Genomic DNA, 72,089 nt, shown 5'->3' with positions numbered 1-72,089 from the left:
GTGGAGCAGTAAGCTGGTGCAGCTGCAAGCAGAGCGTCGTGGCGGGATCTACGTGTGAAGCGGAGTACATGGCAGCCTCGGAGGCAGCGCATGAAGCGATTTGGGTGAAGGAGTTCATCACCGACCTAGGAGTCATACCCAATGCGTCGGGGCCGATCAAACTCTTCTGTGACAACACTGGAGCTATTGCCCTCACCAAGGAGCCCAAGTTTCACAAGAAGACCAGGCACATCAAGCGTCATTTCAACTCCATCCGTGAAAATGTTCAAGATGGAGACATAGATATTTGCAAAGTGCACACGGATCTGAATGTCGCAGATCCGCTGACTAAACCTCTCTCGCGTGCAAAACATGATCAACACCAGAACTCTATGGGTGTTCGATTCATCACAATATAACTAGATTGGTGACTCTAGTGCAAGTGGGAGACTGTTGGAAATATGCCCTAGAGGCAATAATAAAAGTATTATTATATTTCATTGTTCATGATAATTGTCTTTTATTCATGCTATAACTGTATTGTCCGGAAATCGTAATACACGTGTGAATACTTAGACCACAATATGTCCCTGGTGAGCCTCTAGTTGACCAGCTCGTTGTGATCAACAGATAGTCATGGTTTCCTGACTATGGACATTGGATGTCGTTGATAACGGGATCACATCATTAGGAGAATGATGTGATGGACAAGACCCAATCCTAAGCATAGCATAAAAGATCGTGTAGTTCGTTTTGCTAGAGCTTTGCCAATGTCAAGTATCTCTTCCTTAGACCATGAGATCATGTAACTCCCGGATACCGTAGGAGTGCCTTGGGTGTATCAAACGTCACAACGTAACTGGGTGACTATAAAGGTGCATTACAGGTATCTCCGAAAGTAGCTGTTGGGTTGACACGGATCGAGACTGGGATTTGTCACTCCGTATGACGGAGAGGTATCTCTGGGCCCACTCGGTAATGCATCATCATATTGAGCTCAATGTGACCAAGGTGTTGGACACGGGATCATGCATTACGGTACGAGTAAAGTGACTTGCCGGTAACGAGACTGAACAAGGTATTGGGATACCGACGATCGAGTCTCGGGCAAGTAACGTACCGATTGACAAAGGGAATTGCATACAGGGTTTGATCGAATCCTCGACATCATGGTTCATCCGATGACAACATCGAGGAGCATGTGGGAGCCATCATGGGTATCCAGATCCCGCTGATGGTTATTGACTGAGAGCGTCTCGGTCATGTCTGCATGTCTCCCGAACCCGTAGGGTCTACACACTTAAGGTTCGGTGACGCTAGGGTTATTAGGAAGACTAGTATGTGACTACCGAATGTTGTTCGGAGTCCCGGATGGGATCCTGGACGTCACAAGGTGATCCGGAAGGGTCCGGATGTAAAGATTTATATATGGGAAGTTGTCAAATGGACACCGGGAAGTTTCGGGGTCATACCGGTATTGTACCGGGGCCACCGGAAGGGTTTCGGGGGTCCACCGGGAGGGGCCACCCCTCCCGGGGGGCCACATGGGCTGCGTGGGGCAGGGAGCCAGCCCCTGGTGGGCTGGCCACACCCCCTCCCTTGGGCCCATGCGCCTAGGGTTGAGGGGGAACCCTAGAGGGGGCGCCCCCCTTGGCTTGGGGGGCAAGCCACCCTCTCCCCTCTCCCCTAGGCCGCCGCACCCCCCCCCCTAGATGGGTTCTAGGGGGCCGGCCCCCTTCTCCCTTCCCCCTATAAATAGAGGGGTGAGGGGAGAGCAGCCGAACCACCCTCCAAGGCGCAGCCCTCCCCTCCCCAACACCTCTCCTCCTCAGTTGTGTGCTTGGCGAAGCCCTGTCGGAGTACTGCCTCTCCACCATCACCACGCCGTCGTGCTGCCGGTGGAGCTGTCTTCCTCAACCTCTCCTCCCCCCTTGCTGGATCAAGAAGGAGGAGACGTCTCCCATCCCGTACGTGTGTTGAACGCGAAGGTGCTGTCCGTTCAGCACTTGGTCATCGGTGATTCGAATCACGTCGAGTACGACTACATCATCACCTTGCAAGCTTCCGCACGCGATCTACAAGTGGTATGTAGATGCAAACTCTCTCCCTTGACTCGTTGCTTAGATGAACTCATAGATGGATCTTGGTGAAACCGTAGGAAAAATTTTAATTTTCTGCAACGTTCCCCAACAGCTGCGCCCTCGCTGCTCCTCCGGAGCCGGCGACTGGGAGCCGTCCTGTGATGGCCGCGCCTGGGAACCACCCGAGGTGGTGCGCTGCTGAACTCCTTTACCACCGGCCATGGCTACCACAACCAGAGGCTCTGATGCCAATTGTTAGCCCAGAACTACTCGCTAGCACTCGAGTATACTGATAGATGACCGGCGAAAGAGCAAAGTGATGGTACGCTCAGGCTCTCTAGGCTAATACGCACACACACACTAGTGAAGCATGCACCGATGGAGCTACACTTGAGAAAAGATACTACTTGAATTGATCGGAGTGGAATGATATTACATCGATGGAGTAGTGCTCCTTTTATAGAGGATTACAAACCGACTATAGAACGCATGTGCTGACGTCAAGTGCCTAAATGACATCATGACTTACGTTGTAAAGCTTAGCTACTAAGCCACGCCTCCTCTACTGCTCAGGAAATTACTACTGCCGACATGCAGCTACTACTACCTTCTATCACTTCATAGCTAAGTAATAACTACTACTGCCGTTGCATGCAAGTTGTGCTGCTACATGCATGTGGAAGACCATCCGAAGACCAGGTTGACCCAACATTCATGGCCTTGTGCTCACCATCGCAGAGTCGCGCGTGCCCTGCACTGGCCGTCACCATGGCCGTTGAGCACGACCTGCGCCGCGTGCCGTCGGGACCGTCGGCACCACCACTTCTGGCCACACTTTCTGGAGGCCTCCCACAGCCTCCACCATCCCACCTTGCAACCGCTGTGCCTCCTGCCTCAGATCAACGCCCAGGCGGAGGAGAAGACACACACAAGAGAAAGAAGGGGAGAGGGCCTTGCCGGAGAATTCAACCTCACCTGGACTTCTGCCCGTCGGAATGCCTCGTCGGTGAGCCGTAGAAGGTCTTCTAGACCCACATCGCCTGCTAGCAACCGGCCCGGATACCACGCACCTTGTTGTCCAACAGTGCGTGCTCCGTCGCCACGGCCACAGACAATGGCCCTGAACGGCGCGTCGAACTCGTCGCAACTTAAAGAATCCCGCATTTATAGTGCCATGGAAATTTCAAAAAGTATGATACATCGGGCTATCTAGAAGGCACCAGCAAAGCCCAACCCATCACGTGTCAAAACTTGCAATAGACATCCCATGACAAAAATTAAACTCACAACCGCCCAACCCAACGATGCATGCATGAAGCCAAGTTGAAACCAGCTCCTAGCGCTGCATGCATGCAGATCCAAACAGCCACCGCCCGACAATATCTCAAAGACAGAACCCAAGGTTGACCAGGAACTGCTGTGGTAGAAAAAATCGCTAGATCCGAATCAAAATTGCTAAAGATACCTCAAGTGCACTCGGGAAAATGAAAATCAGTTAACAAAATTTTCACGAAAGGCCTAAAGTCACCACGTAAATGTACATTGCAGCATCCCAATTTAATTCACGTGTCAACACTAGGTAGGCTCTCACGTTGCTTTCACCCAAGTGGTGAAACCTGGAGGCAAAATCTTTGCCTGCAATAGAGGCTTGGTTATGATGAGCAAATGGTAAAACCAAAGTTGGGCCTTGCTGGAAGAGTTTTATTCAAAGCGAACTGTCAAGAGGGTCTCATACCCCTCACCGTGTTAGGGACGCAAAATCAAGGAACATAACACCAGTATGACGGAAACTAGGGCGGCAAGAGTGGAACAAAACACCAGGCATAAGACCGAGCCTTCCACCATTTACCAAGTATATAGATGCATTAATTAAATAAGAGATATTGTGATATCCCAACATAATCATGTCCAACATGGAGCAATCCTCAACATCACCTACAACTAACAACGCTATAACAGGGACTGAGCAAAAGCGGTAACACAGCCAAACAACTGTTTGCTAGGAAGGATGCAAATGTTAGAGGCTGACATGGCAACTTGGGGGGCTTGATAAACAAGTGATAGGTAGCGCAGCATGGCGATAGAACGAAGCAACTAGCATAGCAATGATAGTAGTGAGATCCAAGGTGACGGTCATCTTGCCTGAAATCCCGCTAGGAAGAAGAACAAGTCCATGAAGAAGACGAACGGATGAAGATGAACCAAGCATAGACGAACGAATCTTCACGATCGCAACGAAACAGGAACTATCAAGAAGAAGCATAACCGGAAAGAAGCAAACAACATGATAAACACACAACACATAAACATGTCATGATGCACAACCAAACATGATGCATGGAAAAAGCTATATGATGCTACTCATGGCAGGAGATGAAGCATACAAGAATATCACATCAAAGCAAGTTTAAATGAGGCCGGAAACAACATATAACAAATCCGGTAAATCCTCATATGCAAATTTCGAGATTAGTCCAGATCTGAATAAACTTTATGTTCAAGTAGTTAAACAGCAAGTTAAAATGCACCATGATGATCTACACGAAATTCTAGTCAAGTTACATACAAAGTTCATTTAGTTCGGAGCTACGGCCTAGAAGATATGAGCAAAACAAGTTAAATATGGCATTGGTGCAAAAATACATTCAAACATCAAGCAGACACTCACCAAACATGGATGCAACATGATAAAATGAAAGTACATGCAAAATCAAGCAAGTTTCATATAGAGCATGCTCAAAACGGAGCAACGATGCAACACATACACTCAAACAAGATATAACAACAATCTGCCCAAAACAGCAAGTAGGCACTTTGCAAACATCAAAACAACATGCTACAGGAATCATATGAGCATAAACTTGACATGCTCTTCATGTACAGATAACATACTTCAAAAATCATTAAGGTTCAGGTTCATAGGCATCAAGATTAAACCAATATGATCAATGCAAAATGCAACTTTATTACACAGGAGCATATGCATGAGCAGAGTTAATATGATGGCAACTTAAGAGCAAGAAAGAGACAAGCTACAGCAAGTTTATATAGCAACCAGAGGCATGGAATCAAAGTAAATATAACAAAGAGCAAATAACATCATGGCATCATATACATATGACTCATGGATTAGTAGAATCAACAAGATAAGATTGAATGTTAAAACAGTTTCAGCAAGTGTAAAACAGTAACATTATGAAAGCATGTTTGCAAGCATGGAAACAGAGGCATATGATCTCCAAAATTAACAAACATGGCATGTGAACAGGGCACTCATAGCATAATTCAAAACATGTAGTTGGAGCATCTCCAGAAGAGGCATGTATCACTCAATAACGAGCTCACAACAAGGCATCATGAAGTTAATAGAAATCTGGAACATTATATAAGCATCTTCATGGTAATGTAAACATATGCTACAGGACACATATAGGGCATAAAAAGGCATTGCATTCTAGAGCATAACATAGACATCAAAACATGTCAACTAAGCATCTCCAGAATATGCATGTATTAATTGGTAGCATCAAGCAAACATGGCATCATGATATTACAGATTCAGCATTGACAGAACATTAACAACGAGTAGCCCACTTCACAAGCTTGATGCACTCACTACAGAGCACACAAAAATACATGGATTGCACCCTGTAAAGATGGCATAATTACTCTCCTAAAATATGTAGACATCATGCCCATATGATGCACACATAAAATCCAACAAAAATGACAAATCAGCAAGTTATAGCAGCTTTCAACAGTTAATAGCAACATGCACTTTTGCAACAGGGATTAATATGTCAAAATGCACCCTAACATGAATGCAACAACAACCAACAAGCGTGAAGAGCAGAACATGTGCATATCAAGATCATCATCATAGCATCAATAGAGACAAAGTTATATCACTCACAAGATGCATATATAATGTTAACAGACAGCAGATTACAGCAGTTTATATCACTTAGCAGTTTTGTAACGAAGATTAAGGTATCAATATGAATAGTAATATGAATGCAAGCTACACCATCATGAAAAGCACTTTGAGATGAACATTTTGACATATTATATGCACAAATCAAAGCATGGAGCACAAAGTCATGGGCATGCAAACATGGCATCACGAGATGAAAATTACTGGGACTTGGTGAAATTTTACCCTACGAAAAACTGGACGAGGAAGTCCCGGGACAGAGGGATCCCGGCGCGGACGAGGGTGTTTGGATGGACGGGTCGGTGGATCTGGTCCCGATCCGCCAGATCCGGCCGACGCGAACTCCGGCGACCTCCGGCGAGGTGGCGGCCGGCTGGGGAGGCATGGGACGGCAGGGAGGCGCGGCGCGGGGTTCCTCCGACGGCCGGAGGCGAGGCGCAGCCGGGCGGTGGCTGCCGGCGTTGGCGGCCGAGGCGGCGAACTACGGCGAGGGAGGCGGCGCACGGCGGGGCAGCGTGGAGACCGACGGCGGCGGCGGCGGATCCGCGCGGGGCGACGCGGGGAGGCGAGTGACGCGGCGGCGGAGCGGGCGGTGCTCGCACGGGCGCGCGCGGGCGGCGGCTTCTGGCGGTGGACGGGCCGGGAGGGCCGCGGTCAGGCCCCGTCGGGCCCGCGCAGGCGGCGGAGGCGGCAGTGGTTGTGGTCCGGGTGACGTCGCGGCAGGGGTTTGGCCTAGGGAGACTGCATGATGATGTGGCGAGGCCGGATTGGCCGGGGAAGAGGTGGCCGGCAGACATGTCCGGCGCGGCGGATGTGTCCGGCGGCGCGAAGAGGAAGAAGACTAGGGTTTCATTCATGAAAATGGAAGGTGAGGGCCTATTTATAGGTAGTGGAAGCTAGGGGTGTCCAAATGAGGTGCGGTTTTCGCCCACACGATTGTGATCGAACGGCGGAGAGCATGGAGGGGGTTTAGATGGGCTAGTTGGCTGTTGTGGTGGGGTGCTGAGCTGCAAAGAGAGGGGGGTTTCGGTTAACTCGGTTAACCGTTAGGGCATCAAATGACCTCCAAATGGAACGAAATTTAACAGGCGGTCTACCGGTGATATACCAAGGTCACTCGGCAAATCTCGGCCCATTTCGAGAACGTTTTTCTGCGGCTCAGAAAACAAGGACTGAGAGGTGCAACGGGTGCATGCGAGTGTGGTCGGGCTCAGAACGGACAACGGGGAGAACCGGAGGAACCCGAACGGATGCAAGTTTTGAAAAACATGCAGATGAAATGCAGATGATGACATGGCAAAGTGCAACACGTAAGCAAATGGCATGACAACGACAGCGAATAACTGGAAGACACCTGATGCATCGGATTCGGGGCATTACAATATGGATCCGATCTCTAGCTAGTGTTGCCCCTGCATGGCGCGTCAACTATCGCTTCATGATCATTACAGTAATCATGATGGGGTTGTGCACGTATGTTGCCCAGATGGGAGTCACACTGGCAATTTACCAAGGTACAGGCCCTTACAATCAAGGCAACACTTTACTCCTGCTTTGTTGTATAATGGGGTACTAACCTCGTACAAGTGTTGTACGGTAGAGAGATGGCAAGGATCATGTAGGTATGCATTCAGTGTTTCGAGAGGGAACACTAGCTTTCACTTATGGGGGGACAAGTCTAGTGTTTACAACTTTACATGATTCCAAAATTTGTTATGATCCAGTCTATCTTTACCAGATTCTGCATGATCGCTGGATAGTGTCGTCTTTCTACGTAAGTTGGTGATACATCCTGTTGTGTGCTGTAGACTGTGTCGTGGGCTCCGGCTGCCCCGTAACTAACGGGCAAACTCGCACCCTACCGGTACACTTTGGGGGCATGGCATGGTCACTTATAGGGCGTTGCTATATATCGCCTCTAGGTACACAAGCTCACAGGCATCGCTCACGTCCGCACCGACCGCTCAGCTCGCTGGCATAAGGTGGGCGGCCTAGTAACTCCGGTCACTACGTCCTGTTAGCGTACTGTAGGTAGGATCTTTGGGGGTTTTTCCTTTTTATCCACTCCTTAAAAAGACACAAACATGTTCATGAATTCAGAAAAATTGTGAATTCAAAAAAAGTCACAAATTTTAGTAAAAATACATAAATTTAAAAATCTTCACAAATTTTAAAAATGATTGTGGATTTAAAAATGTACGTTAATTTGAAAACAGTTCACAAATTCAAAAATGTTCACGAGTTTGGAAAAATTGTTCACGAAGTTTAAACATATTCACAAGTTTGAAACAATTGTTCACGAGTTTGAAAATTTGTTCATAGGTTTTAATAAAATCTTAAATTAGAAACAAATTCAAAAAATGTTCATGAATTCAGAAAAAATATCATGAATTAGAAAAACGTTTGTCAATTGAAATAAATGTTCATGATTTTTTTTAAATAATTTGTGCATTTAAAAAATGTTCATGAATTAAAAAATCCGGTTTGAAAACAATTTGAGAATTTAATAAAATGTTCACGAATAAACAAAAAAGTTTTCAAAAATCACAAATTCAAAAAATATTTGAGAATATAAAGAATGTTCACAATTTGAACAAATATTTTTCAACTAAAAAAATTGCATTCCAAAAATTTTCATTAATTTTAGAAATATTTAAAATCTTAAAAAGTTTCAGTAATGAAGCATACAAAAAGAAGACGAAAAACCAGAAGGAAAAAAATACAAAAGCGATGCAAAGAACTAAGAAAATAAATAAAAACAACCCAGATGCAACCTTCCTAAAAACGGATGGAAGGTTCCAAAACCGGATAAAAAACGCTTTTGACCGCTCACTTCGCGTGGGGTAATGGGCTCGTAGTGAGCGACTGTTGTCTTATGCGTTGCAATAAGCGATATATATCTGTTGGGTCACTTATATATGCAAGCACCATCTATTCCCTCCTCTCTCCGTCCCTGGCCGCTACCGGATGAGGCCGACGACAAAAGCCTACTCCGGCGGACCGTATCAGCAGGGCGACTTCCTTGTTGTGTGGTGCGTCACCCTAGCCGGCGTGACATACTCATGGGATGGCAGCGGAAGCCGGGGCAGGGGCAGATCTGGTGCCAACCTTTCTATGCGGCGCAACATGGAGGGCCAGTGGGATGGTTCATAGGGGTGGACCAGCGCACAAGGGATTCGGGCTCGGTGCCCGGATCTGGCGGTCATGTCGGTGGTTCGTCATGCTCATGGGGACGATGGCTATCCTGCGTGACGGTGGGAGCTCGGCTGCTTGGCTACAGCACTCGGAATCGAGGCGACGACCCTGTTTGGTGGTCAGCATGTCGAGCCATGAGGTGGCTCTGATGGTCTGTCGAGTGTCGGTCATTCTGCTGGGAGGTGGACCGCGGTGACGAGGTACTGGACTTCCCTCGAGCGCGGTAACCGGTCGGCGACGCTACAGTCCATGGCTTGCTGGTGGTGGTCCAGATCCGGTCGAACGAGTGGGTGTGAGTGCACACCGTGATGCAACGACCTCCTATGGCGCCACGACGGTGGTGGTCACCGCAAGATCTAGTCGTTGAGTTCTGAGTGATGCAAATTATAGGCACCGACTTGACACAGATGAATGGTTGTGCAGTGGCGGCGGTCACAACACATGTAGCTGCTGGGATCGCAAAAAAGTGGTGGCGACAACACTTGAGTAACTTCATGGTGTTGCTACTCGAGCACCGGGTCGCAAGCTTCGGGGTAAAATCCTAGGTCTAGCCCGAGTTCGGTATGCCTGACAATGGCGATGTTTTTCTACGGCATTACCTTGTTCAATGCATTGTTCAGATATGCTCGGGTTGATTCTTCAGGAGGCTTTGATGGTTGGATTCGGTGACAGCGACGCTTGAATGTCGCTCCCTTAATAAAAAGCGTTGTTTTGAAGAATCTCATGGTATGTGCAGTTTCATGAGATTGTTGACGTGGATACGGTTATTGTTGTAGTTTTGCCGATTGCGGATCTGATCGCTTTGATTTATTTTTCCTCGTCTACGTATGATTTTCGTCTCATATGACTTTCATATTTGCTGGTGTGTATTATGTGTGCTTGCTTTAGTGTTGACTGTGCGTATTTTTGTAGCCAATAATATTCACCCTTTATTAAAAAAAATATACGTAAGCACCGCCGCTGAAGGTTTGGACGAATGGAAACTGTCGGGTAATGCCCTATGGACCAACCTGAATGTTCAGTGACCAATTCACCATTTCCCAGCTGCCGCAAGCTTCAGATAGTATCAAGGATAACATGAGACGTATCCGATAGCACAAACACTGTGCAAATAAATGGAAGATAATTGGTGGAGTAGGAAGAAAAGGCAACCAATCGACTTGTCAAACCACAAAAGACGACAAGAAAGCAAAGCAAAGCAAAGCAAAGGGAGTTCCAAAGACGCCTAACACTTGCCTGCCTGCCAGCAACCTTTTATCCGGCTTTCTTACTCGCTGTTAGTACCAAGCATACACCGAATTCCCCGGCATCCTCTTGTCAGACATCCTTATGCCGTGCATTGAATCCCAGTCGGGCCTTGTCGCCTGTCAGACGGCACTTTAAAACAGAACAGAAGAGCTGCTACCGCTGAAAGTTCTTGTCTGAAATGTTCATGCTTGAGAGTCATCCTCCCTTGCGTCCGGGCCGTCCATGTCGCGCTGCGATTGGATGAGAGCGCGGAGAGGGAGAGACGTGCCCAATTCGGGCACACAAGGCTGAATTCTTCAGAAAGCATCGTGCATGGAAGGAGGCAGGCCTTATCAGTCTCCCCCGAAATCATTCTCCCACTTGTCACTTTCCTCCTCCGCTCCTTGTGTTTTGGCATCTGAAGCAGCAGCAGCAGGGGGAGCTTCCGTTCCTTTCGGGGCCTCTCTCTCGCATTGGCTAAACCATGTCCAAGGAATCATCAACATGTATGTCAACACACGCACGCACGCACTTGACGAGAGATATTTTTCTCGGATGATTTGCCGTCCCTCACCTCAGTCTCAGTGGGCATAATAATTCCTCGCAAATTGCGCTAGTGACCACCTTTCAGTTCTCGTGAAAGGGAAAGAGAAGCCATGGCCTCTCGACCGGGCCATGGATCATTGATCCTGCAGGAGCAGCAAGCAGAGTGGCAGACAGGCGTAGCCATCACCGGGAACTCCCAACAGGAAAAAGCAGCTGCCTTTTGGACTTTGAGTTGGAGATGGAACTAATCCCATTCGCTTGTGATTCCAATTAGGAAGACCACTGCTCGTTTATCACATGCCCAGCTTCTGGTAGTTGTCCTGTCCCATCTCCATCTGGCTGGGAAGTTTCACTTTTACCATTAAGGAAGAATTAACCTGATGGTGAAAAGCTGGTCTGATCTCTCATCTCTGTCTGTCACATTCAGCCCGAAGTTACGGGGATAAGGTCAAAACAATAACTAAACTACAGCTCACGCTGGTTGCTGCAAGTACAAGATTCAGGGAGGGCTGCTGTCACACTGAAGTGACACCACCACAGAAGAGAACCTCTCCCTAACAGGGTAAACTACATGTTCCTGATTGCACATTTGTCACAATGGCCACCTTCTGGCTGTCAAATCATGTTGACAATTCTGTGCCATATTGCCGTCTCCATGAAGGAAAGCACAGCTGCTGCACAAGTAGGATTTCCCAAAGATCTTGTTCAGATTATTAATGGACCTCGTCAGGGTTCTCAGAACACACAGGTCAACACAATAACTGAGTTGGGGGCACAGATCCGGAGTTTATGATGTGAGAACTACTCCATACCTAAGAAACATGATTACACCACTTGTGGTAGGACCATAAACATGCGTGCTCCAATGGAAGCCAGAGTTGTTTATCTGTACTTTTTGCAGGACAAGGCAAGTAGAAGCAAAGGATGATTTTGCAATAGCAGGAGGAGATGCCAATGCCAATGGGGGCCCTGATCGATTGTGCTTGAGAAAATGCATGTAGATCTGGAAATCCCACCGAAAGGGACTCATGTTGGAACTGCCCCCTGCAGATATGGCTAGCTGTGTGGGAGGAGGCCAGGTGCCTCTCCTTTTCTATCATCAAGTTGACTCAGGATCAAGTGTAAAGAGGCTCCCTATCTATCTTGCACCAATGCTAACATCATCTCGCACTTTCGCAAAAGGATGGCAAGCAAAAGAGTGCAAGAACTCAGCAACGGAATACCACCTAAAAGAAAAGGTGCAGCTGAGCTGGTCCTCTATCAGTGCACTGTGACAACAATAGTTTCCCACTATTGACAAAACTATTCGGAAGAGCCAAGATGCGACGATGCGGTGCCTACGGGACCATTTGCTGAAAATCCAGAGTCCTGACTACACCATTGTTCACAATTATAGAATTCCAGTATTGACACTTTGGGATCGACAGTACAGAATGGATGCATAAAAACAAGGTTGTTGGCTTGGTTTAGTCGTAAAGATTTAGTCTCGCAATAACTGGATGGATTTAGTTTCGGAATAAAAAAATTACAATTCAAAAGTTTAAGATAAAATAACACGGTACTAAATATTAAAAACTCCGATATTACAAAATCAAATTGCTAAACTAACGTAATCAAAGTCTCCCGTAACTTCCTCCAACTTCTTGTTACTCGCCTGTAAATGACCCCGACAGTCCGGATGTTGTAGTAAAGACCAGAGTCATAGCATGCTGATAGATAAGAATCTACTATATACTAAGGGCATCTCTAGCCGAACTCCTAAAAGGGCTTAATTCCTCAAAACATTCCCTTTCGAGGAGTTAAGCCGCACCAAGCCAAACTCCTTTTCGGTTTAGCTGCTCAATTTTTTTTAGAAGAGGCCTCCACCGGCTCTCATTATTGAGCGGCCAAAGAGAGTTTTTCTTACCAAAAGATTCTCTTAGGCTTGATGCTGCCTCTCACTCAATGGCCTCCACCTCGGCGCCGCCTTCGCCACTTTCCTTCCCTCCCCCACCCCTCGACCATCGTGCACAGACACCGACACCCCGCAACCCTGGCGACCTCTTGGACCGCAGTAGATCCACTCGCCAGCCGACGGTACTGCCAGAATTGCTGCATATCTTCCCTGTGTCGGAAGTTTGTGGACCAGTAGGGCCACCGTCGAGCTTTGTTTCATCGAAAACAAAACTGATAGATGACCATGATGACGTAGAGCACCCGCAGAGGAGCAAAAGGCACCGAAAAACCGCGGCCATTGGCGACATTCCGAAAGCCGGAGTTCGGCTGCGGCGGCCTTCGTTGGCAGTGGGTGAGAACGGCTCGAGGAGAATCGAGCTCTTGAAAGCCTGCAGGCCACCCCCACAGCCCCGTTGTCCACATGTAGCCTCGTCGTCGTCGCAACACCGCCCACAATGGTGCTCACCTCCTCCGCCCACAACGTGTTTGACAAATTAATTAGGTGACTATCTTTTTCATTTACATTGTTGTTTTGCTGTTTTTGCAATCTAACTCAACATGAAATATTGAAATTAGCAGATGAAGAGGTTAAGGGAGATTATCTTTGATGACTCTTTGTCATAGGAGGAAGAACATAATGGTGATTTTGAGATCGACATTGTCGTGACCACTCATGACGACTTTCGGCGACCGAGACAAGGGATCATAGTTCGGCTACTTGTATATCAACCGGGATAGAGCAGGAGGACATGCCAATCTTGTCAAGGATTACTTTGCACCCAATGCAACCTATCCGGAGAAGTATTTTTGGCAGCGATTTCGGATGCACCAAAGCTTGTTCAATATCATTGCAAAAGTTGTTGAGGATCATGATCCTTTGGTTTAAATTGGGAGGAGTGCATCGGGAGATATAAGTGTGAGCCCATTGATAAAGTGTGTCACAGCTCTTTGAGTGCTTATCTTTGGGTGTTCGGCCACCTGTAACGACCAACCTGTTAAGGTTTTGGTCTCCATGTTTACCATGTTAGCTGCTGCTTGTAATAGTGTTGGGATTCCCCCAAAAGGAAGGGTGATGTACTATAGTACCAGATAGTATTTCCCTTAGTTAAGAAGCAACATTTATCGAACCACACCATGCAGCAGGCTTGTCGGCCAGATGGCTAGCCACGACTGCGAGACCAAACCTGCATCGACGACCATCTGCCGCCACTGTGGCCAACTCAAGCCTAGGTCAGCACCAACAGTCGGCCACACTATGCCGCCACTCATTGAATCCGACGGGCGGCACCCGACTGAGCTATGTGCGACCACCACGCTCACCCGCCACATGGCTCGCACACCCGCAAGCCATAGCGAGCCCACCGTACTACCTCTCGCACCACCATGGCACCCAGCCCAAGTGCCATGACTGACTCTTGGAGCAGTAACCGTGTGGCCATGTGAGGAAAAAGTCCATTTTAAACCTTGAATTCGTAGGTGTTCGGCGAATCAAACCCTGAAGTCGAAATCCCTGTCATTCTCACCCTAAACAAATGAATCCCTGTCCAAATCAAACCTTAGTGTTGTTTTAGCCCGAAAAACGCTGACGTGGCCAGTGTCAACCGGGATTGCTCTGAGTGGTGGGCCAGGTTATAACCGCAATGCGCGAGGGCGAACAACAAACAGATTGGGGATTTGGGGGAAGAAAATAGGGTTAGGTGATGGTGAGGCGATTCCTGAGCGGGTCGGCGGCAGAGGCGATCTCGCAGGGGGCGGCGGCGGCGGCTGCTGCGTCCACGGCAATGTCGTGGTCTTCGGGTCGTTCTGAAGCTCTCAGCTTCCGTCGAGCCTCCGGAAGGAGAGGGGACGAATCGAGGTTGCTGGTGCCCTACCAGGAGAGCCCAATGTCGTACGAGCCGGAGAAGCTCTGCTGGTGCAGGGTGCGTTGGAAGGTGCCGAGATGGATCTCATGGAGCCATCAGAACTCAGGCAGGAGGTACTACACCTGCGTGGATGCCATGGTGAGATTCATTTTGGTTCTATTTTTCTGTTCATTAGTTCTGTTCTTCTCCCCTCTCAAACCCTGATTTGTGTTGGTACAGCATGATGATAACCCACAAGTATAGGGCATCAATTGTAGCCTTTCTCTATAAGTAAGAGTGTCGAACCCAACGATGAGCTAAAGGTAGAACAAATATTCTCTCAAGTTCTATCGACCACCGATACAACTCTATGCACGCTTAACGTTCACTTTACCTAGAACAAGTATGAAACTAGAAGTACTTTGTAGGTGTTGTAGGATAGGTTGCAAGATAATAAAGAGCACATAAATAAAATATAGGGGCTGTTTAGATAAAAAATAAGTTAGTTTTAGTAGAGAGCTTTTTGTTAGAAGAAAGTTATTTGTCCTTAGGCAATCGATAACTAGACTGGTAATCATTATTGCAATTTTATATGAGGGAGAGGCATAAGCTAACATATTTTCTCTTCTTGGATCATACGCACTTATGATTGAACTCTAGCAAGCATCCACAACTACTAAAGATCATTAAGGTAAAACCCAACCACAGCATTATAAGGTATCAAGTCCTCTTTATTCCCATACGCCATAACCTACTTATCCGTGGTTGTGTTTTTATCACTCACACAACACAGAAAATAAGAAAACCATGAACATCTTGCAAACCCTACAGCACAGATCCCTCACGCTTGCGCAGCACGGAGAGCACCATAGGACAGCACAAATAATAAAACATGCAACTCAAACCAATCACGATCATCAACCAACCCATAGGACAAAACGGATCTACTCAAATATCATAGGATAGCCATACATCATTGAGAAATAATATATAGCATTGAGCACCATGTTTAAATAGAGATTACAGGGGGTAAAAGAGAGGTTACACCGCTGCATAGAGGGGGAGAGTTGGTGATGACGGCGGCGAACTTGTTGGTGTAGATCATCGTCGCGATGATGGCCCCGGCGGCGTTCCGGCGCCACCGGGAGAGAGGGGGAGAGAGCCCCCCTCCTTCTTCTTTCTTGACCATCCCCTAGATGGGAGAAGGGTTTCCCCTCTGGTCCATGGCCTCCATGGCGGCGGAGGGGCGGGAGCCCCCTCCGAGATTGGATCTCTCTCTGTGTTTCCTTATGTTTCTGCGCTACCAGATTCTGGCCTTTCACCGTTTCTTAAATTCCCAGAGATCCGTAACTCCGATTGGGCTGAAATTTTAACACGATTTTTATCCGGATATTAGATTTCTTGCGGCGAAAGAAGGGCGCCAACATCCTTACGAGGTGACCACAATGGCCCAGGGCGCGCCCTACCCCTTGGGGCGCGCCCCCTGCCTTGTGGCCCCCTCAAGCATCGTCTCGCGTTGATTCTTTTTTCCAAAAATCACATATATTCCAAAAAAATCTCCATAAGTTTTTATCGCATTTGGACTTTGTTTGATATGGATTTTCTGCGAAACAAAAAAACATGCAACAAACAGGAACTAGCACTGGGCACTGAATCAATATGTCAGTCCCAAAAATAGTATAAAAAGTTGCCAAAAGTATATAAAAGTTGTAGAATATTGGCATGAAAAAACAAAAATTATAGATACGACGGAGACGTATCACATGATGGTTGTTGCTTTGTTGAATGGCATGATGATCCTCTGCTGAAGTTTTTGAATGATTTGATTGGAGATTTGCAAGATGAAGTGCGTAGGCTGAGAGGTGAAGCAAGTGTTGTTGTGTTTGAAGATCCCACTGCAGTTGTGGCTCTGCCTGAAGCTCAAAGAGGAAGAGAGGTGGTGGCTATGTCTCTGGAAGATCGGCTCAAGGAGAAAAATGCAGAGATAGATGCACTGAAGGGGAAATATCAGAATGGTGTCTTTCTTTTTCTTGTCTTTGTGGTAGGTTTAGTGGCAGGGAAGATGCTGCTGCAGTAAGCTTGTTTAGTGGTACTTGTATGCAATGTAGTACTGGTCAATGGTTTAGACTCAAGTGATTTTTTGGCACTGAAGATGCAAGTTGTAATCCATGTTTAAATTTGTGACCTAGAAGTTGTATGCATGCAATGTTTAGACTGAATTGAGTGGGAGTTATGTTCTAGCCATCATTTGCAGTAATGAAAAGTTGCATAATGCATATAAACACTAAAATGTGTGCTGTCAAATTTGTACTAAAATAGGAACATAGGAAGATAATGCAGACAACACTGAAAATAGGAAGATAATGCATATAAGTTAACAATCTTTGCTCGCAATTTTGTACCACTGAAATTCCTAAAACCACTTCAGGATAGCATTGTGAAGCTGAACTGAAAGAAGTATTGCCATTTAGTTACCATTGCTAGCAATTAAATAAGAAAAAAATGCAACTGATAATAGCAAGGTCATCCAGACCAAATTAAATCTACATAAACTGGGTTTGAAACAAGTCATAGACCCACATATACATTACCCTTGTTTGAGCCATGAACAAAATATATGTTTGCGACGTTACATCACAAATGTTTTGGAACATTGCAACATCAACAAAAGTACTAGGCAGTCCTTCTTCTTCCCCTATTTTCAGCTATGACTAGTAGTTTCCACTGGAAGTGAAATACTTGAAGCTTGGCACTGATGATGCAGCCCTTCTTCTTCCCCTCTTAGCTCCAGATCCAGTCCTTCTAGAAGTAGATGCTCCTGGTTGTGCAGGGCCAGCAGATGATCCAGCTTCAGCAGTTGCAGTTCTCTTTCTTGGAGGATTAAACCTGTTGGAACTTGTACCAGCAGAAGGGCCTGGTGGTACTGAACTACTTGCTGTTGGTGGAGCTTGGGGTTGAGATGCAGAGGCAGAAGCACTTCCTTTGGATTGCTACAATTTTAGGATAAGTATGAACAAAAGAGTAATAACTAGGATAAATATGGAATAAGTAGATGAGCCAGAAAATACGTTAGTTGGGTTCTTCTTCTTGGTAGTTTTGGCAAGATGTGCATTATTTTTCTTTCCTCCCTCTGGACTTTGTTTACAGCCAGACTTGGTGTGTCCAGGGTTATCACATAATGAGCATTTGATGATAATGTCGTGCTTGCTCATTTTCTTTCCCTTAGGTTGCTCAGCTTCTTCTCTTCTCCTGTCATTAATTTTAGGCCTTCCTTTCTTTTCTTTTCCTGGCAACCTAACATACGCATGATGCACTGGCCTAGGATTGGGTGACACTGGCCACATCTCTTCACCCTCCACTAGCTGCAAGCAATGCTCATAGATTTTGTTGAACACTTCAACAGAGTAGCAAGGAGCAATAAAATCTTCAATGTTTTTGTTGCACTTGTAGATGGCACTAATTGCATGGTGGCAAGGAAGCCCTGCCAGCTGGAAGTAGCCACAAAGAGCCTTCCATTAATCTAGGTTCACTATGTGCTGACTCCCTCTCCCATTAACTTGCTTCACTTAAAATCCATCTTCTCCATTCTAGAGCACCTGTAGATATTGTGTTCTTGCAATAATTTTCTTGAGCTTCTTAAACACCGCAGGCATATTTTCCATGTAAATTTGGCACCCTTCTCTCTCTGTTCTTGAATTGTCACTAGCACTTTCTTCCTAATTTTCTCATTCATAGAAATAATAGGATAAAACCTAGCATCAGCTATTGCATGGTTGAATGACTCACAAAGGTTGTTGTCAACTGACACACAGTTTGAACCAACTGGGAAAAAGGCCCTAGCCCAGTGCATTGGCTCAGTTCTCATGATGTCCTTAGCCCCTTCAGGTGTCACCTATGCAAGCTTGGCCTTGTAGTAGTTAAAATCTTGCCTATTTGCAGCCTTAGCAATTGCTCAAAATTTCTTTTGCCACTCATGATCTCTATGTTTTTTCCTCCAATTAGCATAAATGTGCCTAGCACACATCCTATGCTCTGCATCAGGAAGGTAATCCTTGGCTGCATTTATCAAACCCTTCTGTTGATCAGAAATAATAACCCAACAAGCTCCATTGTTGTCTATTTCCAAGTCCTTCAAGAGCAGCCCAACAAAGCACTTCCAGGCTATATTTGTTTCATTCTCAACTATAGCCCAGGCTAGAGGATACATCTGATTATTGGCATCTCTGCCAATGGCACACAATAGCTCACCCTTCACTACACCTTTAAAGAAACATCCATCAACGCCTATTACTTTTCTGCAACCAGCCTTGAATCCTTGCTTCATTGCATTAAAGCACACATAGAAGATTTGGAACACACTTCTTCCTTGTTTGCTGGATCCATGCAAACAGCAACTGTTCTTCTAGGGTTGCTCCTTAGCAGTTCAAGTTGGTAATCAAACACTCTGGTGTACTCATTGTTCATTCCACACAACAATTTTTCCATGAAATTTTTTGTTTGCATGCTTGCACTTTGAAGTTGAGACATTAGCAAACATATCTTGCAAAACAGTTGCTTTCATGCTGTTAATTTTCCACATAGGATTTGCCAATATGAAGTGTGCATACCTCTGTGCAATCACCTTTGCAGTAACCAATTTGTTGCATTTGTTATGTGCACATTGGTGATCATCATTGTATGTTATCACTTGGAATCTTGAAGTTCTTGATCTCTTGGCTGCATATATAAGCCATGAGTAGCCAGGCCATCCACACTTTGCTCTCACTCCATCACACTCAGATTTCATGAACAAGATGCTCCTTTTTGTTACTAGTCCATATCTTCTCAAAGCTTTGCACACTGATTCTTGCTTCTAAAAACCATGGTTAAAGCAAAATGTGGTACTTCACTTTTAGTGTTGTATCTTGGGAGTGTGCTCCTACTCTTCATTATATGACCATCTGAATCTTCATCATAGATGTAGTCTTCATCAGATGAATCATAATTCCAATCCATTTCTCCTCTTTCAAATTGTTCCTCCATGTTGGCAATTAGATCAATTGGCATTGGACCTGTAGCATCCCTTCCAATCCAGCTCTTGGATTCCCTCATCCTTTTCAAAAACTTCCTAGCATGTCTTCTAAGCTCCACAACTTCTGAATCCTCCCCACTGTCATCAGTATGTCTAATGTATTTAGTGCCACTTTCTGAATCTGAATTTTCTTTGCCATTCTCAACATGTGCAGCTATGACCATTTGGTCATTCACATGGCCTGAAGCTTGAGGTTTAGAAGCAGAGGCAGATGTGCCTTGAGTTGGATTCAAAACATGAGAAAAAACTCCTTCAATCCTTACCATTTCATGATCAACATTTGCTTGTCTTGCACTCCCTCTTGTCTCCTTGATGGGGCTGCAAATTCTTTGTGTGATCACACCACTTTCATCAGTAATGAGAACATCAGTGTCAGATTCTGCAGGTTCAACAACAGTTATCACTGCATCTGGTTCATCATCACTCTGTTCCATTATTTCATCCTCAAAGTCACTCCCACTGCTGTTGTCATTGCTATCATCCTCTCCATGATACTCCACATACACATCAGCAACTCCTCCAACACAAATATAGTCAGCCATCTTCACACACCCAATGTCATCATGAAGGAAAACCAAGCCATTGATAAGCTCTTTCCCAGGAAGCAGAAAGTAGAACTTCATAGATTCCTTCACTTCAATATGATCTCTTAGAGCATCTCCAACAGTCGTGCTACATAAGTGTCAGGCCGAAAATTTTTGTTTTTTAGCGTGCGCGCAATCGCTAAGCGAGCTCCAGCGGAGGCGCAATAACCATGTGCGCGGCATAAAGAGTTCAGCGCGCGGTCTGAAACACCATCACATCGTTTATTTGCTGCGCCCGCTACCACGCGCTGCACAATCGAGCGCCCGCTTAGGAATTCCACCAACCCCGACCCAGGGGCTGGCGCTGCCGCCCGCACCACCCCATTTGTTCCGGCGACCATTCTAACGCTTCCCCGGCCTATCCCCACGATGTCGCCGCTTCCTCCTTCTCCCTCCAGTCGCCGCCCCTCGCGTGTGCCATTCCTCTGACAAACAGCATCCGACTGTCCACTACCACTTGGCGCCCACAAGGTGTTCGATAAAACGCTTGCAAGGTATGTATTTCTTCAACTTCACATTTTTTACATGAATTTGGTGCGTGTTGTTTGTAGTTTTTATAGCCTAGTTTAAACTGAACATTGTAGATGAGTTCATCATATGATTCTTCCGAAGAAGAATTTGATATTGAAGAGGAGGAGGATCTTGCAATGATCCTAGCTATGCACATCAATAAAAAACCGAAGCACGATGGTTCAGTTATGGGTCGGCAGAAAATTTTGAGGGATAGGATCGATGCCCACAACAGATTGATGAGGCACTATTTTGCGGATAATCCTGTGTACCCCGAGTCGTACTTCCGGTGCTGGTTTAGGATGAGCACCGAGTTGTTCGGGAGCATTGCAGAGAAACTAGCGAGCCATGACCGGTTTTTTCAGCAAAGGAGGAATGCCGCCAGAGAGCTCAGGCATAGCACCTTTCAGAAGGTGACAGCCGCTTTGTGTATGTTGGCATATGGTATTCCTGATGATCTAGTTGATGACCACTTGGCCATGGGTGAGAGTCAAGCCATCATGTGTGTCAAGCGCTTCGTAGTCGGAATTGTGCAAGTGTTTGGCCAGGAGTATTTGAGATCTCCCAATGCTGAAGATGTCACAAGGCTATTGGAGATGAACAAAGCTCGCGGCTTCCCAGGTATGTTGGCTCGATAGATTGCATGCATTGGAGTTGGAAGAATTGTCCTAAGGCATGGCACGGGCAATTCCATGGCCAAAAAAGGGTTCCACTATAATCCTTGAAGTGGTGGCCGATCAAGAGACTTGTATTTGGCATGCTTTTTTTGGAATGTCTGGATCTTTGAATGACATCAACGTTGTTAATCGGTCATCACTGATGAATAAGATTGCAAATGGTGAACTGCCACCGGTGCAGTTTGTAGCAAATGGCCATACATACAACTATGGCTACTATCTTGCGGATGGCATCTACCCAAAGTGGCAAACATTTGTGAAGCCGTTGAAAAAAATGGAAGGTAAGAAAAATCTTGATTTCCACAATGCTCAGGCGGCGGCTATGAAAGATGTGGAGAGAGCTTTTGGGATTTTTCAAGCCCAGTTTGCTATTGTGAGAGGACCAGCTAGATTTTGGGATCAAAAGATGCTTTGGTACGTCATGCACGCTTGTGTGATCATGCACAACATGATCATCAAGAATGAGCATGGCCAAGATTTAGACTACTCTCAGTATGAGCTCTTGGGACATCCCATGCGAGTGCGGCGGAGGGCTGCTAGGGTGGCCCATTTTGTTGCCTCCTATCATGTCATTCGACGTGCCGAAACACATGATGATCTTCGAAAGGATCTCATCGAGGAGTGGTGGGCATAGAATGACCAACAAAGAGCATCATGATTTGTGCGTTTGATGTTGTATTGTTGAATTATTTGTTCTATTGCAGGGTAAACTATTTGTTTGAGTTGTAATAATAAAATTGAACTATTTATTGTTGATTTATTTTGTTTGTGTTTGATCTTATTGGTTGTGTTTGGAGTGCATATGTTGTTTGTGCGAGAGCACGCGCGCAGTTTTTTTGCAGCGGCTGCTGGAGCGGCTCGCGCGCGCTAAACTTTGCAACGGTTGCTGGAGCAAGCTCTCTCCACCGCGCAAAAACTCGCGAATAGCGCGCTGCGAACGCTTTTTTAGCGCGCCGCGCATTGCGCGGCTGTTGGAGATGCTCTTAGATAACCTTTCACTTCCTGCAGGGACAATTTATCCATCTCAATATCTGACATGGCTTCTTCTCCCCCAACATAGTCCAAATTTGGATCAATGTGGATGAACTGCCCTCCAATATGAAATCAAACATTCAAAATCTCACTTGGGTCCGTGATTTCACCAAAATAAACATACACTGTGATCAAAATAAAGCATATGAACCTATTCCCCTTCACAAAAATTTAACCTTTTGGGTCACCCAATTCCCCCAAAATCGTCCCCAAATTTGCCGTTGTAAACCCTAACACTAATCGTCATCCATGACATTACCTTCTTCTTGGACGCGTCGTCAAGTCGTGACTATCGTCGCAGCGGTGGCGATCATCCGCCAGTCTCCATTGTCGTCGCAAGAGAAGGAGGAAGGCAGGGGGACGCAGAGACAACAAAGTGAAATAACAGGCCGTAGTGGGCCGGCCCACTTTTATCATCGCAGGCACGCACCGAACGACCCATCTCGGCCACCCCTTTGCCACGTCGGCAATCCCCGTTTGGGAAACGACACTAAGGTTTGATTTGGACCGGGATTCTTTAGTTTAGGGTGAGAACGACAGGGATTTCGACTTTAGGGTTTGATTCGCCGAGCACCTACGAATTCAAGGTTTAAAATGGACCTTTTCCGCCATGCGACCCAGCAAAGCGCTTCGTCGCCATCGTCCCTTGAGACAGCACAGGCTTTGCCAGCGAGCTCCTCTAGTGGCGGTGAGACAAGAGGGGGAGACACCGCAAAGCTCTTTTTACCGGTGCCGAGATGTACCGGCAACCAGCTAGCCAATCAGCACATGACACCACATCAAGCACTCACATACGGGAGATGTATTTCACTCATTTCTCTAGATTTGCATGCAGTGTATTTTCTGCACTAGGACCCACCATATGTCAGATGAAGGACACATGCATGTGTGACCATCTCTTGCTGACACGCGAGTACTTATGAAATTTTGTTTTCGATTTGACAATTTCAATCACGCAAATCTTTTAATCTATAGTTTTATTTTAAAACTTTTTTATATTTGAACTCCCAGGGTCAAGACCTTTACAACAAGATCATTCTTGGAAATATTTGAAACATGTTTAAATTTCAATGTTTCAATTCACTTATTTCATTCAATCTATTAATTCCATGTGGGAAATTTGTTTTTTATTTTAGTGTATTTATTTTGGAATGAGCTAAGCTTGTATTGAGTGAAATTAGAAATGAGCTAAAATAATTTTGAAATTAGTTTTGTAATGGATGAAATATAGTATTTCAATAGAATTTTTGAGTGAAATGTTTTAAAACATGTGAAATATGCTTATTGAAATGATTGGAATTAATTTTTAGATGAGTGAAATATCAGTTTCGTGAGCACACAGTGAAAATAGTTTTGAAATATATCTTTTGTAATGAGTGTAACAGGTATTTTGAAACGAGTGAAATATAGTATTTCAATTGAATGAATGTAATGTGTTTTCTGGAATGAGTGAAATTAATGTGTTTTTTAGTGAAATAATTTTACTGAAACTGAAAAATTAAATTTGTGAGGATGAATAAACAAATATTCAAAAGAAACCTATTTCAAAAGAAATAGCAAGAACAAACCTATTTCGTAAGAAATATGTGAAATAAACCTATTTTATAAGAAATGTGGTGAAATATATTTAGTGAAATGATTGAAATCAATTTTTATATGAGTGAAATATCAGTTTCACAAGCGCGCACTGTTTTGAAATATATGTTTTGTAATGGGCGGACAAGGTTTTTTGAAACAAGTGAAACATCGTTTTTTCAATTTAGTGAGTGTAATGTGTTTTCTGAATGAATGAAATCTATCTTTCGTAAATGAGTGTAATGTGTTTTCTAAAATGAGTGAAATCTATCATTTGAGTGAAATGTGAAACTGACTGGAAGGTTTTCCAAAACTAGTGAAATGTGAAACTGACTGAAATGCTTTCTCTAAAATGAGTGAAACGATAAAATTCAAACTAGCCAAAGTGCATCCAAGATTTATCTTGTTTTTAATGTCTTGTCGCGCTGAATTCCAAAATATAAAATATTTCAAAAATGGATATTTAGTTCAAAAGTTATCAACATTTTAAAATATGGCATGGAAAATAAAATGCAAGTATTCAGTACGTGCATGCAACTCGTTCATCTGCTCTCTCTTTCTCTCTCTCTCTCTGACCCTACCGCCTGACAAAAGGTACTGTTGTGGACCCGTCCAAACCTTGTATGTGTGTTTGTATAAGATTCGTATTGCTAAAAAGGAGAAACAAAAGCATAGTGGAGTCTACCAGCCACACCAATCTCAAAGCGATGTTTATGGTAGATTCTCCACAGGTGCCTCCCGCCACCGGTAGAAAAACTTATTCGGGGGAGACACGGTTCTTTAGTTGTTGTCGTGCTCACTATCCTTATTCATGGACTTTTTCTTTTGTGTTTGTCGTAACAAAATAATATAAAATTTGGAACTTCGCAAGCCAAAAATAACAAAATGCTACATCCATGGAAACTGTACGAACGTAAGCTTCCTAATGAACTAACTAAATGCCAACCAGTACGTAACTTTCGTAAGTGTAGCAAAGCTCGTCAAAGATTATCACAGATTATTGCATATCAAAGATCAACGGTAATGAAAAGTACTGAAGAAATCTAAAAAAGAGATTCAATGGTACATAAAACCGACCACGTCACATGGCCCAGCAATCAAATCACCGTGGTTTAATTAGCGTAAACGTTATGCAACCAGAGCAGAGCAGGGTGCCATCAGGCTGGTCATAGTGGGAGTAACATAGATAGTAACTTAGATGCCACATAAGCAAAAATGATGAGGTGGCAAGTAGTTAATGAGGAGAGAGGCAAATAGAGTAACATAATATGTTACCATCACATAGCGCTTCCCAATGCAAAATGAGTCTACAAAATAATAAATGAAGACATCTATGTTACCACATATATGATACTACCCACTATGAAGGTAGTAACATAGGCTAGTAACATATGCATGTTACTAGTCTAAGTTATTCTTCACTATAACCAGCCTCAGTTGCGTCATTGCGTGGTACTTTGGGTACTCCTTGCTTCATGCTAATGCGTTGGAAGAGATTACCCCCCGCATGGCTTATCTTGTCGAATCTCGAGACCTAAACCCAATCATCTCAATATCCGGAGGTCCGATCGGATTGGAAGTTATCCTGATTAGGCATCTGAAACCGTGAAATCCAGAACAACAGATAGTGTAGTCTCTCTTCAAAGAAGATCACCCCATGCCATGCACCACTAGTCAAGCGACACCTACCCACCGAAACCAAGCAACCTTGTCGCCGAAACTCCATGCATGCTAGTACCATCTCTCGAAAGGAAAAGGCACCGCTAGGCCGCTAGCTACAGTGGCGCGGTCACAACAACTCACGACTCGATCAATCACAAAGACACTACGAGTGTACGTACGTACGTACGTACTCCTACACAGCTAGCATAGCAACAGCATGAACCTAGATGCTACCTAGCTATGGAAGGTGCCCAGGTGGGCATGGCAAGCATAGGACTAGGACTCGAGAAGGTGACGTGAGCACGCACTGCTCCAGATCCTGATGTGAAAGGAAGAAGAAAGAAGAGATATTACATGCAAGTGGAAGAGAGATTAGAGTTGTCTAATGCTCCGGCCTGATTGGATTCCTCACAAAGACCATCCACAAGCCTTGTCCCGGATGCCGGCCGGATCCCCTCTATAAAGCACGCGCCGCGAACCGGAAGCAGGCGCCAGACACATAGCGCAACCAGAGCTATCGCGGCTGGCACTAGTGCGTGGCCTGCGCCAACCAACTAAGCGCAGGGTCGCCGTCGGCAGGAAGACCCAAGAAACACTAGCTTCTGGCTAGTTGCATGCAGGATCGGGGTATGGAGCAAACGGAAGAGGCGGTGAGCGCGAGCCCGGCGCGGATGCTTACCGCCGCCGCCGAGCAGCAGGGCGACGCGGCGACGTGGCTCAACCTCACGCTGGGCGTGAACTGCTCACAGCCGGCGGAGGAGGACTCCTCGTCGTACTCGGACGAAGAGCCGGCGGCCAAGCACAAGCAGGAGCACCCGCCGACGCCTCCTCCGGCTGCCGCGGCAGCGCCGACGCCGCCCCACAAGGTGTTCTCGTGCAACTTCTGCATGAGGAAGTTCTTCAGCTCGCAGGCGCTGGGCGGACACCAGAACGCGCACAAGCGGGAGCGCAGCGCGGCCAAGCGCTCGTCGTCGCTGTCCTACCACCACGCGCACCACCAGCGGATGGTCATGGCCGGCCTGCCGCTCGAGGCGCACGCCGCGATCGTGCGCGTCCTCAGGGTCAACCCGGCGAGCTCGGCGATCAACAAGCCGGCCCGGCAAGAGGCCACGGCGCCGAGGCTCCACGATGGCGTGGTTGGCCCGTGGCCGCCGCTCGTCTACGAGGAGGTGCTCGGCTCCACGTCGTGGCCGGGGAGCTTCAGAATGAGGACGCAGACGGAGCCACCTACCTCGGAACAGCAGCTGCTGCCAGAGCAAACTAAGAAGATGGATTTGAGCCTTAGGCTGTGAATCGGTGATAGATCGTAAGTAGATGGTGATCGTAGACGCGCGTAGAGTTAGCAAGCTTCTTCTGTTAATTAATTTGATTTGACCAGTAATATATAAGTAATATCGAATGTACAATTCTCGAGCTTGCGCTTGTTCTAAATAGTTATTCGTCAAGGAAGAAATTACCTGTCGTCAGTCAAGCCTACATGCATCTTCAGACATTTTCACCGAAAACCAGTAGTACAGTTTGGGTACGTAAAAGTTTTCCTGAGTAGTTTTGAAAGTTGGACTTGACAATTCAGCAACCTCCCCTCACTATGCTTAACCGACGTGGGGCACTAGTACCTACAAAAGTCAGGAAGAATCATTCTCTCAGTTTATGCTTCTTTGGTGCATCCTCTATTGCTAAATAACTACAGCTCACTATAGCAAGTCATGTACTATGTAATTATAAGTTATGTTTTTCACTAATCTATCCTTGCAACCGTACTACCTCAGCAAATTATTCGTGTGAGACATAAGTTAAAAAAATTCTATTAATTTTCATAGTCACTAGCGCTTGTTGTAAATAGTTATTCAAGAAATTACCTGTCGTTCAAGAAATTAATTTTTGTCTTCGAGCTTGCGCTTGTTTTAAATAGTTATCCAAGAAATTACCTGTCGTCACTCGTCAGATAAGCCTACATCTACATGCATGCATCTCCAGACATTTTCACCGAAAATCAGTAGTCATTTTAAAAGTGTTTTTCTTTTTTACGAGGGTAAAAGAGTTTTATTCCATATTCATAGGGCTACAATCTAATGGCAAAAGCTCCTCAATACAAGGAGGGCCCTGCCAAGCCATACAGCAGTAGTGCTCTCTGTACGACTATACATAGCCAAACGATCTGCTACCCTATTCTGTTCTCGCTTAATTTTCAAAGGAATAAACTCTCTTTCACCCATAAGAAGACGAATCTCAGCAACTAAATGACCATAAGCCGACCGGGAAAGACTTTCGCCGGTCAAAGACAAAAGAGCTTGGACAGAATCAGATTGAACAATGATCGGCAAGTCGCAATGCTGGATTGCTAGTGCCATCCCTTGCATTATTGCATGTAGTTCCGCCTCCAAAGCATCATTGCAGTTGAAGATACACCGGTAAGCTGCAAATATGACAGACCCATCAACTCTTCTAAGTATCATACCTGCAGCTGCTGATCCATCTGATGGTGAGAACGATCCATCGACCGATAAGGCCGCATGGCCTTCCACAGGACGAGGCCATGGTAACTGCATTGTCGTACCGGGCGGCTTGGCCGGCTCATCACCAAGCATTGGCATCTTCCCCTTTATGATATCCTCTGTAGAGTATCTCCTGGCCAAATGTAACGATTGCATATAACTTTGCAGATAACCTGCCGTAGCAGTCGGACTTGGTACATCTTTACCATGCGCCATATCAGACCTCAATGTCCATATCCTCCATATTAACATTATAGTGCAGTCCCGCATACCATCATTGCAGTTCATCAGAATATTCAGAAGCCACTCCCTTCCTGTATCTCGAAGCAGTTGATGATCAGGGAGATTCCAAACTGAACGCAATTGCGTCCACACTGCCCGAGCATACTCACAAGTAACCAACGCATGGAAGCTGGTCTCCTTTTCTGAACCACAGAGAGGGCATGTATCACGCGCGGATATGTGTCTATATTTCTTGCAAGAATTTGTTGCGGGTGCTCCTGACACCACTTTCCACGCCATGATTCTCATCTTGAGTGGTACCCGCGCATCCCACACCCGTCTCCAGATCGACCTGTGTCCGCTTGGGTTAGAGCTAGACGCGCTCATCGAATTTGACAATTGGTATTCTCTTGCGAGGTGATAAGCGCTCTTAACAGTGAACAAACCACTCTTTTCTGGAAACCAAGCCAAAAAATCCTGCCCCCGCCTCGATGACGTCCGGATCTTCACAATTTCGCGAATGTCCATATCCCAGAAATATTGTCTCAACATTTGCATATTCCATGCACCAGATTCATCCAAGAAATCTGCAACCCAGTTGTGTCTACAATTTCTTTTTGGGGTGATCGGTTTGAAGTCATGCTTCCTTGGAATCCAGGGATCCCGCCAAGTCGTAATTAACGAACCATCACCCACAGGCCATATAAGCCCCCTTTTCAACAGATCAAGCCCATGCATGATGCCCTTCCACACAGCCGACGAACTAGAAGGAAAGACTGTATCAAGCAAGTTACCATTGGGGTAATATTTGGACCGAAAATCAGTAGTCATTTTAAAAGTGTTTTGTTCTTCTGCCGGATGCGAAAATGTGTAGTTAATAATGTTTTCTTGAGTAGTTTTAAAGTTGGACTTGACAATTCAGCCAGCAACATCCGCTCATATGCTTATCCGAGGCGGCACTAGAGTCAAGAAGAGTCAGTCTCTCAGTTTATGCTTCTTTGGGGCATCCTCTATTGCTAAATAACTATAGCTCACTATATTTTTAATTCAGTGTCCGGGCGCATCTGCACCTAGTAAACAGTAAATTCAGCAAATACTAAAAAAAAATCAGAAACTTTCATAGGTGAAATCGTTCCCGTGTGTGATGTTCGTGCAAAATTTTAACTTATTCAGACATCCGAGGAGCTCATAGAAAAAAACAGAACACAAAAAAACAAAAATGGGCCTGCCCAATCTTGGGCGCCTTTTACGAACCTCCGACTATTTGCCGCAACATGCCGCAAATAAGGTTTTTCCAGCTGTGTGGGCAGGAAAATGAGTGGGCTGGCTTCACCGGGCCACAGAGCATGCGGACCATGTATGAAAACTGCATTTTATTTTCCAGGACGCACAGAAGTTTAGTACCACTTCGGATAGAAAAAAAATCAATGGTGAACGGATGAAAAAATCCGAGAAACACACCTTACTTTATTTTGTTATTTTATTGAACACGGTACACACGCAAGCGCTCATACATATGCGCGTACATTCATCCTTATGAACACACACGCGCATCCTACCCCTATGAGCACATTCGAGAGACTGAGCCGACATATCATCTTGAGATTTACGAAGTCACCGTAGGCACCTCGTCGTCGACGGAAACATCTCCAACCACTGAATGCGCGGCGACGCCGAAAATCCTAAAATAAATTCAGGAATAATGCCAGCACCAGGACTTAAACCCTGGTGGGATAGGATACTACTGTCCCTCTAACCATCCAACCACAGGTTGGCTCACTTGCACCTTGCTTTATTAGTAGGTATAGATAAGTCTTTTTAACTAATCTATCCATGCACCCATACCATCTTAGCAAATTATTCGTGTAAGACATAAGTTAAATTGTTCGCATTAATTTTCATATGATCACGGATGGTGTATGTGTTGGACACTTGAAGCAAATATATGTACTTTATTCTTCACATTTTGTTAAAAGGATGATATTATGTTAACTTTAATTCAAAAGTGTTTTCCCTTTTTATACGTCATTTTGTCACATATGCTTCATACATTTTCTTATTTTTAAAATATAAACCGAGAACACTCTTACACTTACTTTTGCATTAGCTTCAGTTGTTTTTATAACACATATTTGCACATTTATTTTAACAAGGTTCCCGCAACAATGCATGAAGGTATCATCTAGTATAAAAAATGTGTGTGCACTCTAGCATAAAAGTGTTGATGGTTGTGTAAAAGTTAAACATTTTAGTTATTACCCAGTAATATGGAGGTTTCGCATATCTGTAAATTTGTGAAGCGGTCCCTTAGCTATCGATACCTTGAAAACCCCAAGAACTTGATGCCGTTATCTATTTATTTATTTTAAAAACTACTTTATGTAGATTAAAAACATAACAGTTGTGGTTTCAAAACAAAATAACAACCGCAGTTTTAAAATGAAGACCCTGCGAGATATAAAAATAAAACTCCCCATCACCCACGAGCAGTCAGTGATGAGATCAATCCGTGCGAGGACAATGCTGCCGCGAAAAAAGATCCACTAGAACCGCCTTGAGGACTCCACCCAGGGAATCATTCTTGAAGTTTTGAAGCCACTTGAACCACCAAGGATGTCCGTATCTGATGTCTATAAATTTGCCTTGGTCGTGGCGGCTTGCGAAGGAACATTCTTTCGGATAGAGGGGAACTCCATCCAAGAGGAAAACCAACACATCACACATTCAAATTGAAGATTCAACCGACTAAGACCAACCTCCATGCATTCCCCATTGGTTGCTAAAAGGACAACACCAGAAATGGGATAGGACTAAGGGGGCTCGTTCACTGAAGAGGTCGCCGCCGCCTCGTATCCCTCCCCTGAACACCCTTATACCTAGCTATAGGACCCCAAGGCTAGATCTAAGCTCGTCCACCGCCACTCGATACCATGGAGGGTGTCGAAGACGAGGGGGAGCCTGTCTAGCTAGGGGGGAGTGGAGGAACCAAAAATTTCTCCTATTAGCTAGATTTCTAACTTGATACCCTTATCAGTAAAAGGTTATTGGGTCATTGGGTGATAACTTGATCCATAGTATGACACATCATGATGATGTCATAAATTGGTGTTTGATCATTTATAAGTATAAGAAAAAATTCATCAAAACATACCTTATACGCAAACTAAAGCTTTGTCAAGACAAGCAAATAGATCATTGGTTAAATACATAGTATAGGAAATCCCTCCATCATGGTTAGACGGGAGCACAGTGGACCACACCACGTGATCTCCCTTCTTATAGTGGCCCACGCCCATTTATCCTTTTTTCTCATTTTACTGAAGTTCTCAAAATTGAAAGTTCGGAATTTGTGGAGGTTCAAGTTTTTTAAAGTCATTTTTCAGCTTTCTAAACGTTTGAATTTTCAGAAAGTACAACAAAATCAAAGAAAATTAAGGTTTTTTGAGATTTAAAAGTTAGAAGCTCGGAAGTTTGAATTCCCTAAAGCTCAAAATGGAAGTTTCTGAAAGTTCAAAACTATTATAGTTGGCACACAACTTTCTGAAAGTTTATACATGGATATCCGACACCTACCAAAAATGAAAAGTTCGGCCACATGTGACTTTCTAAAGTTGGAAGACAAGCCTATCGGAATTTGAACGCACACCTCTTTGCTAGCAAATGCCTGCCAGATAACCTGGCCCCATGGTATGTATTGAGAATTGTGAAATTTAGAAAGACTCTTTATGATGACAAGCATTTCATTGGTTCAGCATGCGTGCAAGGGAGAATCATGCAACTGTGATGCATCCATTTCATGTCATCAATGTTGTAGCGGTGCTTAGAAGGGGTGTGATTTCAGTCCCTCGAAATCATGTGGCACATGAGAGGGTCGTGTTAGTTAGCAAATTATGTAGTCAGTATGCAATAAAAAGTTGCATTGTAGTCCTTAGTGCTTAGTGGCCATGTGTGGAGGTCAAAAATAAGATCTCATATCGAGATCTCTAAAAGCAAAAAATACTGGGAAACATGAGTAAGAATTCCTTTCATTATCACTCAACATATTTGTGGAACGGGGCAAAATAATTTTATAGTTGTGGTTAGCTCGAATTCATAAAGACACGACCAGATTGGAAGCGGACGATCTGCACAACCAAAACAGCATAGGCTCACCAATCTTGATCTAGTCAACCACAAAGATCAAACTAAAAAAGAGATAGAGCCCAGGCACTTTGTTCATGTGTGTGATGCCATCTCCGCTATCGAGACATCACCACCTACTACAAAACTAAAATTACAATGTGGGTGAAGATCTGGAGTTTCCCATGTTCTCTATAATCGGATCGGTGTGGAGGCGAGTGTAATCCATGATAAATGACACAAGAATGCCATCTCTCTTCTGACGACTCGATCTTCACTCCGACTCTTCTTCGCGTGTGTTAATTTAGGTTACTAGACGAGCTATTGCACAAGGCTTGCTCTACAACGCTCTGTGACACAATGTCAGGATGACACATAAAGAGATCACTATATAGGTCGGACAAGTATTATCGCTCACTGCTTGTTTCAGTGCTACCGTGTATCGGTTTTTTACCGATTTTATTTGGTTTTTTTAGTTTTAAGGGTTCACAGTCTGTTTTTCCAACAATTTCCGTGAAACCATGAATATAATATTTTAAAGTGAACATTTTAAAAATTGTGAATATTTTCCCAAATTTGAGAAAAACATTATTTAGTGAAAAAATAATAATTTTTTGTGAACATTTTGAAAATTAAACCTTGAAGAAAACAAAATAAAATACAAAAATATATGAATTAAAAAGAACGAATAGATCAACACATCATCAGTGAACGAAAAGAAAATGCATCAAACGACGCTTGTGCGTGGCTAGGCCCTACTTCTGCAATAGTAGTAGAATGAGCCCACGGCCCAGTTCCCTTTACGCACACGTGCAAACAGACTCTCTTCGCTCCAAAAGAAACAATCTCGGTAGTCGGTACGCCGCCACCCAGTTCGCAGCCGCCGCCAGTGGTTTCAGGAAGGAAGGAGGTACTCAGAGCATCTTCAGCCGCGTCCCCAACACGCCCTTCAGGGCGATTTTTTTTACGCCAACGCCGGAAAACCCCACTCGCGCCCCCAAGAAGTCGAAACGCCGGCTCGGCCCATTTTTGGGTCCGGCGATCCCAGGCCAAACCCAGTGCACTCGGGGTGCTCGGAGGCTCCGGCGAAAGGGAAAACCACGCCTGGGCCACACTGTCAGGCGAAAAAGTTAAGACAAATCGTCCAGATTCACCCCCCACCCCCGCATGCTCTGTCGCCACCCTGTCGATCCCAGCGCCGCCCACCGCCCACCACCGCTAGATAGGCCATTTCCCACCGGAAAAGAGAGAAGCCTTCCTGGGCGAGTTTTCCGGTGCTCCGGTCGCGCATGGCGGGATACCGGCGGTTGTGCGCCCACCAGGTGTTCGGCGATTCGTCTGCTCGGCGATGGACTCGGACGACTAGGAGGCGCTCGCGGCGCTGCTGGAGGAGGAAGCCGATGCCGACGTCCAGGACGAGGAGCATCTCATGGCCCTCATCGCCCTGGCCGGCATGCTCATGAGCAATGAAAAGCCGCGGGGATGTGGCTCGGCGCCGGGGCGGCTGAAAGCAAAGAACCGGCATCTTCTGGAAGGCTATTGCATACTCTATGCCGACTACTTCGTCAATGCTCCACTGCACAGCGACAAAGTATTTCTACGTCGTTATCTGATGAGCCAAAAGCTTTTCCTCGGGATCGTGAATTTCATCCGTGACTTCGACAGCTACTTCAAGTGCAAGAAGGATTGCACCGGCAAATTTGGATTCACCTCAATCTAGAAGTGCACGACAGCTATGAGGATGCTTGCATATGGAGCTTCCGGTGATTCACTCGACGACTATGGGCGCATGACCGAGTCCACGACCATTGAGTGTTTCTACAAGTTCTGCAGGGTAATGGTGGCAATGTTCGGACCGCAATACTTGCGATCACCCAATGTTGAAGACATTGCTCGGATCCTAGCACAGAATGCAGCAAGAGGATTTCCTGGGATGCTTGGAAGCATCGACTGCATGCATTGGAAATGAAAAAACTGTCCATTTGCTTGGCAGGGGATGTACAAAGGCGCCAAAGGCGGTTGCAATGTGGTACTTGAGGCGGTAGCCACACAACACCTCTGGATTTGGCACTCCTTTGGTATGCCGGGAACTCACAATGACATCAACGTGCTACAGTGCTCCCCTATCTTTGCCAAGCTTGTTGAAGGTGATTCTCCTCCGGTGAACTTCGAGGCCAATGGACGGCACTACAACAAGTGATACTACCTAGCAGATGTCATCTATCCGAGATGGTCTACATTTGTGAAGACTATCTCAAACCCTGTGCCAGGAGGCAAGAACTCCCACTTTGCGAAGATTTAGGTGGCTTGTAGGAAGGATGTTGAGCGGGCATTTGGTGTGCTCCAATCTCGATTTGTTGTTGTCCGGTACCCCGCTCAGACCTGGTCGAAAGATCAAATGTGGGAGATCATGAGTTAGGATGTCATCTTGCACAACATGATCATTGAGAGCGAGCGGAAGAGCCAGTGTTTAACACTGAACCATATTACAGGCAGGGTCCTCTAGCCCAAGTTGATCACCAGCTACCGGCAACCTGGACGGCCTTCCTCAATATGCGTCAAGAGATCTGAGACCCACAGGTGCATCAACAACTGCAACAGGATCTGGTGGAGCACCTATGGAGACTCAAGGGCAACGTCTAGCTCGACGTGTGATGAAATATGAGTTTTTATTTGTTGAACTATAAAATTTGTACTAAACTATTTGTTGTTGAACTATTTAATTTGTATTGAACTATTTGTTGTTGAACTATTTATTGAACTATATGATTTTTATTGATTTTTTGTGATGTGATAAAAAATAACTTCTGTTGGATTTGCGCCGAAACGCGGTGATTATGGGCCGATTTGCGCCGATAACATGCCGATTTTGCGTCAATAATGGGCTGAAAAGCAGGCAAATTTGCACTATCGGCGCCTACGCCGTCCAGTCGGCGGCTGCGAACCCAATCGCCCCCAAACCGATTTTATCACCGGTCCGTCCCAGGCAGCGATTTTTAAGCCTCCTAGGGGCGGAACGGTTGGAGATGCTCTCCATACTCATGGCCGACACCATGGCTCGTCACAAAGACTAGCTCCTACCTTTGTTGCTTATTACTGGCTAGTCACACAGACTAGCTCCTACCCTATTTTTGATACAATCTGAGGCCTTGCTGTCTCAGGTACCCATTTTCTGTAATTTTGAAGGCAATCGCAACACAAAATTCATGAGCGGTGGAAGTCAGGTAGAGAACTCATGGATGGGCCTACATGCCAATGGCTCTCTTTCTTCATTCACGTTTGTAGCTTACACTCTGAAATCTGAAGTAACATAAACACTGCACTGAAGACAGACAGATAGATGAACCTTCCTCCTTCAAGTCATGGTATCTCTGTCTCCGTTGAAAGGGTCACAAGGTTACCAATGAACACAGGCAAATCATGAGGAATGCATCAGCAATTGAGCTAATCAATGACAGGCTCACAGCTGAGCTGCTTGACGAGGCATCACTATACTTCATACACTTGCACTTGTTTGTTTTCAGGGTAGAACATTCAGGCCAACATTAGTCCAAAGAATCTGTTTATCAAGCTACAAAACCATAGACTAATCAAGACTCGACTTACGGTGCACTGCAGCATGCCAAACTACAGAAATGTACTGTATATTGATGGGTGTCAATATGATCGATTAGCCAATGCATACTGGACAACAGATCCCTTATTTTTATACACCTTATTTTTACCGATGCTCTAGAGTGACCCATGAAAGACCCATGAAAGCATGTCAATGGAAAATAACAATAGCAAAAAAAAACCTAAAAACCAGGGAACCAACCATTGCACTTCTGGGTCTGACCCAATAAATAAAGGCATTAGACTGTTGTTTTTAAGAAAGAAAAACGGCATCAGAGTGTAATGTATAGGTATGATACACAGGTACAGGTCTCAACTTGCTTCGCCTCCTACCAAGCTAATTTGTAATAATTTAACTCCGAAAGCGCCTAGCTGAGGTTTGTGACATTGCCAGCACCTAAGGATCTGTGACCACCCTAACTGGACTGACAAAGCCACTCCTGAACTTCACTCATCATGTATCACGCTCGAGGAAACCTCAGAGGGTGTTGATTTGATCTCACTGCAGCAGCACCAAGGAACACCTACTCCTTGAGGTCTTCAAAGTATGATGCAGGGATCCCGACAGGAGGTAGCAATGCAGATACACCCTTGAACTGTTCCAGAGGATATTGCACAGTTAGACCAACAGCAGAATCATGCAAGTGATCATAGGTAAAATGGGGCTGCTGATGCATGCTTACCCTGTGTTGCTTGTATTTGTCCCGGATTGCATTCCACGATTGCCCTTTCCTGCTGAGCTGCAGGTCATGTATGGCCGTGATGCAGTCCTTCAGCTCGGATGCCCTGTACCCGGTTACTGATTGCAACTTCTTGCTCTGCAACCACGCAAAACAAAAATGAGATGCCATTTCAAAGCAGATGGTTCAGAAGCAGAGCTTTGAATGGCATGGAACTGTTTCATACCCAAGGGTTGGAGTCTGGATTAAGGGTCAGCCGTGCAACGAACACCGCTGAAGCTGCAGCGGCTGATGGCAAGAACCGGACACAGCCATAATCCAAAAGGCTCAGCTCGGTGAGATAGCTGCCCATGAACTCCAGCAACAGGCTAGGATACTGCAGAAAAAATCACGAGCTGAGTGAGACAACAAAGCACATGATGAACATCAACCAATTTAACAGCAGTATTGCTCAAAGGTAGTATGAGAGTAATGGACCATTACCTTCTTCTCTTCTTGGCCAGATTTGATGAACATCCTGCAAATAGGAAAGGAAGCAAACAGAACACAAGACTTAGGAACACATTCATAGCAACAAACAGGGTTGGCAACGGCAATTCAGAACAATTTGGTTTGTGATGTACCTTAGGAAGGTCTTAGCGGTAGGATTGCCCATCTCAAACTTGAGATTGTTTAGTATATCCCTCTCCATCTTAACAAGCTGCACATGCCCACAAGAACCAGATCAGCACTCTAAGCTAACATCGACCAATTGCAAGATCTAACACAGATGAACCAAGCAAGCAAGAGAAGAACACGCACCTCCTGCTTCATGTAGGTGTTGTCTGTGATGTAGCAGAAGTCCTCCACATTTGGGGGGCTGATCTCCTCGTACTTACTGGATCCACACAACGGATCTAAAGTCAGGCTCATATCTTGATTTAACTGAACACTCTGCACAGAAATGGGGACAAAACGGGGGCTTACGAGGCAATGAGCATGGCCGAGACGCCGAGGAGCTGCAGCTTCTGACGGTTGAGGGAGTTGGCCGAGAGGAAGCGGTCGATGTAGGAGACGGTGAGGTAGAGCGTGTCGGAGACGAGCTTGTACTCCTCGGCCACCTCGACAAGCCAGTCGACGAGGATGCCGCGCATATTGGGGGTGACGTCCACCTGCACCCTCTCGATGTAATCCGCCGCCGGCCGCCGTCTCGCCTGGACCTGTAACGCAGTCACACAGCTCATCAGAACCTTGCGACGAACGAGGAAATTAATTAAACCGAGATGTGACCGGGGAAGAATGGCGCGTACCTCCATAGATCGGAGGTAGGAGTAGATGTCGGACGCGTACGGAGCGCAGAGCTGCGGGTCGCCGGTCTCGTCGGCCGCGCCGGGCGCCGGCTTGGGCGCGGGGAGGGACAGGGAAGACACGGACCTCTTCTTGGGCTTGGCGACTTGGGACGAGGACTTCTTGGGCTTAGTTTGCGGCTGGGGGGCGCCGTTGGGGAGCGTGGGGATCTCGCTGAGCGCGACGCGCTTGCGCTTGGCGGCGACGGCGACGGCGGTGACGGCGGCGGCGCGCTTGGCGGATGCGCGGGTGGTGCGGGGCGCGGCGGCGGCGGCGTAGGCGGAGTTCTCCTTGTCGGCCATCGGGCGGCTGCTCCTCCTCCGACTCCGGGCGCGGCGGGGCGGCGAGGGTAGGCGGGCGGCGGCGGAGGGCGGGAGGAGGAGGGGCCGGAGGTAGAGGAGGAGGAGTGTGGCAGGCTCGGGCGGAGGCGATTATGTAGGAGGAGGAGGCGGGGGGAATTGAAATGGAGGGAGGGGAGGCCGCCATTGGCTTTTGGATTCGAAGGTTTGGGGGGGAAGCGGCGCAGCGATTTAGAAATTCGTTCGCCGATCTGGCGAGGATTAGGAGGGAAATTTGTTTTCGGAGGGCGTGGAAACTTGAATCGTTTTGAACGGAGGCGGGGAAGGGAGTAGCGGGCGAGGAGCGGAGCGCGCGCGAATCGTTTTTTGTTTTGAGAGTGTGTCTGTCTGTCCGGGAGAGATTTTAATTTAATTGAGAAAGTGGTACGGCGTGGCGCAGGCGGGCTGTATGATTCGTTTTCGTTTTCGTTTCCGTTTTTGGGATTTGCGCGTGCCGGCGCCGGCGCGGGACGGGCCCGCGGAGCAGCGGGCGCCCGTTTTGGAGTCGTTTTTCGCTGCTCTCTTTTGGCTGCTGCTGATGATGCCGAGGACGTGCTTGCTTTTGCTGACTCAGCTTTGCCACCGGGGAGTTTGGAACAAAATTACCAGCCACGGAGGTCGCCGCGTGTCCCTCCCTGCGGGTGACGTGGGCCCAGCCACGGAGGCAACTGCGCCAAGCGGAGGCGCGGATCATCGTTGTCTGACGCGCCATGGTGGCGAGTGGTGGCTTGACGTGTGTCGTCGACGCGAGAAGGCGCAAGTGGCGAAGGAGCTGGGTCGCAGCTGTCGGGCGGTCAGATCTGGTCGTTTGTCGGCTGGTGGATGGAGGGTTGGGCGCCACTCGAAACGTGCTACGATGCAGCGTCTTGCGCTAGTTGCTGCAGCGTTTGGCTGTTGGAGGCAGTAGTAGGGGGGTGTTAGATGTTGTCGGTGGTTTCCTCCCTTCAGAAGGCGTGTCCACGTCCAGCTCATTTGAGTTGCAGCGTCGTCCAGCATGTGTAGTGCTGAAGAAGACTCGAGCAGACCAAATCCAACGTGTGTAGTCATGTTCTTGTGCGGGTGGTGCAGGCCGCTCAGTTTTGGCTTGGATTTCACCCAGTTCCATCGTGTGGCGGTGTGGGCCGTCAAGATCGATTCTCTCTTGGCCTTTCATGCGCGATGTGGTGCGAATTATCGCCCAAATCATCGCACGGAGGTAGAGGATGGCCAGATCTGGCATGGCTCGTCCAGGTCCTGTGTGCGCCGGTGTAAACATGTCTTGTTGGCGTGTGACCGCCGAGTTCCTGCGTGCGTCGGTGAACGGTCCATTTTCTGGTAGTGTGTGTTTGATCTCGTTCTGCCCAATGGCGCTGAGTGGCATCGGATCTTGGAATTGTTGGCGGGAGTCTTGGTTTCGAATGAAAATCTTGCATCGACCATGCCGCTGCCAACAGTAACGGCGTCCACGAATGTTGTCTTCCTCCTTAGTGGTACCATTTTCGAGCCGATTGCCTTTTGTACCTCATGGCGTGAGATCTTCGGGTGAAAACCCTAATATTAGGATTTGCCAGATCCGGTGATGGCGGTGTCCTCAACATCGTTTTCCTACTTGGAGGCACCACCTTGAAGATCCCGATGATGGATTCCGATAGTGTGCACGATTGATGGCAGGGCTTGGGTTTGTGGTGGCGTCGATGGAGTCCTTCTTCCTCTTCTTCCTTTTTTGTTGCCTTTTTGCAGTGCTTTCCTCCTTTTGAAGGAGTTCTTGTAATGCATCTTTCTTATCAAATGGATTCCACAATCCTCCTGCCAACATTTTTAAAGAACGGGCACAAAACATGGAGCCATTTCAAGGCGAGAGTGGATGTGCTCGTTCTTTTCAAAAGAATGATAGACGTGTTCTAGTTTTCGCGTAAAGAAAATAATATGAAAAAACTACTACTCTTCGGACATGTGCATAGGAAACTTGACTATGACTAGCCAAATATATGTTGTATTATATATGATGAAAAGTATATGTTTTAAACTCCATCCGCATATGAATCCACGAATATGCTTTTGATGACATATAACATGTATTTGGTTGGTCAAATCAACAACACAAAAATAGGCAAACGCCATACGCATCCTTCCAGGGAGAGTGTATTTGTTTACAAAAAATATCATGAGAATAGTTTGCTATGTAATGCTACAACATGAAGGGGCAATATTATAGCATCGTCGTATCAGACTCATGTAAGAATAACATGATATTAAAAACATGATGCCACTAGTAGGTCGTCAGTCGAATGAATGTAGTCGTCAACACAAGAGAGGACCAAGTGGTGGACAACGATGGTGAAGGGGGCAATTATTACATAGGTGAAGCGCGGTTTTAGGCGCACAGAGGCAAAGGTGGCAGACAGGGGCGTGGGGCTAACCTCATTTGAGGATTTTGGTGTGAAGGACAAGCCAGGCGAAAAATCTACATTTCGGCTTGGAATGGGCTTTCCAGGTTTTCTCCGTCTCAAACTTACGATAGGCCTATAAATTGCATTGTGTAGGCTGAGCTGGAAGAATATTGTCCAGACTCACACTAGTGCTAGGCAATGGAATCCGGACGCTCGTGGTCGAGGATGGTCGCCGTGATGATAGAAGAGAGGGCCACAAATTCTCGCAATTGCTCAGGTGTGTTTAAGCTTGCGACATAATGGATCCAGTTGTCATCACACATCTCACAATGCACTATCATGTTCTTACGAGTTGCAATGGTGAAGAGAAGAGGGCAGCTTCCGGAGAGTGCACCGTCCCCAATACAATTGGCATGCCAGAAGGAGGTCTTATTCCCATCATAGATGGTGATGGTAGTGGAGGCCCGGGAGAAGGCCATGTCAGTCTTGTCACAGGGAAGTTGGGAGCCCATCCACGACTTGTCCAGGTCGCTCCACTGCAACCAAGGCCACCTCAATCTCAGGCCCCTTCCAAATCTTTCCAGATATGCGACCCCAAGCTCACCAAGCAACTTTGGACGGTAGATGGTCTCCCAATTCACCAGCAAGTGCTCAGCCTTCGTGTTTTCAGCATCGTCGCCACACCAAATAAATCCTCTCATGATCTTGTCCACATTGTTACGAGCCCATTTGGGCAAAGGAATGGTTGTCGAGTGGAATGTCATTGTTGTTGCAAGAACGGCCTTAGCCAAAGTGATCCTTCCATGTTGAGAAATGTTCTTCTCCTTACACCCTGGAAATCTACCATGGATCTTTTCGATGAGAGGCTAAAGGTGAATCTTCCTTAAGTGACGCAACTGCAGAGGTAGGCCTAGGTATCGACTTGGGAAAGCCTCCATCTTTCCCGAGAATGCAGTCATGATGTTGTCCAGATCAATGCCCTCGTAGCGGAGTCGATGGGAGGCTGAAGTTGAATCTTCCTTAAGCGGTGCAAGTGCAAATATAGGCCCAAGTATCAAACTAGGAAAGCCTCCATCTTGCCCAAGAATGCAGTCGTGATGTGTTGGGAAACGTAGCATGCAATTTCAAAAAAAATCCTACGCCCATGCAAGATCTATCTAGGAGATGCATAGCAACGAGAGGGGAGAGTGTGTTCACGTACCCTCGTAGACCGAAAGCGGAAGCGTTAACTCAACGCATTTGATGTAGTAGAACGTATTCTCGACTCAACCGATCAAGTATCGAACGTACGACATCTCCGAGTTCTGCACACGTTCAGCTCGATGACGTCCCTCAAACTCTTGATACAGTAGAGTGTCGATGGAGTCGATGAGTTCTGTCAGCACGACGGCGTGATGACGGTGTCGGTGATGCGATCGTGCAGGGCTTCGCCTAAGCACTACGATGATATTATCAAAGGCGTAAACGGTGGAGGGGGCACCGCACATGGCTAAGGCAATTGTTCTACCTTTGGGGTGCCCCCCGCCCCCGTATATAAAGGAGGGGAGGAGGAGGCCGGCCACCAAGGGGCGCACCATGGGGGGAGTCGTACTAGGACTCCACTCCTAGTAGGATTTTCCCTCCCCCCTCTCTTTCCTTCTTACGGAATGGGCCTCTTTCCGTGATGATACGTGTTTGTCACAGTAGGTCGCGTTTTTTGTCATGCATGTACATCCATGACAAATTTATGACAGAATCAAGATAGTCATACATGTGCTGTCGTAGAAGTGTTCCATGACATTACCAAAATTATCATCACGGAAGTGTCCACTTCCATGATGATAAATCGCGCGCCACAAAAGTGCTTTCGTCAAGGGTGACCGACATGTGGCATCCACCGTAACGAAACACCGTTAAGCTATCGGGTCGGGTTTTGGATCCGATAACCCATTAACAGCCCCGACCAATGGGGATTTTCCACGTGTAAAATCATCACTCGCTGGAGGAGACACGTGTCGGCTCGTTGTTGGGACAGATGTCATCCACTCATTGGACAAAAGGCGCCTATGATACGTCAACACGTGGCACGGCCCAACAGAGGCCCATTCCTGTGAAAAGGCTGGCCCGTTTGACTTGGTCAAAAGGTGACGGGGCCGGCCCATGGAAAGCCTGTTAACGGCCTGTTCGCATATAGCCCATTTACAGCCCGCTAACCCAAGGCCCGTTACGCCCTATCCGAATTAGGCCCAGTAGCGTCATCTGGGCCATCCAATATGATTCCAGCCCGTTTTCACTTCTGGCCCATGTATGGCCCATGATTTCTTTCAGCCCATATGAGGCCCTATGTAACTCTTGGCCTATTAACGGCCCGTGGTGAAACTGGTCCGCAATGAACAGTGTATCATTTTAGACCCATTAACGGCCCATGGTGAAACTGGCCCGTAATGAACAGTGTGTCACTTTATACCCATTAAGGGCCCGCTATTCAGTTGGGCCGTTTCCAGACCATGTTATCTTTCGGCCTTCTAAGAGCCAATTTATTCTTGGGCTCATTTCCAGCATTCGTTTACTTACGGCCCGTTACTGTCATTTTCTGCTTGTGGGCCAAATTCAGCCCGTGGTTACAGTCGGCCCGTTTGTGGTCCGTTAATACATTGGGCCGTTTTCATAGCGCCATCAAATACAGCCTATTAACGATGGCCCGTTATGGTCGGCCCATGAACGGACGATTCCAACTCTAGCCCGTTTACTACCATAATGCGGCCTGTTATTGGCCCATGTTTGGCCAATCGATCATACGGCCCGTATAAGGCCCATTGATGATACGGCCCGTAGAAGGCCCATTGTTTCTATGGCCCGTAGAAGGCCCAATGTTTCTACGGCCCATAGAAGGCCTACTGTTTCTACGGCCCGTAGAAGGCCCACTGTTTCTACGGCCCGTAGGAGGCCCAGTGTCACTACAGTAAATATTAGCCCATGGTTATTGTGGCCTAGTTTTAAAAAATAGGTTATTGCAGCCACTAGCAAACCGCGGAAAAATAAATGCACTGGCTACAAGCAAACAAATAAACAAGACAACAAGGAAATAAATAAGCAAGCAACTTATGCTAGGCTATCACGGCTATTACACATATTACATCCACTGGGCATCAAAGTTCACCACCAGTGCAAATATAGGGAACACAGCAGCATATAAACGCTGCAGCAAAACAAGTCCAGAACTGAAACCACTTCAGAAGAGTTCAAGAAACAATATCCTGGGTACCCATAATGCTGGCAAGATGCTTAGCAAGCTGATTAACTTTCTCTTGTTTGGCGCTTAAATCCTCCAATGCTTGCTATTGCACAAGAAAGTACGCATCTGAATTCTGCAGGGACTTCCTCAGTCCTTCGGCTTCTTGCCGCAGCACAGCTGACTGATGCCTTTCAGCTTGTAGCTGAGACTGAAGAAGCCGAAGTGATTCAGGCAGCGAGTTCGAAGAGCTTGTGCCAGCGGTACTGGCCAGTAACTCGAACACTACATCAACGCAGGACTGTGGGGTTTTCTCACTCTCTACAAGATCGTTTTTATCACCTTTCTTGGAGACCAACAGGGTTGTCTCACTATCTTGAACCTTATCTGCATTACTTTCTCTACCATTGCATAGTGGGGTGCTCTTCTCCAATATTCTGCTTGCATACTACAAGAGAAACAAGCAGACACATCACAGGTTTAGCTTGTAGTATCCAAACTCATTTTGGTAAACCGGTTCGGTAGTAAGGTGGACAGGATAACAACATGAAACAAACATATATCTATGTACTATGGTCACTGTATTGTCCATATCATTCTACTTTATGTTCCCTAATCAAGATAGAGACACAGTTCAACTCATATATTTTTAAGACACGGCAGCATATTAGATTTTGTAAGGCCTAAGGGGTGCATGCAAAAATCAAGACTGATGGTAGCAAACGAGTGGATGGATCCAAAACTAATGATAGCAGGTAGATTATAGCTTCAGTTTAAAAATATAGACAATGGATCATCTATTGTTTGTTGCCCACCCAACATGAACCACATAGAAGACCCCAGATGAACCAGATAGTAGACAGATACTATTCGTTGCTGGCTCGATATGAGACCCATGGGCAATTCAAAACTCAAGATTGAACGATACAGTAGCAGGTAATAATAACCGATGTATAACGTAAGCAAACACGAAAGACTGCGACCTCTCTTCCGGAACTGTGTAGTCCTCAGGTTCATCTGCTCAGTCGATGATGGTAATGCAGTTGGCGTGGCTGCCGGCAACGGGGAAGATGATCTGAGGCGGCGAAAGAAAGTATGCAGGGGGGATCTCTACTGCAGTGAACGCTTCTGTCGATGGTGCACCTCAGGTGGGGTGGATGACGGCACGGCAGGAGCAGGACATAACACACAGAGTTTTCTTTGACGCCAATCTGAAAATGAAGTAAATCTGTAAGGGCTCCTTAGAATTGGAGGATTCTATAAATGCAGGGACAGGAAAAACACAAGAATAGGATAGGAATGCACGTGCAAAACAGAGCATTTGGAAACATAGGATTTCAGTCAACCTGGGTGTTTGGCTCACATGAATTGGAAGAACAGAGGAATGGAGAAACAAAGTGATGCGACGAATGTACAACCTCTTTGGCATAGCCTTGTGGACCTCAACATCATTGGGTTGGACGTGGAGGATGGTGATGATGCTGGTGTGACTGTCGTAGGCGGGGAAGAAGATCCGAGGCCTCTAGAAACGACGCCGAGGGTACTGCTCCGCTGTGATGGACGATTCCGTCGTTGGAGCAGCTCCGCTAAGGTGTACGGCGACGAGGCTGAAGCATGACAAGACAGACAACTTTAATCTGAAGTGGGACCCTAATATCATCTGCAATAGATGATGTAAAATACATCACCAAAAAGTGCTAGATGTAAAACGCATCAGCCTCGCCATGGCCGCTCCGACAGATGCTGTAAGTACTGTTCACTCTGAACTTAACTGAAGAAAATGAACTTCACAGTCGAAACTGAATTTTACTGTCGAAACTGATTGAACTAGTAACAGAGCATTGCACTAGATGTTTAGGGCCTTCGAGCACCAGTAGCAGAGAAGCAGTGATCTAAATCAGCAGACGCTCGAGTAGGGAACGCACTAGCAGAGAGCAAGTCGTGCAGTAGCACCGCGAGTGAGTGCTAAAGCAGCAACTCCTGTAGCTGCCGGAGGTCGTGCAGCAGCAGCAGCGCAAGCAAGAGCAAGAGCGGAGCAGCAGCACGAACGAAAGCATGAGCAGTGCAGCAGCGCGACCGACAGCAAGAACAGAGACGCAGCACGAGCGAGAGCCGGAGCAGCTGCAATTAGTGCCGTTGTGGAAGTCGCCGCCGAGGAAGCAACGACATGGGGGAGAGACGTCGTGGATGATGTGGCCGGCGACGGCGCCGTCGATGGAGATGCCATGTCTGCTCGGTATCGAGCACCGGCAACCCCGTGAGATCGAATAAAAGATAAAATGCAGCGGTGAGTGTAGAACCTCCTTGGTGGCGCCGAGTTGGCCTCGGCTTCATCAGAGGAATTGGTGAGGGTGTCGCGGTTCCGGTGGGGCAGGTCAAGACGGCGCTGTGGGGATTGAGGTGGCACGATAGATGAGGCGAACGTCAGGGCAGCTCCTTAGAGGTGGAGGACGGGGCGGCTGATCCGGCGGGACGATGAGATCAACAACGGATCCTCATACGGTGCGGTGGATGAGGGACGGTGAGCTGTTGCGGTGGACGACATAGTCGGGGAAGAGTCTCTGGCTGGGCGGCGGTCGGGAGGCCGACGGAGGAGCGTGGGGTTTCGCGGGTTTTTGCAGCCTCGGTGTACAAATGGGGGGGCGAAGGGGGAGGGGGAGCCAAGCTTAGGGACGCGCTTGTCCGAAATGTAGGGTAAGTTACCAGCGTACCCCCACCGATTTTGACACCGCGACGTGGATCTTCAATTCCAGCTGAGGGGTAGAAGGGGGATTTCGCGTGTTTGGGCTGTGGGAGCGATTTCGGATGAGGAGGGAGTTCTCGCGCGCATCCAACTTTCGGGATAATAAGGCGCGACGCGGGTTGAAGAAGCGGGAGTTTCAAAGCAGGTGAGACAAAAGATACTCGAACTTGAAAATTTCGGGATAACAAGGTGTGAATTCCTTGTTCGGCAGAACAAACTTAACGTGTAAAAAAATCATACAAGACACAAGAGAGTCATGTCCCCTTTTACTATATTGCTATAGATGCCATTGAAAAAACTACAAGAAAAATGTAAAAAAAATCGGGACAACAAGATTACCCTGCACAGTACCAAATCGATTTGCACTTCCCTCAACAACAACAAAAAACAAATCAATTCCCACCAAAGAAAGAGTAATGTCCCTTTTTATATGATTACAGATGCCATCATCTCGAATTTCAAATTTTGAATCCACGTTATGTTGAATTTGAATATATCATTAGGTGACCTTGCGGTTTATAATTGATGTAATCGTACATTTTGATCTTCCATCATATATGAACATTTTACTCCGCCATGTGAACATATATATTGTCGTCTACCATATGGACTAAATTTGAATCAATTTTCCTTATTTGAATACGATTGTTGTCAAGTTATACAATAATTTGAATATTATCTTGATAACAAAAAGACATGCATATAGCAGTAATCATATTTCACTATGAACTACATGTACCATACGCTCTCCAATTCAAATATCTGTATCCATTTTATGTTGAATTCAAATCATAGTACAGTATTGGTCTAGGTAGCGAGATGTTCGGGATAATCTAAACCCTGTTTTCATACGTATATTTTTTGGCTGAATTGGGACAAGTTTTGGTATAAGCCTCTTGCAAAACCGGAGATTCTCTCAACAAGCCTCGTGGTTCCGAGAGGGGACGTGTCACTTTGTGTGCGAAACGTTATACGCTGCCTCCCCCTTGATTTTATTTACAGAGGCAACATAGAACTATATGAGTGCCCTGTTAAATTTTGGAATTATTTCGGGTTCATTTGGCCTTTTTATACATTAGTTGAGTTTCTGGACTTTTAATGTGCATAATCTAAATATGAATTGCATGCACATGCTCCGGTGCACCAAAGTGGGTTGAAAAATCACATGTGTGTCCTTGGTTGAATTTCTAGGTCCCATGGAAGAAATGAGAATGAAATTCAAACATCTGGGCGTCATGACTCTGCCGAGAACATCGAGAAACTTAGATTTTAAATTCATGTAAATCCAAAACTCGGCTGGAAATCATGAAACTTGGCATGGTGTCATGTCATGGCACTAACATGTTGTGGTAAAAAATTGGGCCGATTTGGAAGCTCGTGGTTCTAATAGGGAACGTGTCACCTTTGGTCATTTAATGTGCATAAGTCAAATTTGAAATACAAGCACATGCTCTCGTGCACCAAAGTTGGTTGAAAAATCACATTTGTGTCCTCGGGTGAATTTCTAGGTCCCATGCAAGAAATGAGAATAAAATTAAAACATCTGGGCATCGTGGCTCGGCCGGGAACATTGAGAAACTTGGTTTTAAAATTCTTGTAAATCCAAAACATGTTTGAAAATCATGAAACTTGACATGGATGTCATGTCATGGTACTACCATGTTGTGGTAAAAAAATGGCCGAATAGGAACAGATTTTGGTATAAGCTTCTTGCAAACCGAAGCTTCTCTCAAGAAGGCTCGTGGTTCTGAGAGGGAACGTGTCACCTTTGAATGCGAAACGATATACGTTGTCCCCCTTGAGTTTATTTACAAAGGCAACATAGAACTACATGAGTGCCCTGTTAAATTTTGGAATTATTTCGGCTTCGTTTGGCCTTATTTACACATTAATTGATTTTTTGGTCATTTAATGTGCATAATTCAAATTTGAACTGCAAGCACGTGCTCCCGTGCACCAAAGTTGGTTGAAAAATCACATTTGTGTCCTCGGATGAATTTCTACTCCCATGCAAAAAATGAGAATAAGATTCAAACATCTGGGCATCGTGGCTCAGTCGAGAACATTGAGAAACTTGGTTTTAAAATTCTTGTAAATCCAAAACACGTTTGAAAATCATGAAACTTGGCATGGATGTCATGTCATGGTACTACCATGTTGTGGTAAAAAAAATGGCCGAATAGGAACAGATTTTGGTATAAGCTTCTTGCAAACCGAAGCTTCTCTCAAGAAGGCTTGTGGTTCTGAGAGGGAACGTGTCACCTTTGAGTGCGAAACGATATACGTTGTCCCCCTTGAGTTTATTTACAAAGGCAACATAGAACTACATGAGTGCCCTGTTAAATTTTGGAATTATTCCGGCTTCGTTTGGCCTTATTTACACATCAATTGAGTTTTTGGTCATTTAATGTGCATAATTCAAATTTGAACTACAAGCACGTGCTCCCGTGCACCAAAGTTGGTTGAAAAATCACATTTATGTCCTCGGGTGAATTTCTACTCCCATGCAAAAAATGAGAATAAGATTCAAACATCTGGGCATCGTGGCTCGGTCGAGAACATTGAGAAACTTGGTTTTAACATCATGAAACTTGGCATGGTGTCATGTCATGGTAGTACCATGGCGTGGTAAAAAAATTTGGCCGAATAGGAACAAATTTTGGTATAAGCTTCTTGCAAATCGGAGCTTCTCTCAAGAAGGCTCATGGTTCTGGGAGGGAACGTTTCACCTTTGTGTGCATAATTCAAATTTGAAATACAAGCACATGTTCCAGTGCACCAAAGTTGGTTGAAAAATCACATGTGTGTCCTCGGGTAAATTTCTAGGTCCCATGCAAGAAATGGGAATGAAATTCAAAATTCTGGACGTCGTGGCTGGGTTGGAAACATTGAGAAACTTAGTTTTTTAATTCCTGTAAATCCAAAACACGCATGAAAATAATGAAACTTGGCTTGGTGCCATGACATGGCACCAACATGCTGTGGTAAATTTGCAGTCCGATTTGCGAAGGCGCACACATTAACAAGCAACAAAGTCATTTTGGAACAAGTGTTGTCACGTTACAATCGGAAACACAAGTATTATTGAAACCATGGGCGTTCTACTTACTAGTACCATTTACGTGCCGCCACGCGTCCCCATTTTTTATTAGCTAGGAGGCGCCGTGCAGGGTAGCTATTTGAGTACGAGAGGCGTGCGATTAGACCCCTGCGCGTGCTTATCGGGAGGAGAGCCCTTTGACCTCCATCTGCCGTCCACCACTCTCCCAAGGTCTCCATTAATGGCGCCCGAGCCTCTGTTTAATGGTGTGGCTATGTCTCACTCGACTGAGATTTAAGAGAGAAAAAAGAAAATCTGAAAGCATGGATCTTGATGTAAGATCCGACGGACCTATATAGCATCTACTGCGACTTATAGCAAGACTCATGAATATATAAGGATGATTTTTTTTGATCAAAGAAGGGCTTGCCCCTTCCGATTTTCATTATTGAAAACCACCACAATTCACAAGAAGTTCAGCACAACTCCAGCCTAACACGAAGGACTAAAAGCTACTCCCTCCGTCCCATAATATAAGACGCTTTTTGACACTAGTATAGTGTAAAAAACGTCTTACATTATGAGACGGAGGGAGTACCAGATTGAAATCACAACATCCCAAGAGGCTAACAAAGGCCAAACGTCCACGCTAGAACCCAACATTTCACAACCGACGACACAATCCACATCCTAAACCGATTATTACATCAAAAGAAACCAGGAAACTGAAGGAAGCCCAGCAGCAACTAGAAGAACAGCAATGTCAGGGTCGCCACAACAAGAGTTTTCTTCATTCCAGCCTCGCAACATTGATCTTCCATAGAAAGATTAGGACGATTAATTGTCTTACATAATTAGAAAGATAATTAAAAAAGCCACATGCGGCTTGCCCGAAATACACAAGGGCAAAAGAAGAAGGAAGACAAGGATCTGGCTCGCTGATCTTTACTTTCTTGATGCGTTGCTGCAGGCCGCGGGAACTAGTCTCCGCGGCGAGCGGCGATGAGCTCTTTCGTGTCCTCAAGACGCTGCTTGAGAACATCCACGGATTCCTCCACCAGCCTTTGGCGCTCGTTGCGGAGCATGTCATTCTCGTCCATAAGTTTCTTGACAATGACGCCGGTCCTCTTCAACAAGGCACTGGTCTCCTCCTGTTGGTCTGCACTTCGGACGATCTTCTCCCTCAGCTGGTCGCGCTCAGCCCGGAGCCTCTCATTACCCTCCCTTAGTTGCCGGATGACACCGGTAGCCTGTTCAAATGAGGCTTTCACGTCATCCTGCAACCTCGCCAAGCCGGAGATCTGATCCATCTGGCTATGGACGATCGCATGCATGCGCCTGTAAAAGTCGTCGCCTGCCCGCGAGAAATTTTCCTAGGCCGCTGTGGCGTGGCGGGGCATCTCTGCTGCATTCGTGGCGCGGCGGGACATCTCTGCTGCTTCCGCGGCGCGGCCGGACCAGTCTGCTACATCGACGGCGCGGTGGGACCTCCGTGCTGCTTCAGCGGTGCGGCGAGACCTCTGTGCTGCTACTTCCGCGTGGCGGGACATGTCAGCTGCTCTCGCAGTGAGGTGGGACATCTCTCGTGCTTCCGCTTCCATGCTCGCCTCTCCCTGGTGGCAATCTCTCGACCCAGAACTCACGCTGGCCATGGCAGACGCAAGGGAAGGATGCTGAATGACTTGTTTGTTTTTGTGGATGAGGAGTTGAGGAGGAATGTGCAGTCATATTGGCATACTAGTACTTATAACCGAGTACTAATACGCTCCTAAGTGGGAAACCGTTCAGGTTGTGATCGGTGTGAACAGGTTTGGAATTCAATATAGCGTGGTACTAATACGCTCCTAAGTGGGAAACCGTTTAGGTTGTGATCGGTGTGAACAGGTCTGCTATATAGCGTGGAGTAATTTGGAATGTGACGAGACGCAAGCTCAAAATTTATAAATACCCGCGTGGCGAGCTCTAGGCTAGTCCTTTTTTCAGACGCATTAAACCTATCTCTCGAGACTTCTCGCACGCACCATCGTGCCATCCACAAAAATTTGTACTCTGAGTTTAGTAGTACGTTATACAGGAAGAGAAGAGGTGCACGCATGCACTCGTCCTCTCACACACGCGTCTGTTTTTTCTCGAAAAGGAGGATGATGACCCCCGGCCTCTGCATCTGGGAGTCACACACGCATCTGTAGCTATTAATTGTAGTGTTCTCAACCATCCGATTGGCTCTATCATGGATGTACCTATATACTAAAACATGTCTAGATACATCTATATTTTGACAAATGGAAGGTACGTATTGTGGAAACGGAGGGAGTGCTTGTCATCAAAATGGATAAAAAAGCACGTATCTAGAACTAAAATACGTCTACATACATCTCCTTTTATCCATTTTGATGACAAGTACTCCCTCTGTCCGAAAATACTTGTCATCAAAAAGAATAAAAAGGGATGTATCTAGATGTATTTTAGTTCTAGATTCATCCCTTTTCATCCATTTTGATGACAAGTATTTTTGGACGGAGGGAGTAGTACTTCTTACCCAAAGGAACTTTATATCCAGCAGACACAAAATATCTGTTCAACTGTTGGAAATTATTGATCTGATGTCGAAGTAATTGCTGCATCACCACCAAAACCCACCATTTCTTAAGCTAAAGTAGACCAAGGTAATCCCTATATTAGCATATTACTAAGACTAGCAAAAGGGCCCGTGCGTTGCAACGGGAGAAAAAAATTCATAATTTCAAATGGTCATGATCACATTTCGTTGCATCACCGAGATACAATATCTCTCTCAATTTCTCGAAATCATGAACATTTTGAAATTATGAACAATTTGTTAAACTCATGCACATATTTGAAATCGCAAACAACATACTATTACAAATTTCTGAACATTTTCTACAATCAAGAACATTTTTTCAATTTATGAATATTTTTTGCTATTTACAAACATTTTTTAGAAATTGTGAACATTTTTAAGCAATTTTCCTGAACTGGCAAACATTCTATAATCGATGAAAATATTTAGAAATTGGGTGGAATAGTTATTGAATTTGACGAACTTTTTTTGATTTAGCGAACATTTTTGGAAATGCCCGTGCCTTGCAACGGAAAAAAACTATCAAGTTATACATGTGTGGTAGATATAAAAAAGTATGAATCAAATTCACAAAGTATATACAAATCATGTCATGATGCGATAAGACACTTTTAAAATGTAATTTCAAAAAAGAACAATATGATGCTCATCAAGACTTGATTTTTTAAGGCGTCACAACAAAATATTTTGTGGCTGAGCAAACTGCATTGACGGACCCTGCCTGAGCTATACTGATAAATAAAGTGTCTCGTCTGGACTTAGCGTAGCGGTGTTTACCATAACCACTATTGTGATATGAAAATAAGCATAACTGTGTATGGAAGCAAAATAGACATTTAGTCATTTTAATATAGCTTACAAAAACAAACCCTTAGAAAGTTATGTCAATTTTGTTGGGTTCAGCGTTGTACAAAACACGGAAACCCTTTTTTACCCAACGCGAAGGACTAAATAAAATCATAAAACGAGCTATATAGATCTCCTAATAAAACCTTTATGGAACCTACAATTAGTTTTGTTCATTATTTACGGATGTGTTTTAATTTTTGTGAACATTTTCTAAAAGCTGATGGACATGATTTTTAAATTCCTGAATATGCTTTGAATATTGGCTCATTTAAAAAAATCATGAACATTTTTTATTTCATGAAATCATTAGAAATCGTGATTTGTTTATAATTTGTGAGCAATTTTTTAAGTCATGAACATTTTTTGATTTTTAGAATATTTTTTAAATTCACAAACAGTTTACCATTTTCCTACTTTTTTTCAGAACTCGCAATTGTTTGATATTTTGGAAATCCGAAATTAATTTTGAGATAAAAAACCAAAACAGAAATAAAAAAGTAAAAAGAAATAAAAAATAGGGGGCGCCATCAATCCGAAATTTATTTTTAGGGAAAAAACAAAATAGAAATAAAAAAAGATATAGAAAACAGGGGGCGCCACGACCCGCACATGGGCTGGCCCATTACTGCGCTTGGTAAAAAGAAAGAGAAAAAGCGTGAGAACCAGGGATCGAACCCTGGTCTCCTGTGTGGAGCATCGTTGCCTCAGCCATCGCGCTGCTCATGCATTGGTGCTATTATATCGTATCCACCTTTAATAACAGAACCCTGGAGCGATATTAGAAATTAAAAACGAATCGTTTTTGCCACTTACGGGTGGCATTGGTGGGTAATTATTGCCAACTTCAAGGGCATTTTTAATGACGGACGACCAGAAGCGATGCGTGCTTTATTAGTAGGGAAAGATAAACAGAAGGCACTGTCGAAACATTTAGGACGTGAGCTTGTCAATCTGAATGTGGAGGGACACAAGCTTAGCCCCGGCCAGCAGCTTGGGCGGAACTGTCAAGAAGGTCATCTCCTACACGTCGATGTCGCCGGGATCCTTGCTGCTTGTCACCTCCATTTCCACCTCGACGGCGTCGGTTGTGCCTTTGGGCTCCCCCGGCGGGCCGTTCGCCCACAGCTTGGCCCAGTAGTGCGGCAGTGGGGACGCCCTTGCTCTGATGCAGACGACCAACACGGTGATAGGCGCGCCGATGTCGAGCATGCCGCCGACCAAGAAAAACATGCGGCGGTCCTCCTCCGCGAACAGCAAGATCCGTGGCTCCGACAGTGGCACTTGCAGCTGGAGCACCTTGCCGTACTGGATCCTGTGCATGGACATGGGATGCGCGTTGCTGATGTGGTGGTAGAGCGCCGGTGGCGGGCCTTCGTAGCCGCAGACGGGCACGGGGCATTTGTAGGGCGCGAGCGGACACACGCTCTTGTGATCGGCGAGCTTGTGGTAAGTGACATAGAGCCCACAGTCTTCGTGCGGGCACTCCACCCTCAGCAACGAAACGACGGCGTCCACCGCCGTGTTCCGCACGTCGAAGCCACCGCCACGCTCGCACTTCTGGCACTGCCGCTGGTTCTCGGGGCGCTTGACGCAACAGTCCGCGCAGGCCAGGTGCCCTCCCTTGCACTGCAGAAATCAATCGAACAACACATCAATCAAGAAACTTGCACCTTGCTCAATCAGCCGAATGGACGAGGTGTATTCGAACCTCATACACTGGAGGCGTCAAGGGGCAGTGGAGCACGGTGAGGTCCATCGGGACCTTAGTGAGCTCCCTCGTCGGTTCATGTTTCGTCTGCATGATCTCGCCCTCCTCGTGCACAACCATCTCTCGCTTGGGCCGAGGCATTACAAAGCTTTACCGTCACATATTTTACACTCTGCGCATAACTGTCCTCCCGCATACCAAGGAAGGCAGTAGTTTGAGTTTTCTGGACAAATTTGCCCCTGTGCATGAGTAAGCTGCATAAATATCGACAGTAAATGCGCATGCAATGGTTGGCTGGTCCTCCTTCCTTTTCGCTTGAGTTGGCTTCCCCAGGAGGTCAAGCCGCATCCGGTGTTGCACGCGTTTTCCTGTAGCCATTTTCTGGTTTGGAAACTGGCGTGATTAATGGGGGCAGAACTAATCGAGCGGGGGCACAGATGGAAACCAACGCGGACGCGCAGACTAATCTGAGAAAAACAAGAAAAAGTTATACGCAAAGTAAAAGAAATCGGAGGGAGTACTACTTCAAGGTGCATTAAATCAACACATGCAAGTATCAAAAGGAGAGTCACGGCATGCATGCATGCGTTGTAATTCATGCATCGGTAACCCTAAATTATTGAAATATATCGAGTGCAGTGCTTTGATGTGTCGGGTCAACTCGTACATCAACGAGAAGTTTGATTATCCTCTCCCTCGTGGACTTAACTGCACCTACCTTTGGCTGTATGACAGGTTGGCCACACACTTGTTGGGCCCACCTGTCATACACGCAAAGACAGGAGCGTCCCTCCCTCGCCCATGAGCGTGGTGGCTGGCAAGACTAGGAGAAGCTTTCGCTACACGCTCTCCCTCCCGCATGTGGTGGACATGCAGCAGTTCAATCGGTGTCAGATGGCCAGAAGCATACTGTAGTACTCCTCCAGTGTAGTAGTACACCATCATTGTTCGACTTCCCGAAGAGGCGAAGAGCCAAGCGCAGCCCGGACGCTCGTGTGGCAATTTCATGTGTAGAGTAGTCTAGATAGCGTGTACCGTGCCTGTAAGCTTAAAATCGTTGGGGTCGGCTCCATGCTATGTGGCCGTCTTGAAGTTTTTTTTAAAATTAAAAACGTCTTCTGGCCCTACCTGTCACCCTGGTGATTGTAGTTTGCACGCTCATCTGGTCAAGACAGGAATATATATTTTAATTTGTTTTTTTTAAGGGGGGACTCCCCGGCCTCTGCATCAGAACGATGCATATGGCCACATATATTTTAATTTGTGGTGGGTAAATGTTAGAGGTTGCAGCAAATATATTGTACACTGCGGGTCTTTTAGCCAAGTTTAGAGGCAAGCATGTGGGGCCAGTGCTATGATGTGTCGTGTCAACTCGTAGAATGAGGAGAAGCTTGATTTTACTACACGCCTTCTCCCTCGCCCATGCGCGCTGTTGCTCGCAAACGAGGACATGCTTTTGCTTAGTAGTACTTCTACAACAAGCTATCTGTCCCGCTCGCGGTGGACGGACATGCAACAGTGGATTCGACACTGTAGAAGCAGTAGTAGTAACATCATTGTTCGTCTTCTCGAAGAGGCGAAGAGCCAAGCGCAAACCAAACGTTACAGTTGCGAACATTGGAGCACGCATATAGCCAGGATCTTGCATGAGACAAAATTGCTATGTGAGCCCACTATTGTACTAGTACGTACAACTACTTGCTAGTATAGCCCTGTAAACCAGAAAAGAGTATTTGCCCTTCTAGAGATTTCAACAAGTGACTAGACTACACCGAGACGGAGTACATATGGAGCAAAATGAGTGAATCTGCACCGTAAATAAATACGTACTTGTTCTATCATTTTCCTCTCCGAGGTGCACAATATTGAGTATACTGACTAGTCTCTTTTTGACACGCATTTATGTTGTTGTTTTTGACACAGTACAGACGCAAGCGCTCATATACACGGGCATACACTCACCCCTATGAACGCACACACGCACGGCACTATCATCTTGAAATTTACAAAGTCACCATAGGCACCTGGTCGTCGACGGGTCCATAGGTGCTTGAATGCCAAGGAGGAAGAGGGTAGCGGTTCCCGAGACGTTGAACGGTCAATGATGCATCCTCAATTACATGCAGAGGGAATTAATTGGAGAAGCAGACTAGAGCCAGCACGATGTGAATGTAACAGAGTTTGGACTCTCATATAATAAAGGCGCCCCACCACTCCAATCCATCTACTCCAAGTCTCTGCGCAACACTGCTCACTCCAATCCAAGACCAAGTGACCAGAAGCCACAAGCACCTATGGAGGCGATGGACGCGAGCGGCAGTCGGCTGTGCCAAATCATCCAAGGCGCCGGCCTGCGACCCCGCACCGCGCAGCGTTTCCAGACGGTGCTGACGACCGCAGGCATCATAGCCCTCGTCGACGCCGGCTTCACCTCTCGCATGGACGACATGATGGTCAACTCCATCCGCAAGTTCACCGCCATCAAGAAGTGCGCGGACGACCTTGCCGTACTGCTCCAGCCCGCGCGACCAGGCTCCTCATTGTCTGCCACCCTCATCGGCCTACATGGTGACGAACTCTTTCAAGCCCTGGTGGCCCTGCAGGTGCCGGAGGTCGCGATGAAGAATGTGCACCTCGAGGCCGCGCTCGCTGCGCAGTGCCTCGCCATGCAAGAAACCGTCGACCTACACATCCACGTCTATGAGGAAATCGTCTACATAGGCCACTACAAGGCAAGCGAGGACAGAAAGACGTTGGCCTTCTTCCAACGGCTGGAATCTTTGGACGCCATTGTTCAGAAGCACGTCGACCTGGCCACGAAAGCTGCTGCTACTTAGGCGCCGTTCGGTGGGCCGGCGCCCTGAGTCGAGGAGGTGGACGTCGCTGATGGATGCATCTCTTCTTCTTGCCTCCTGTAACCAGCACTGCATCGCCTCGCGGCCTTAATGTTTTATTAGTATAGTACTCCCTCCGTTCCCAAATATAAGTCTTTCTAAAGATTCCAGCAAGTGACTACTACATACGGAGCAAAATGAGTGAATCTACACTCTAAACTATGTCTTCATACATCTGTATGTTGTATTCCATTTGAACTAGTATAAAAAAGGCTTATATTTATGAACGGAGGTAGTATATGGCATTTTTTATTCCAGTCGTAACGTTTTCACTGTGAGGTGGGGCCGCAGTTGAGCAAACCCACCCCACCCACCGGGCATCGGCCGAGTTTAGAATTAGAAGAGAGAACGAGGGAGGAGAGCTAGCTGTAGCACGGACATCAGATGGGACTCGTGTTTATAGAATAGGAGTACTGAGCACTCAAGCCTCTTTTTTTTTGAGGGAAAATTAGTCATATGTCTAGTACCACTAGTTGGGTGCGTGCGACCTATAAATGTCATCACTTTAGGTCTCCTTTTCGAACCGCGGCTACGCTTCACAATACATATTTTTTCACGCATTTATCCTTCTATATGTACTCCTAGGCTATTTCCACGTGCTCCCATTCGCCGACATGTGGGACATAGAGCATCTGGGTCATAGTGCATGCACGACTCGGAGCATATGCTGGGGTACTTTACATTTCAGACCTCACGAATTACATGCAAACCCCCCGCAGAAGAATAAATAAATCAATGAATTACTACATGAAACTGGATTATTTTCGTGGAAACCGGAGCACGTTCATTAAATTTTGGACATAACACGTTTGTAAAAAATGACCGGACCTAAACCAGTCTAAGGGACTTTTTGATTTTTCCCGGAAAAAAGGGCCTCTTTGATTCGCGGGATACTGAAAACACAGGAATGGGGAAAGTATGATGGCGATGAACCGAGACGAGGAGAACTCTAACTCAGTTAGAGGTTAGAGTTAGATTCTAACCCTGAACTAACTCTAAACCAAAGAGGTGTATGGACGGCAGGGTTAGATTGACAATAAATGCTCTATCTCAATCATTTGACTACTTTGGACCCTATTTTTAGTCAGACTAAAATAAGTCCCTTGGATCCAAGCACCCTCTTGGTGTGGCCGGCTCTTCTTCGGCCTCCTCCCGCTCACAATTAACATAAACGAACCATCTATACAAATCAAGCATGCAAGCCATGATAATTTTTACTTTGTCCATACAAATGAGATATCCCACTTAAACATACAAGTCGTCGATCAAGCTTCACAAAATAAAAAAACACTTCATCAAACAAAGAATGAGCTAACTCATCACGGAAGTCGTTCACGATAGGGAGGGAGCCCGGAGCCCCTCACGCACCGAGGGAGGAGCTCGCCATCGTCGCTCTGGAGGAAGGCTCTGTAGAGCCCAAGCCCCGGGAACCCCTCCGACGCCGGCCCTTGCGAGTTGAGATCGACACCGGCATGGGTAGCAGGGCCACTTGCCGCCGACTGGGAACTTAATCTTTGGGCCTCTAGAAATAATGCAAGCCTGTAACTGAAATACCTAGAAAGGTGAACTGAATCTTTGGGCCTCTAGAAATAATGCAAGCCTGGAACTTAAATACCTAGAAAGGTGAACTGAATCTTTGGGCCTCTAGAAATAATGCAAGCCTGAAACTGAAATACCTAGACAGGTGAACTGAATCTTTGGGCCTCTAGAAATCATGCAAGCCTGAAACTGAAATACCTAGAAAGGTGAACTGAATCTTTGGGCCTCTAGAAATAATGCAAGCCTGAAACTCAAATACCTAGAAAGGTGAACTGAATCTTTGGGCCTCTAGAAACAATGCAAGCCTGAAATTGAAATACCTAGAAAGGTGAACTGAATCTTTGGGCCTCTACAAATAATGCAAGCTTGAAATTGAAATACCTAAAAAAGTGACCTGGATCTTTGGGCCTCTAGAAAGATTTATTACCTCCTCAAGCGGCATCAAACAATTCCATGCGTGCACCGCAAATCTATAGCAAGTTTGATCAGGATCTATTTTTCCAAATCAGAATTAGCGCTAGAGCAAGCAGGATCAATGATATGGCCGTGAGACAGAGAAGGAACGAACAAACTCACCCCTCTTGCGACCTCCCTGGTAGATGCGTCGCCGCCGCGCACGACAGAGGGAGAAAAACGACTGGTGAAGGGGGAGCGGGGCGACCTTCGAAGGTCGGAGCGAGAGGGCGGCCGGAGTAGGGCGGCGGAGGCTGGAAGGAGAGGGCGGCCGGAGGAGAGAGAGGGCGAGCAGCGCTTGGGCGGGCGGCCCTATGGGGAACAGAGAGGAGTCGTGCGAGAGGGGGGGAGCGATCTGGTGCGGGCAGGTGAGATTTTTTTAGGGGAGCGATCTGGTACGGGCAGGTGAGATTTTTTAGTTCTCTTTTAGTGGGCCCGAGGATAACTAACCCAATTAGAACCTCTCTACTGGGCTAGTTTTTTTAGCTGGGTTAGAGCAAACTAGCTCAAACTAACCCCTCTTGTTTCGATAATTTGAGGCTATTTCAACCCAAACTAGCTCTAACTCAGGGATCCAAACAAAGAGGAGTGTTACTGTACATGATACAGTGTGGACCGTAGCACATTGTTTTTTATGACCATATCACCACATTGTTTTCTACTGCTGGTTCACTGGGCTACCGTGGTTCGCACGGCTGGTTCACTGGGCTGTCGTGGATTGCACTCCTCCGACCTGAGTAGTACTCCCTCCGTTCCTAAATATAAGTCTTCGTAGATATTTCACTGTGGACCACATACGGATGTATATAGATGCATTTTATGTGTAGAATTACTCATTTTTCTCCGTATGTGGTCCATAGTGAAATCTCTGCAAAGACTTATATTTAGGAACTAAGGGAGTAGTATAGTACTAGTATATACCGCATCATTCTTTGCTCCTTCTTACTACTCCGACATGTGGGTGAGCCAGCATCCGGGTCAACGTGTCATGCACCAGATTAGAGCGCGGAACGGAAGGGGGGCATCACCCCGGTCGGAGCGCCAGTAATTCATAACTATAGTGAGTGGTCCTATCACAAGTCTTTCCAGCAGTAACGCACCATCAAATCGCACAGCCCCACTCGCTCACCCTCCTCACCTCTCTGTCAAACCGCCTACCCGAAAACTGCCACGCGTACTGCTCGGGAAAAGCCCCGCCCTCAACTTTTAACTACGCGAAAATAGTTCGAGCTTGTTCGTTCTACATAAATACAGTACTTACTGTACTTATGTTTATTCACCCGTGGGGTTGTTCAATGAATGGAGGGGCGGGGAGCACAAATGAACAATACTGTAGTACTACCTCCGTCCTGGTTTATTGGTCCTCATTGTAATTTGTGCCAAATTTTGACCATAAATTTAACTAACAAAATGCTCATGCATGTCACAAAAAATTATATATTTGAAAACTATGTTCGAATATGAACCCATCGTTATAATTTTTGTTAACATGCACTAGCATTTTGTCAGTTAAATCTTTGGTCAAAATTTTGCACAAACTACATAGGGGACTAATAAACCAGGATAGAGGTAGTAGTAAGTAGGAGTCGTAGAGTAGTCACCTTAAATAGAGAGTTTTTTTTCTTTAATGCCACGTACACAAATTGAAACGCTTGTTGTGGAGAGAAAAAAGATAATCACTCCACTATATATGGACGCAGGGGCCTGAGCGCTTGCTTTACTAGGGTTGCTCTCTTGATTCTCTCATCCTCTCCAGATATAAACAAGACAGCGGTAGCGACATTTTCTCTCTGCTCACCGCTGGTCACAAATCCGGCCGGATCCCTTCGGCCGGTGTGTGTAGAGGACTAAAAGGTGTATCGTTCACGCGGTCATCGCCGCCGAGGGAGGAAACCCACAGCTGCTGGAGGGGCCCGATCCTCTGCCCGTGCCGTTCTCTCCGACACAGCGCCGACTCGAGAGGTCCTCCGACCCTTCTTCCTCCCTGCCATATTGTTCGCAGATCCGACCTGCCGCCGCCGACATCTCGGCGACCCTTAGGTATAAGTTCTTCGAAAGCGGCCTTGCTCTACTGCCCCGGCTCCCCACGTGTCTGCATGTGCATCTTTTTCTACTCCCATCAACTCTTCAAAAGCCACATAAATTTTTAGTATTATTAGAGGTAAAGCTACTTCATGCATTCGAATCTAGGGCTTTGTTCAAACAACGAAGAAAGGGGGAAAGTTGTAGCATGAATCTAGGACTTGATTCAAAGAGGAAATAATATGGTGAAAGTAGTAGAGACCGGATACCCAACCGGTCTCTTGGTTGAAAAGGGAAATAATGGGAAAACGCAGTACAAACTGGATAAGGAACATATCTATTATTGGTTGAAAAAAGGATATAAAGTGGCGGCTGGTGGACAAGTCAACAGAGTATGTCCAGGATTAGATTTGTTGCCATCACATAGTAAAAGGTCTCCAGGATTAGATTTGCTGCCCTCACATAGTAAAATGTCTCATGATTAGATTTATTGCCCTCACATAGTAAAAGGTCTCAGGATTAGATTTGCTGCCCTCACATAGTAAAAGGTCTCAGGATTAGATTTGCTGCCCTCACATAGTAAAAGGTCTCAGGATTAGATTTGCTTCCCTCACATAGTAAAAGGTCTCCAGGATTAGATTTGTTGCCCTCACATAGTAAAAGGTCTCCAGGATTAGGTTTGCTGCCCTCACATAGCGTGAACAAGCTCGACATCACCACTTTATGCCTCCTTGTAGGTACATTGTGCTGATGCGTCCACTGTCGCATGTCCTTATACCAACCTTTTGCTGTTGTTAATGTAAGGGCGCATGTAAAATGAAGCGATCACACTGTTACCTTAGTGACATGTCTAACCAGTGTTATTGTTAATCTAATGCCTCTAGTGATAAGATGCAATTAAACCGTGTTACAAATGGCACTCCTGTTGTTTTCCCCAGTATCATAAGTAAGTTGCTCCTTTACGCTGCTGAGTGTCCTGGTGTCCCCACGGTCCCATGCCCTTAAACCAACTCTTTAGCTGCTGTTGATTTACCGTGTCTGGTAAACAAGCAATGCCACCATTAAAGTAATCCCATATCTGAGGAATCTCATTGTTGATCGTAATGCTTCTGGTAACATGAAGCATTGCTGACGTTTTAAAATTTCTATTGTCCTTGCGTGATTGCCATGAACATAATTAAGATGCTTTTTTTCATTTTGTATATGTTTCGTATATTCTTATTGACCAGCAACTGTTTACTTTCTATCATTTTGTGCAGATAGGGATATCCATTTCACCATGTTGCTATTGTGACCTTTTGGTGAACTGCACAAAACACTTTTTTTTGGAATGAGTGTCTTGTGCAGTTCAACTAAAATGTCACGTGGGCAACATCTCTCAATTTTGGTGGAACTACACAAAATGGTGATTGGAGTTTCCAAAATCTCCATCAAGTTCTGCGGGTAATCTCGTGCAACATTTTATTAGCCTTTGCAAGATGGAGCCGTCACTATCACCACAATGACACTTTATTTTAGTGGAACTGCACAAAAGGATAAGAAAATTATAGTTGCACCTTACATGAGTCGGACAACCAACCTTAATGTTCCTCAATTTTAGTGCAACTACTAAAGAAGAACCTGCCAGCTCACAAGAGCAAGTACTTCTTGCTAGCTGAATGATGCAATCTTTGCTTCATTTCAGGTGAACCGCAGAAAAAGGCGCATGAATTGAATCATGGAACTCCAGGCAGACCTCATCCTAGTGGACCTGGAGGTTGAGTTCAAGGAGGCTGCTATTAAAGTGAAATCATGCTTTCCTGTCTCCTTGTTTGTGTTGTGCAAACATGCTGTGCAAACGGGAATACTCAACTACATATGTTGTGATGGTCAAGAGCATTCGCCAAGTTCTTCGATTGTATGACATGACTAGCCAAGATGGATTTAATCCCGATATTCACTTTATCAAAAGGCTCTAATGGGTTGGTTCTGAATCTTGCAAGCTGGGAATCAATGAGATGTGTAGGCATCTTTGTTGTACTTATTATTTGAATCTTATTTGTTGGTTCTGAATCTTGCAAGCTGGGAATCAATGAGATGTGTAGGCATCTTTGTTGTACTTATTATTTGGGTCTTATTTGTTGGTTCTGAATCTTGCAAGCTAGGAATCAATGAGATGTGTAGGCATCTTTGTTGTACTTATTATTTGGATCTTATTTGTTGGTTCTGAATCTTGCAAGCTGGGAAACACGACATGATGATGCAGAGGATAGCAACCATAACAAACAGTTCAAACTTGGTAGTATTATCTTTGTGAAAGTGCGACAAATGTGCTGATTGTGTGTGTCCTGAGAATAATAATTCTAATAGTTGTGCATGTTGATCCCATGGCACTGATAGAACGAGCCAATGCATTGCTTGTTTTAAGTATAAATTTCTATTAAAGCTAATTAAATTTAAGTAAAGTGACCACTAACTCCTGTTATTACAGTACCAATACAGACCCGCTCATGAACCGACATGTGGCCGGAGTAGGTTTCTTAATGGAGGCGTTTGAATGCACCGAGGGTGCATCTTCTGCTGGGCGTGCAACGGACGAGGGAGGGGTAGTAACTGTTGTCGCCTGTACACACTCAGCTTACTGTTGAATCCAGTTCCCCAAGAGCTGAAGAACGAACTACTGCCGCCGCCTACACACTCGTTCACTTGAAGAGACTCCAATGGCGATCCGAGGGGTGAGCCTGCTGGATATGGACTTCAGCAAGGAGTTAGTTCGCCGTTCAGTCCTATGGCTGCACCAAGTTGAATGTGATGTACACCAACGATACGGACTCGGTGAAGCTCTGCCTCGCCTCAGTCCTATGGCTGCACTAGGTTCTGGAGCATTCGCCCGTTTCATCCGCAGCGCCGACTGCACCTTCGCTATGGTGGAGAGAAGGAAGAACGCAACGATTCGGCCATCTGGTGCAACAAGCTTGTCGACATCCAGAAGCAATACAAGATCATCAGCAACAGGCAGGAGAAGGACTCCGTGGTTGACCTCGCTGAGACCATCATCGACCCCTGATATGCCAACATGAAAGAAGACGACCTGAACACGTGGGAGGTACCTCTGAATCTAGCCTACATAACCTACGCGGCCAAGGACGCATACACATGCTACGACATGTACAGGCAGATCTTGGACATGAGGGCGTGTCTACTTCCCGTAACCGATGAGTACACGGACAGCCACAGCGTCATGATCAAGCGTGCCATGAAGGTCTAGATGTTGTACTTTATCTGTTTATAAGCACATTTATCATCTGAGTGTTTCATGCATTAGCCTATGTGTCGTAATTATCTGTTTTGTCCGAAATATTTCTTTTAAGAACCCATCAACCTGATTGCTTTTTTAGTGTCTATTTGCTTATGTATGTAAACTAGTTCACTTGTCCGTAAAAAAACTAGTTCACTCGGCTGCCGTGCTTTGAATCTCCTTCCTCCCAACATATTCCTCTCCTCAGGTGGACCCAGCAGGTCTCTGAATTTTCTCCCACTTTCTTTTTCGATGTAAACTGAGTTTTCTCCCAGTACTTTCCCCTAGAACCAACTCAACTGTCCCACGTCTAGCCTAAAAACTAATAACACCCCACGTACTATTAACTCATCAAATTAAAATGATATTTTATTTCATAAGTTGAAAGTTCTTACAAAATAATAATAATAATTGTTTATATATAACTTGCCAACTTAACTCCTAGTGATTGCGTACATAAGCTTGCAAAGATTTTACTGACGTGCAATCATGTGTTTATGTTTTTATAACATTTCTCCGTCTAGCCCAACATGATATTTTCACCCAGCCCAGCAAGTTCGTGGATTTCGAGAAAAATGCAAATGGGATTTAAACGGGTTGCATAGATGCTACATCATTGTTTCACCCAGCCCACCAAATGGACTAAAAAAACAAATGGACTGGCTGACATGTGGGCCAGTAGGTCGAAGCATAAGAAGGCGTTGGATTTACATCCAACGGCCGACATTCTTCTTCAATCTCTCGTCTTCTTCCCCCAGCGCTGCCGGAACCGCCTGCTCCAGCCTTCGGCGTCCAGCGGCATTGTTTTGCGCTCCTCAACGAAACGCTACCCCGCCGACGGCCAGGCCATCCCTCCACTCTGCACCTCCTGTTATTCTCTGCCAAGTGTAGGCCCACCCTGCACCCGAACCAGTCAAGTTTCCCACTCCTCTCCGTCTGCAAGTCCACTGCCGCGTCTTCCCCATCTCCGGGTCATTCCAGTCTGGGGCCTTACCATCGTCCATCGCCTCGGTGCGCTCGGCGCGGCGTGGTCAACATACGAGAGTCATCGAAAGAGGACTGTACGTGGAGAGCCTGACGGCTGGGACCCACGAGGTCCATGGTCGCACACAAGGAAAGTTCCTCCTTATTACGCACTGTACGTGCACTGTACATGGGAAGGGCTTCTGTATTTCACGAAAAAACGTTCCCCCCGCTGACAGGTCGGACCCACTAACTATATCTTCACACGCAAGGAAGTGCCTCCTTATTACGCACCAAAAAAATGAATACCCCCTGCTAGTTGGGACCCACCATAGTGGGTGACTGACTTGTGGGCCTACTAAGTTGACGAGGATAGAGGGCTTTGTCAACTTAGTCAATATGAACGATTCTAGCTCCAGTGACCGTACGATGTCCATCCAACGGCCATAGTGCTTCTTCAACCTCTGGTCTTCTTGCTCCAGCCGCCCAAAGCAGCGCCGGTCGTGCCGCGTGCTCCTGCATCTCGTGGCCGGCTGTGATGCCGCGGAGGCCTCACCGCCCCCTACTACTCCCACCGTTGGCCCAGGGTATCCCTCTACTCACCCACACCCCCTGTTATTCTGCGGCGACAGCAGCCTCACGCTATAGCCGAACCAGTGAACCCTCGTACTCCTCTCCGCATGGGCATCCACTGCCGCGTCTTCCCCGGCTCCGCGTCGTCCCCTTCCTAAGCCTCGCCGTCGTCCACCGCTTTGGTGCTCACGGCACAGCGTGGTCAATGTGGTCAACGACCGACTTCGATCGGAAGAGTACTGTACGTGGAGAGGCTGACAGCTGGGTCCAAGGCCACAGCCAGTTTTTTTTGTGATTTTCCAAGTAAGTCGCTTTGTCAGGCCTGTTGGGCTGCAAATCTTTCAAGACGAGGAGAGCTTCATTCGGCTGGCCGAGAAAATGGCCTATCAGTAATGAGAAATGGGCTGTACATATTTAAAACACATCAAACCGGCAATTGGTTTCAAATATCTTTTTTTCATTTCGAGATTTGAAATTACATTAATTTTTATGCGTGGAGAATTTGTTGGATTTTATATTGATATACATTTATTTTTAAAATCAGTTGAACATGAGTCGAAATTTCGGGATTAAAAACAGTTCGGACCGCACCGAAATATGCAAAATTTCGTATAATTTTTTAACCATGGCCACAATATGGGCTGTAATGCTAACAAAAAGAATATGGGCTCCAAAAAAACCTTAAGAATTAGCAAATGGGCTGTAAATTATTAGAAATAATGGCAGATGGGCTGTATGCTATTTTCCATAGATTTGAGGTGTCACATCCCTAGTCTGGTATGACCTAGGCTAGCTAGCTATTTGTGCATCATATTTAAATTTCATTTAAATTTGAAATGAGGATTGGTGGAACCCTCAGAATCATTTTTGAAAATGACCCAAATAAAAATTTCTCCAAAAGGGTCCAAGAAAATGCTCATGTTGCCCTCTGAAAATATTGGACAGAGATAAAAATCGAAACAATATTTTTAGGAGCTCATGGACATTTATTCTGGCCATTTGGATTAATTCGATAAATATTTGCATTGGAAATATATTTCTATATATGTGAAATATGGTCCAAAAATTATGCCATTTACAAAAGAGCTCTGGAATAATATATCCAGCTCCTGCAAAAATTGGCATAATAAAATTAAATGATTTAATATATTTATTAAATCAAAACAAATGTCAGAAAAATTAGAAAACAGAAATAAAAGGAAGGATGGACTTACCTGGGCCTCCCCTCCCCTGCGCAGCCCAGCAGCAGCAGGCCGGCCTAGCCAGGAGGCGGCCCAGCCCGCCTGGCCCCCCTCCCCTGTCGCCTTCCTCCTCTGCCAGGAGGACGGGCGTGTGCCCGACGCTCGCCGGCACGCGCGCGCGCCACCTCCCCCCCTGCTGGCCACCTCCTGCTTCCTTCTCTCGCCCTCGACGCTTGGACGTCCGGAACGTCGCCACGCAGCCGTCCCGGTCCTTTTCCCCTCCCTCTCGCTCTCCCTCCTCCCTGGTTCTCTCTTCCCCGAGCGCACCCGAGCGCAGCCGTCGCCATCGCTCGCCGTTGCCATGGCCACCGGCCTCCCCTCGCCTCCCTGACATGCTTCCGAGCTCTGCCACAACCCCCTCCACCTCCTCGCCGAGCCACGAACCTCCGGACGCCCTGTGTAGCCGCCATCGCCACCGTCTTCCTCCTCGGGCTCCGCCGTCCGCCGACGTCGATTCGCCGTCACCAGGTCCTCCCCGACCCCGCTGTGCTGCTCTGCGTGATCGTGGTGAGCTCCGCCGCCGTTCCCCTCTCTTCTCCCTCCCGTTCCCGTGCCGTAGCGCCGCTCCCCACCACGGCCGAAGCCCCTCGCCGCCGTCCACGTCGCCGCCGCCGTCTCGGCCCGCCTCCGCCCAAACCAAGCCTCCCTCCGCGTTCCTGGTGCCACGAGGGTGCCGCCGGGCCCCTCAGGTGGCCTCCCCGTGCCCCGCAGCCCGATCCCGCTCGCGGCCGAACTCCGGCCGCCGCCCCGAGCTTCGCTCCGGCGAGCTCCGGCCGTCCCCGCTCCCTCCACCTACCCTATCAGATGCGCGAGAGCCCGGGCTACGCCCCGGTGCTCTCAGACGCCGTCCCCGTGGCCTGTGGCGCGGACTCCGCCGCGTCCAGAGGTCGCCGGCGACGAGCCCCCGTCGCCTGAGTCCTGCCAGGTGGGGCCGGCCGTCAGGTGATTAGCTTAGTGCTAATCACCGTTGACTAACCCCCCCTGACGCTGACCAGTGGGCCCGACCCCCCCCCTAACCTTTTAATTAACCCTGTTAACCCCAGTGTCACTGACGTGTGGGTCCCACACGTCAGGTTTGACCTGGACAGCCGCGTTGACCGCTGCTGCAATGATGACGTCATGCTGACGCAGTATATAAATTCTGGATTTAATTAAATCAGGAAAATTCCAGAAATTCATTTAAACTTCAAAAATTCATAGAAATTCAACCGTAGCTCAGATTGAAATAATTTATATATGAAAAATTATCAGAAAAATGCAACCTTTCCATCTGTACTAGTTTCATGCATGAAAAACCAACTTATACATGCTGAATATGAGAAAACACATTATGGCATATATAAGAGACCTAATTTAGAAATGCATTTGAACCTTTGGTTCAAATGGACTTCAAACCAATTGAATACTAGTTGCATTAGCTCAAACAGCATCACATCTACATGCCATGTTCATGCATCATATTGTTGCATATGATTGTGTTTTGATTGCCAGCACCGTTCCTTCTCGATAGGTCCTGCTCCGGAGACGTTCCAGAGTACCTGTCTGTGAAGCAGTGCCTCCCTTGTTGATTTACCAGGCAAGCAAACCCCCTTGTTCATTTCGATAAAACCCTACTCTCTCGCTCCTGCTCTCAATTATTGCATTAGGACAACAACGATTCATCTGCTACTTTGTGCTGCGGTAGTTGAACCCATTCCTCTGCATGACCTGTCGTTGCCACAGTAAATAGCTGAAACCCACTAGCATGTGTAGGAGTTGATTGAAGCCACTGATGTGTTCCTACCATGCTATGCCTGCTATTGCTTAGAGTTGTGTCAGGTCTGGTTCATTGGGAATGAATTGGAGTGTTACGATATGTTCTGATGCTGAGAGTGAAGTGTGTGAACACGATTTGGTAAAGGTAGCGGTGAGAGGCCATGTAGGAGTACATGGTGGGTTGTCTCACTGGAACCGTCCTTAAGCCCTGAGTTCTGTGTATGTTGTCCAATGACTCGATACTACCACACATTGGGCTCCGGGCGCTCCAAGCCCTCTCGACTTATTAACCAACTTGATCTCTGTCCAGGAGTCGCAACTAGTTTCTGGTGTTTGTAGGTAGTGCTATTTTTCTACCAAGTGGCACCCGGCAGGGTGGGCTTGGGACAGACTAGGCACACGTGGCCCGGTGTACCGAGTGGCACCCGGTTGGTGGGCTCGGGAACCCTGTACACATCGTTTGGGGCCGCAAGCGACACCCCGGCCGGATCTCCTTGCGGATGGAACCCGAATAGGCGATAAACCTGGACTAGAGTCTTGTGTGGTTAGTCAGGTCGTGGCCGACACCCTCGCCAGGCTTCCGCTTGAAGGTTGCCGAGATACATGACGTGTACATGGCGGTAAGTGGCGAGAGCGTGTGTGAAGAAGTACACCCCTGCAGGGTTAACATGATCTATTCGAATAGCCGGGTCCGCGGTTATGGACTTCTTGGATGCTTACATGGTACATAGACAACTTGAAGTGGATACTATAAAATGCTCAAGACAAGTGTGAGTGCTATGGATGGCCTTCTCGTAGGGAGACGGGGATGAATCCATAGTAGTGTATTGTGTGGTGATTAGTGGACTCGTGTACGTTGTTTCACCTCCAGAGTTTCTGGTAGTCGTAGAACAGGATAGCCACAGAGTCAAAGCTGGCTTGCTGCAACTAAACCCCACATTATCTCTTGATACAGATGCATGTATGATAGGATCTGATGTAAGTCTTGCTGAGTACCTTTGTACTCATGTTGCTTTAATTACGTTTTTGCAGCGGAGACTTCGGTCTTACTAGTGTTCTCGTGGACTTCGACTAGTAGCTAGTACCTCAGCTACGATCTTGATCGGATGTTGTAGATAGTCAGGCTCTTCAGCCTTTTCATTTGTAGATGTCTGTACCCAGACATGTAATGCTTCCGCTTGTTGCTTGTATGCTCTGTATGACGGGTCTTGTGACCCCTGTTTGCAATAAATGCTATGATGGCTCTTCTGAGCCTTTATCTATATAATTGTTGAGTTATGCTGTGATGCCATGTTGTACAGCACATACTTGCATGTTATGCGTACGTGTAATGTGTAGTGCTATGTGTGGGATCTGACTATCTAGTTGTTTATCTTTAGTAGCCTCTCTTACCGGGAAATGTCTCCTAGTGTTACCGCTGAGCCATGGTAGCTTGCTACTGCTCTGGAACATTTAGGCTGGCCGGCATGTGTCCTTCTTCGTTCCTGTGTCTGTCCCTTCGGGGAAATGTCACGCTTTGAGTACCGGAGTCCTGTTAGCCCGCTACAGCCCGGTTTACCGGAGTCCTGCTAGCCCAGTGCTACAGCCCGGACCCACTTGCTGATGACCGACACGTTCGAAGCTGGGTCATGGATGCCTGTCCCTGTAAGTCTGTGCCACTTTGGGTTTACGACTAGTCATGTCAGCCCGGGCTCCTTATCATATGGATGCTAGCGACACTATCATATACGTGAGCCAAAAGGCGCAAACGGTCCCGGGAAAAGGTAAGACGACACCCGTGAGGATACCGTGCGTGAGGCCGCAAAGTGATATGAGGTGTTACCGGCTAGATCGATGTGACATCGAGTCGGGGTCCTGACAGCTTTGGTATCAGAGCTTGACTGCTTGTAGGTTTACCAAGCCAACTAGTCGAAGTTGAGTCTAGAAATTCTTTAGTTATATAAGGGAATTGATTGTGGGATGGAACGTAAGGCTCTTTTTACTCCTTATACCTCATGGTCTTCTGATCTGAGTCATCCTATCTTTCCTACGGGGTTAAGGAACTAGGCTCCTCTTCCGTCTATCAGGATCACGTGTTACTACTCCGTAGTCCCATAGGACTGGTTGATCAGAGTCATATCCAGTTGAGTATTTCCGGTGTAGTTTGTTTAGTACTCTCCCAGAACCTTGAGTGATGATGATGAGTATGTTACCACCCCATGTTTAG

The 72,089-nt window shown here is 46.4% G+C and overlaps 2 protein-coding genes across 2 annotated transcripts; one reads left to right on the top strand and one right to left on the bottom strand.

Annotated features, from left to right (window-relative positions):
• Positions 1 to 26,328: 26,328 nt before the first annotated feature.
• Positions 26,329 to 27,315, top strand: LOC123094488 (zinc finger protein KNUCKLES). The gene has a single exon (XM_044516479.1). It carries the CDS (start codon positions 26,464 to 26,466, stop codon positions 27,139 to 27,141), a length of 678 nt encoding a protein of 225 aa, XP_044372414.1. The 5' UTR covers positions 26,329 to 26,463; the 3' UTR covers positions 27,142 to 27,315.
• A 9,216-nt stretch (positions 27,316 to 36,531) lies between these two features.
• LOC123091130 (cyclin-A3-1) lies at positions 36,532 to 38,743 on the bottom strand. Its single transcript, XM_044512533.1, has 8 exons — positions 38,270 to 38,743; positions 37,947 to 38,179; positions 37,782 to 37,857; positions 37,604 to 37,680; positions 37,464 to 37,497; positions 37,207 to 37,356; positions 36,984 to 37,118; positions 36,532 to 36,896 (listed from the first exon to the last, which is right to left on the bottom strand). Exons 1-8 carry the CDS (start codon positions 38,606 to 38,608, stop codon positions 36,825 to 36,827), a joined length of 1,116 nt encoding a protein of 371 aa, XP_044368468.1. The 5' UTR covers positions 38,609 to 38,743; the 3' UTR covers positions 36,532 to 36,824.
• Positions 38,744 to 72,089: the final 33,346 nt, after the last annotated feature.

The sequence above is a fragment of the Triticum aestivum genome, chromosome 4B (genome assembly GCF_018294505.1).
Source record: "Triticum aestivum cultivar Chinese Spring chromosome 4B, IWGSC CS RefSeq v2.1, whole genome shotgun sequence".
Lineage (NCBI taxonomy): Eukaryota > Viridiplantae > Streptophyta > Magnoliopsida > Poales > Poaceae > Triticum > Triticum aestivum.
Note: the sequence above shows the minus strand (reverse complement) of the source record. Positions and strands in the feature narration are given on the sequence as shown.

Bases quoted from the DNA above. Each gene is read 5' to 3' on its own strand.
- LOC123094488 (XM_044516479.1), top strand. From the start codon at position 26,464: ATGCAGGATCGGGGTATGGAGCAAACGGAAGAGGCGGTGAGCGCGAGC.
- LOC123091130 (XM_044512533.1), bottom strand. From the start codon at position 38,608: ATGGCCGACAAGGAGAACTCCGCCTACGCCGCCGCCGCCGCGCCCCGC. The intron at 37,681-37,781 runs GTGCGTGTTCTT...GGGCATGTGCAG, and splicing joins ACACCTACATGAAGCAGGAG to CTTGTTAAGATGGAGAGGGA. The intron at 37,119-37,206 runs GTATGAAACAGT...GCGTGGTTGCAG, and splicing joins ATCCAGACTCCAACCCTTGG to AGCAAGAAGTTGCAATCAGT.